This window comes from Mesoplodon bidens, assembly GCF_964165515.1.
Source record: "Mesoplodon bidens genome assembly, chromosome: 2".
NCBI classification, from domain to species: domain Eukaryota; kingdom Metazoa; phylum Chordata; class Mammalia; order Artiodactyla; family Ziphiidae; genus Mesoplodon; species Mesoplodon bidens.
In genome coordinates this window covers 59,702,708-59,774,796 of record NC_138177.1, presented here as the reverse complement: position 1 = coordinate 59,774,796, position 72,089 = coordinate 59,702,708, and positions in this window count along the sequence as shown.

Here is a 72,089-nt window from a genome sequence, read left to right as displayed (position 1 = left end):
GTCTCCCAGAACAATGGAAACACAAACAAACAAACAAAAACCAAATGGGAACTAATTAAACTAAAAAGTTTTTGCACAGGAAAGGGAACTATAATCAAAATGAAAAGAAAACACACAGATTAGGAGAAAATATTTGCAAATGATGTGACTGACAAGGGATTAGTCTCCAAAATTTACAAACAGCACATGAGGCTTAATATCCTCAAAACAAACAACCCAATCAAAAAATGGGCAGAAGATCTAAAGAGATATTTCTCCATGAAGACATACAGATGTACAAGAGGCACATGAAAAGATGTTCAACATCTCTAATTATTAGACAATTGCAAATCAAAGCTACAATGAAATATCACCTCACACAAGTCCAAACGGTTATACTCAAAAACACAAAAAAATAGAGCAGAAGCAAGAAGAACTACAATCCTGCAGCCTGCAGAATGAAAACCACAATCACAGAAAGACAGACAAAATGAAAAGCCAGAGGACTATTTACCAGATGAAGAAACAAGATGAAACCCCAGAAAAACAACTAAATGAAATGGAGATAGGAAACCTTCCAGAAAAAGAATTCAGAATACTGATAGTGAAGATGACCCAGGACATCAGAAAAAGAATGGAGGTAAGGATTGAGAAGATACAAGAAATGTTTAACAAAGACCTAGAAGAATTAAAACACAAACACCTAGAAGAATTAAAGCAAACAAACAGACATGAACAATACAATAACTGAAATGAAAAATACACTAGAAAGAATCAATAGCAAAATAACTGAGGCAAAGGAATCGATAAGTGACCTGGAAGACAAATTGGGGGGAATCATTTCCGTGGAATAGAATAAAGAAAAAGAATGAAAAGAAATGAAGACAACATAATACACCCCTGGGAAAACATTAAATGCACAAACATTTGCATTATAAGAGTCCCGGAAGGAGAAGAGAGAGAGAAAGGACCCGAGAAAATATTTGAAGAGACTATAGTCAAAAACTTCTTTAACATGTGAAAGGAAATACCTACCCAAGTCCAGGAAGTGCAGAGAGTCCCAGGCAGGATACACCCAAGGAGAAACACACCAAGATGCATAATAATCAAACTGACAAAAATTAAAGACAAAAAATTATTAAAAGCAACAAGAGAAAAAAGACAAATAACATACAAGGGAACTACCATAAGGTTAATAGCAGAAACTCTGCAGATTTCTCAGCAGAAACTCTGCAAGCCAGAAGGGAGTGGCACAATATATTTAAAGTGATGAAGGGAAAGAACCTAAAACCAAGAATGCTCTACCCAGCAAGGATCTCATTCAGATTTGCTGGAGAAATCAACAGCTCTACAGACATGCAAAAGCTAAGGGAATTCAGCACCACCAAACCAGGTCTACAACAAATGCTAAAGGAACTTCTTGTGCGAAACACAAGAGAAGAAAAGGACCTACAAAAACAAACCAAAAACAATTTAGAAATGGTAATAGGAGCATACATATTGATAAATAACTTAAATGTGAAAGAATAAATGCTCCAACCAAAAGACACAGACTGGCTGAATGGATTAAAAAAAAAAAAAAAAGACCCATATATATGCTGTCTAAAAGAGACCCACTTCAGACTTAGGGACACATACAGACTGAAAGTGAGGAGATTGAAACAGATATCCCATGCAAATGGAAATCAAAAGAAACTTGGAGTAGCTATACCCATATCAGGTAAAATAGACTTTAAAATAAAGAATGTTACAAGAGACAAGGAAGGACACTACAAAATGATCAAGGATCAATCCAAGAAGAAGTATAACAATTATAAATATATATGCACCCAACATATTGGTACCTAAATTCATATGGCAAGTGCTAACAGCTTTAAAAGTGGAAATTGACATCAACACAATAATAGTGGAGGACTTAAACACCTCACTTACACTAATGGAAAGAATATCCAGACAGAAAATAAATAAGAAAACACAAGCTTTAAAAGACACAATAGACCAGAGAGATTTAATCAATATTTATAGGACATTCCATCTGAAATCAGAAAGTGCTGTACTTCTCAAGTGCACACAGAACATTCTCCAGGATGGATCATAACTTGGGTCACAAATCAACCCTCAGTAAATGTAAGAAAAATGAAATCATATCAAGCATCTTTTCTGGTCACAACGGTATGAGATGAGAAAGGAATTACAGGGGGGAAAAATGTAAAGACACAAACACATGGAGGCTAAACCTTACACTACTAAATAACCAAGTGATCACTGAGGAAATAAAAAAATAACTAGAGACAAATGACAGTGATCACATGATCTAAAATGTATGGGATGCAGCAAAAGCAGTTCTAAGAGGAAGTTTATAGCAATACAAGCCTACTTCAAGAAACAAGAAAAATCTCAAATAAGCAATCTAACCTTACATGTAAAGGAACTAGAGAAAGAAGAAGGAACAAAACCCAAAGTTAGTAGAAGCAAAGAAATCATAAAGATCAGAGCAGAAATAAATGAAATAGAAATGAAGAAAACAATCACAAAGATCAATAAAACTAAAAGCTGTTTCTTATAGAAGATAAGCAAAATTGATAAACCTTTAGCCAGACTCATTAAGAAAAAGAGGGAGAGGACTCAAATCAATAAAATTAGAAGTGAAAAAGAACTTACAACAGACACTGCAGAAATACAAAGGATCATAAGAGATTATTACAAGCAACCATATGCCAATAAAATGGGCAACCTGGAAGAAATGGACAAATTCTTAGAAAGGTGTAACCTTCCAAGACTGAACCAGGAAGAAATAGAAAATATGAACAGACACATCACAAGTATTGAAATTGAAACTGTAATGAAAAATCTTCCAACAAATAGAAGTCCAGGACCAGATGGCTTCGCAGGTTAATTCTATCAAACATTTAGAGAAGAGCTAACACCCATCCTTCTCAAACTCTTCCAAAATGTTGCAGAGGAAGGAACATCCCCCAACTCATTCTATGAGGCCACCATTACCCTGATACCAAAACCAGAAAAAGATACTACAAAAAAAGAAATACAGACCAAAACCACTGATGAATACAGATGCAAAAATCCTCAAGAAAATACTAGCAAAGAAAATCCAAAAGCACATTAAAATGATCTTACACCATGATCAAGTGGGATTTATCCACGGATGCAAGGATTCTTCAATATACACAAATCAATCAATGTGATATGCCATATTAACAGATTGAAAAATAAGAACCATATGATCATTTCCATAGATGCAGAAAAAGCTTTTGACAAAATTCAAAACCCATTTATGCTGAAAAATCTCCAGAAAGTAGACAGAGAGGGAATATACCTCAACATAATAAAGGCAATATATGACACAGAGCAAACATCATTCTAAATAGTGAAAAACTGAAAGCATTTCCTCTAAGATCAGGAACAAGATAAGGATGTCCACTCTCACCACTTTTATTCAACATAGTTTTGGAAGTCCTAGCCATGACAATCAGAGAAGGAAAAGAAACAAAAAGAATACAAATTGGAAAAGAAGAAGTAAAACTGTCACTGTTTGCAGATGAATGATACTATACATAGAAAATCTTAAAGATTACACCAGAAATCTATTAGAGTTAATCAATGAATTTGGCGAAGTTGCAAGACACAAAATTAATGAACAGAAATCTCTTGCATTCCTATACACTAACAATGAAATATCACAAAGAGAAAGTAAGGAAACAATCCCATTCAACACTGCAACAATAAGAATAAAATACCCAGGAATAAACCTACCTAAGGAGGTAAAACACCTGTACTCAGAAAACTAAAGACACTGATGAAAGAAATCAAAGATGACACAAAGAGATGGAGCAATATAACATGTTCTTGTGTTGGAAGAATCCATATTGTGAAAATGACTATACTACCCAAGGCAATGTACAGATTCCATGCAATCCCTATCAAATTATGAGTGGCATTTTTTGCAAAACTAGACCAAAAAAAATCTTAAAATTTGTATGGAGACACAAAAGACCCTGAATAGCCAAAGCAATTTTGAGGGGAAAAAAAAAAAAAAAAAAACGGAGCTGGAGGATTCTGACTCCCTGATTTCGGACTCTACTATAAAGCTACAGTAATCAAAACAATATGGTACTGGCACAAAAACAGGAATATAGATCAATGGAACAGGATAGAAAACCCAGAGATTAACCTACACACATATGGTCAACTAATCTATGACAAAGGAGGCAAGGATATACCATGGAGGAAAGACAGTCTCTTCAATAAGTGGTGCTGCGAAAACTGGACAGCTATATGTAAAAGAATGAAATTAGAACACTCCCTAACACCATACACAAAAATGAGCTCAAAATGGATTAAAGATTTAAATGTAAGACCAGACACTATAAAACTCTTAGAGGAAAACATAGGAAGAACACTCTTTGACATAAACCACAGCAAGATCTTATTGACCCATCTCCTAGAGAAAGGGAAATAAAAACAAACAAATGGAACCTAATGAAACTTAAAAGCATTTACACAGTAAAGGAAACTACAAACAAGACAAAAAGATAACCTTTAGAATGGGAAAAATTATTTGCAAATGAATCAACGGACAAAGGATTAATCTCCAAAATGTATAAACAGCTCATGCAGCTCAATATCAAATAAACAAACAAACTGATCCAAAAGTCGGTGGAAGACCTAAATAGACATTTTTCAAAGAAGACATACAGATGTCTAAGAGACACATGAAAAGATGCTCAATGTCACTAATTAATAGAAAACTGCAAATCAAAGCTACAGTGAGGTATCATTTCACATCTGTTAGAATGGGCATCATCAGAAAATCTACAAACAATAAATTCTGGAGAGAGTGTGGAGAAAAGAGAACCCTCTTGTACTGTTGGTGGGAATTTAAATTGATACAGCCACTATGGAGAACAGTATGGAAGTTCCTTAATAAACTAAAAATAAAACTACCATGTGACCCAGCAATCCCACTTCTGGGCATATACCCAGAGAAAACCATAATTCAAAAAATCACATGTACCCCAATGTTCATTGCAATGTTATTTACAATAGCCAGGTCATGGAAACAACCTAAATGTCCATCAACAGATTAATAGATAAAGAAGATGTGATACACATATACAATGGAATATTACTCAGCCATAAAAAGGAAGGAAACCGGGTCATTTGTAGAGATGTGGATAGACCTAGAGACTGTCATACAGAGTGAAGTAAGTCAGAAAGAGAAAAACAAATATCATATAGTAACACATATGTGTGAAACCTAGAAAAATTGTACAGATAAACTGGTTTTCAAGGCAGAAATAGAGACACAGATGTAGAGAACAAACATATGGGCACCAAGAGGGGAAAGCAGGGTGGGGGGATGAGATGGGAGATTGGGGTTGACATACATACACTAATATGTATAAAATAGATAACTAATAAAAAAACTCTAAACTTAAAAAAAACAAACAATAAATGATGGCGAGGGTGTGGAGAAAAGGGAAGCCTCCTACTGATGGGAATGTAAATTGGTACCACCACTGTGGAGAACATTATGGAGGTTACTTTAAAAACTAAAAATAGAGCTACCATATGATCCAGCAATCCCACTCCTGGGCATATATCTGGAGAAAAACATGGTCTGAAAGAATACATGCACCCCAGTATTCATTGCAGCACTGTTTTCAATAGTCAAGATATGGAAGCAATTTTAAATGTTCATTGACAGAGGGACAGATAAAGAAGATGTAGTACATATATACAGTGGAATATTACTCAGTCTGTATAAAGAATGAAATAATGCCATTTGCAGCAACATGGATGGATCTAGAGATTGTCATACTGAGTGAAGTAAGTCAGACAGAAAAAGAGAAATATCATATGATATCACCTGTATGCAGAATCTAAAAAGAAATTATACAAATGAACTTATTTATAAAACAGAAAGACTCTCAGACTTAGAGAATGAACTAGATGTTACTGGGGGGAAGGATGGGGCGAAGGGATAGTTAGGGATTTGGGGATCAACATGTACACACTGCTAAAGTTAAAATGGATAACCATCAAGGACTTACTGTATAGCACAGGGAACTCTGCTCAATGTTATGTGGCAGCCTGATGGAGGGGAGTATGGATACATGTACATGTATGGCTGAGTCCATTTGCTGTGCACCTGAAACTAGAACAACATTATTAATCGGTTCTACTCCATTATAAAATAAAAAGGATTTTTTAAAAAAAACCCTATGGGACAGAGCAAAAGCATTTCTAAGAGGGACGTTGATAGCAATGCAATCTTACCTCAGGACACAAGAAAAATCTCAAATAAACAACCTAACCTTACAACTAAAGTAACTACAGAAAGAAGAACAAACAAAACCCAAAGTTAGTAGAAAGAAAGAAATCATAAAGATCAGAGCAGAAATAAATTAAATAGAAACAATGAAAAACAACAGCAAAATCAATGAAACTAAAAGCTGGTTCTTTGAAAAGATAAACAAAGTTGATAAACATTTAGCCAGACTCATCAAGAAAAAGAAAGGGAGGACTCAAATCAATAAAATTAGAAATGAAAAAGTAGAAGTTACAACAGACACCATAGAAATACAAAGGATCATAAGACTACTACAAGCAACTATATGCCAATAAAATGTACAACTTAGAAGAAATGGACAAATTCTTAGAAATTTACAGTCTTCCAAGGCTGAATCAGGAAGAAATAGAAAATATGAACAGACCAGTCACAAGCACTGAAATTGAAATTGTGATTTTAAAAAAAAAAATCCCAACAAACAAAAGTCCAGGACCAGATGCCATCACATTTGAATTCTACCAAATATTTAGAGAAGATTTAACACCTATCTTTCTGAAACTATTCAAAAGAAAATCCCAGAGTAACACCTTCATACTCATTCTATGAGTCCCCCATCACCCTGATACCAAAACCAGACAAAGATACCACAAAAAAAGAAAATTACAGGCCAATATCACTGATGAACATAGACACAAAAATCCTCAACAAAACACTAGCAAACCGAGTCCAACAATACATTAAAAGGATCATATACCATAATCAAGTGCAATTTATCCCAGGGATGCAAGAATTTTTCAATATTCACAAATCAATCAGTGTGATACACCACATCAACAAACTGAAGAAAACCATTTGATCATCTCAATAGATCCGAAAAAAGCTTTTGACAAAATTCAATACCCATTTATGATTAAAACTCTCTAGAAAGTGGGCATAGAGGGAACATACCTCAAGATAATAAAGGTCATATATGACAAACCAAAAACAAACATCATACTTAAATTTTAAATGGTGAAATCATTTCTTCTAAGATCAGGAACAAGATAAGGATGTCCACTCTCACTACTTTTATTCAATGTAATTTTGGAAGTCTTAGCCATGGCAATGAGAGAAGAAAAAGAAATAAAATGAATACAAATTGGAAAATAAGAAGTTAAATTGTCATTGTCTACAGATGACATGATACTATACATAGAAAATCCTAAAGACACTACCAGAAAACTACTAGAGCTCATCAATGAATTTGGTAAAGTTGCAGGGTACAAAAAAAATACAAAGAAATTTGTTGCATTTCTGTACACTAACAACAAAAGATCAGAAAGAGAAATTAAAGAAACAATCCCATTTAACATCACATCAAAAAGAATAAAATATCTAGGAATAAACCTACCTAAGGAGGCAAAAATCTATACTCCAAAAACTATAAGATGCTGATGAAAGAATTCAAAGTTGACACAAACAAATCGAAAGATCTATCATGTTCTTGGATTAGAAGAATAAATATTGTCAAAATGCCTATAGTACCCAAGGCAATGTACAGATTCACTGCAATCCCTATCAAATTACCAATGGCATTTTTCACAGAACTAGAACAAAATATTTTTTAATTTGTATAGAGACACAAAAGACCTCGTATAGCCAAAGCAATCTTGAGAAAAAAAAAAAAACGAGCTGGAGGAATCAGGCTTCCTGACTTCAGACTACATTACAGAGCTACAGTCATCAAAACAATGTGGTCCTGGTGCAAAAACAGAAATATACATAAATGGTATAGGATAGAAAGCCCAGAGACAAACCCATGCACCTATGGTCAATTAATTTATGACAAAGGAGACAAGACTATACAGTGGAGCAAGACAATCTCTTCAATAAATGGTGCTGGGAAAACTGGACTGCTGTATTTAAAAAATAAAATTAGTACATTCTTTAACACCATACACAGAAATAAACTAAAAATGGATTAAATGCCTAAATGTGACATCGAATACTATAAAAACTCTCAGAGGAAAACATGGGCTGACATAAATTGCAGCAATATCTTTTTCGAACTGTCTCCCAGAATAATGGAATTACAAACAAAAATAAACAAATGGAACTTAAACTCAAACACTTTTGCACAGGAAAGGAAACCATTAAAAAAAATGAAATGATAACCCACAGAATGGGAGAAAATCTTTGCAAAAATGTGACATACAAGGGATTAATCTCCAAAGTTTACAAACAGCTCATGTGGCTCATTATCAAAAAAACAAACAACCTAATCAAAAGAAATGAACAGAAGACCGAAAAAGACATTTCTCCAAAGAAGACATACAGATGGCCAACAGGCACATGAAAAAATGCTCAACATCACTAATTATTAGAGAAATGCAAATCAAAACTACAATGAGATATCACCTCACAGCAGTCAGAATGGCCATCATCCAAAAGTCTACAAACAATAAATGTTGAAGAGGTGTGGAGAAAAAGGAACCCTCCTACACTGTTGGTGGGAATGTAAATTGGTACAGCCACTGTGGAGAACTGTAGGGAGGTTCCTTAAGAAACTAAAAATAGAACTACCATATGACCCAGCAATCCCAATGATGGGCATATATCCAGATAAAAACATGGTTCGAAAGGATACATGCACACTGATGTTCATTGCAATGCTGTATACAATAGCCAAGATATGGAAGCAACCTAAATGTCAATCGACAGATGAATGGATAAAGAAGATGTGGTACATACGTATTACACAGCCATTAAAAATAATTAAATAATACCATTTGCAGCAACATGGATGGACCTAGAGATTATCATACTAAGTGAAGTAAGTCAGACAGAGAAAGACAAATATCACGTAATATCGCTTATAGGCAGAATCTTTAAAAAATGATACAAACGAACTTATTTACAAAACAGAAACAGCCTTAGAGAAGAAAATTATGGTTACTGGGGGAAAGTTTGGAGAGAGGGACAGATTGGGAGTTTGGGATTGACATGTACATACTGTTATATTTAAAATAGATAACCAACAAGAACCTACTGTATAGCACAGGGAACTCTTCTCAATACACAGTAATAACCTAAATGGGAAAAGAATTTGAAAAATAATATGTATTCTTACACTTGTTAAGTATAAAATGTATATGTATAACTGAATCTCTCTGCTGTACACCTGAAACTAACACATTGTTAATCAACTATACTTCAGTATAAAAGAGAAATTTAAAAAACAGACAAATGTAAGGACCATGACTGATAAATTAAGTATCATTTTAATATTACGATAATTAAGTTTTTGTTTAGGTTCAAAATATGCATGAATGTGTAGAAACTCTGATACTTCTAATATTTGATGAGTGAAAAACCACAGACAATTCTCCCTATGTGGGAATAAAACAAAGGAAGTCTTAATTTGACATTGTATCTATAACACATTCTGACACTTTAAATTGAAGCATAGCCTGAAAAGCTAGCCATATGGCTCCCAAGGTCCCCCCAACACTAAGATTCTTTGACGTGAGAAGAATCTTTACAGAAGGGGGAGGAAGAAGTGTTTGATCTGAGTATCTGGGAGAAGATAGGTCTGTGAGATTTTCCTGAAAGACCTATCATCTCTTTGTGTTGGAGGATTGATTTAAAGATATCAGAAGTCTACAGAGGATTTCCTATTTTCAGTTATATGTCTGGCATGATTATTCAGTAGCAACTGTGAGGATTTTAAAAAGCATTACAGACCCTCCTATGATTTATTTATCCTATCTGTACATCCACCCATTTCTTATCAAAGGGAGACTCAACCTCACCAGCATCATTTAAGACATTTTGTCAATTTTATCTCAATAAAACTGGGGGAAAAAGACTTTCCTTTTGCCCAGAATAGTTCACTTATTCATTATGCTTTTATGGCTAATGATAAATGTGGTTTTTCAGCTATATGAATGCTTTCTTTTCTGTTTTAAAGAGGATTCAATTGAAATAAGTACTAAAAGGAAAAACTACTGTCTTTTCTCTACACACTGAATACATCTGATACCAATCATATGGGGGTTTTTCCCCCAAAACTGACAAATTTTCTTACAGCTGCTGGACATCATACAATTCAATTCAGTTCTGACACTATCTACACTATCTATCTAACCTGAGGGATCTACCTAAGATCCCTCAGGTTAAAGGGCTCAGTCTCACAAGGCTGTCCCCCCACCTTACTTCAGACACCAACTGCAAGTTCCAGGTTATCACCTATGTTCTACCAACCTGCTATAAATTGGACAGTCCCACGACACCCCTCCCTTCTTAGGTTCAGTAATTGCTACAATGGCTTACAGAACTCAGGAAAGCACTTTGCTTACTATTACAAATTTACTATAAGGATATTATAAAGAATACAAATAAATAGTCAGATCAATACATAGATAAGGTGAGGTGAAGAAGCATCCACAGAGCAGAAGCTTCCATCCCCACAGAGTATGGGGTGCACTGCCTTCCTGGCACATAGATGTGTTCACCAACCCAGAAGCTCTCCAAACCCCATACTTTAGGGATTTTTACATAGGCTTCATCATGTAAGCATGATTGACAATTAATCTTCAATCCTCTCTTCTTCCCAGAGGATAGGGGAATGAGTTGGGGCTAAAAGTTCCAAGCTTCTAATCATGGCTTGATCTTTCTGGTGACCAAACCCCATCCTGAAGCTATCCAGGAGCCCATCAAGTGTTGCCTCGTTAGAACAAAAGACACTCTCATCACCTAGGAAGTTCCAAGAGATTTAGTTGCTGGGGTTATAGACCTGAGAAGGCTCCCGGGTCCTTGAGAAAGACATTCCTGGGTCATAAACTTGACAAATTGAGGCATATTTCAAAAGAGTTTATATACATTTCAAAGAGAGGAGAAAAATACTTACCATGGCAACTTTTCTAAGAAAAAGGTGGGGGGGAATCCCTTTCCTTATTTTCAACAGGGAGAATTAAGCCTCTTAGTTTTAATTTGTATTTATCCTTACAAAATGAAGATATCTTTACCATCTAGACTATATTTTATTCTAGAAGGTAAGCGTATCTGTTGCCTCAATTACTAGCGACAATATCTCTAAATGTTACTTAATATTGGGGTTTTAACTATAAAACAAGATTGGGAAAAGTTCAAATGCATCATCATTTACTTTTATTAAAAACAACAATGATTTGCCTTGATGAACATCAGCCTCTGTGTGTGTGTGTGTGTGTGTGTCTGTGTGTGTGTAACTATGTAAACGTTCATTAATGAACCTTTAACTCTCTTCCAGGATCAAGCCAGGATTTTCAGAGCAGCTAAAATAGTGTTGCAAAGAAACAGATTAAATTAGAGGAGGTATGTGAAATTCACTCTCATTTTATCTTTCAACATGAGATTAATGACAGTACAAAAATGTTATCCTAATTGAGCCAAAAATTCTTTGGTTAGTTATCTTAATGATAATTCCAGTTCACTTTTCATGTGTAATCAAACCACAGAGTACTCAGAAAATATTACTTGGTTATGAGATTAATCATTCCTGTGGGTTCAATTCACTTGCTACTAACCCCTCTCCTTCCCCAAGATACTGAAGAGTAAGAGATTCTGTTTCTTCCCTTTTCACCAAGCATCTGAGATGGAGCCCCAAGAGATCCATCTTAAGCACCACAAGCTGAAAACAATGATGAAATAAAGATCTTGCTGCCCTACAGTAAAGAATTTTTCTCTGTACCATTGTCTATTTCTCAGGTGTAAAACAGATTAGGTTGCACTAATTTTGAGTGTTTCTTGTATATAAACGGCATGTACTCAAGCATTAGAAGAATTCCCAGAATTTCTGAGTTCTAAGGATTTTATCCACATAGATCCATCCACTGATCTCATCAATAACCTGGCCAAAAGATTCTAGTCCTCCCATAGAGATGCCTATCACTGAATGCCATATGTGCTAGGCATTGTTCCTGGGGTTTATAGACATTATCTCATGTTGTCCTCACAGAAATCTTATAAGTAGATTTTCACAGATGAGAAAATTGAGGCTCAGGTGTTAAGCAATTTGCCCTAAGTCACATAGCTTATAAACAGAGGATGGAAATTAAACACAGATCAATCCAACTTCAAAGCACATGCTTGATAAGGCATTTCTCTTCCATAAAAAGCAAAGACCAATTAAAATCAGTTTAAATACTAGTTTAGGTTCTTAAGCCAGGACCACCTTAAGGAAATTTCAAATCATTAAATATTAACATAAGCAAAGGATTAGCTCCTTTAGGGCCAAATGAGAGCTGCAGATAATTAAAGATGATTTATTGTCTGCAAGTTTTCCAGTTTTTAATTTGTGACTTTAGAGGTTTCCTCCTTCAGGCAATATTGGTGGGCAGCTTATCATGTGGGCAGCATCTTCTAATCACAACTACTCTGAGTCACAGTTCACAGCCTACTTTGTAAATATTAAAGAATGGAGAGTGAGGGCATTTCACTTTTATGAACAAATGTCTCTTGGGTGAAGGAATGTTGTCATTTTTTTAAAAGTGAGAATAACAACCTGTTAGCTTGTCTAACTTGCCACTAAGTGAGTTTAAAAAGAAATGAAAAAGGAAGGTGTTTTCTTTCTCAGTGTAAATGTGTTTGATTTAAGTTAGAATAGGTCTATGCCCAGTTAAATAATCGGAAACCAGACCTAGGCATTATGTCAGCAAATCCCGTCTGGTTCTTCTCATGGGGGAGTAGACTGGCCCACTGCCAGAGCAGCTGTGTGGACAAAAAGAACCCCAGTGCCAGCTTTTTGTTCCTTAGCAAAACTTTAGTAGAAAACATTCATTACCCTGTGGTAAGTTCACAACAAAATACAGACAGCATAACAGAGTGGCAGGGCTCTACATAGAAACTGAATGTAGTCATGTTTTAAGAGACATTCAAAAGGACTGAAATGCAGAAACTAATATCTCCCATGTTAAAGTTCTTTTTTAAGTGGAAAATCTAAGTGACATGACAGAGATTTCAGAAATCAGAAATATTCTTCACAGAAAATATGTTCTTTATAATGTTTATTGATAAGACTGAAACAACTGAGATAAATGTAGAACAAGTTGATCAAAGTAATTAAAATGTTTCTTAATAATACATACTGATTAACTAAATCTAGATGCTATCTTAATTAACTATGAATAGGATTCTTGTGCACTCAGGGAATACACTGAGACCAATGTTTCCCAACACTATTTATTGACACTATGCCATGTAAATATGCTCTTAAAGTGTCCGATCAGAGTTGTCTGTTTTTTTTCAGCCAGGTTTCATCTGGAAAGCCAATATGGATACATATAGTACAAAACCCAAAAAGTTAAAACAGGAGATGTGTCATGATTTTTATCAGCTTTTAAAAAAATTCATAATTCTAATAAGTTTAAAAACCACATTATATAGATTTTTATATGTAAATATAGAAAGTCAATTAAAACAAAGGACCAGTGAAGGCTCCAGGTTTACTGGACTGTTGGAATCATAAATTCAGAAGAGAAAAACTATTATTTGTTCGGGAATATAATTTTTACTCTTTAGTCTCAGACAATGCTGTTAGTACACTGCACCATATGTAGTGATGACTAATTAGAAAAACTGTGAAGAAAAAAATACTGTGACATGTGAAAATAAGTGTATTTGAGAGTAATAATCAGGTCCAAATCAGGGAGGTACATAAAATCCCTGCATCATGATGAAACTTGGACAATTCCATATAAGTATTATTTGACTTGTATCCCCTTTAGCCCCTAAAAACAGTCACCTTAAGATGGCTGCTTCATCTCTAATCAAGGAACAATATTACATCTTATATGAGCCAATTTGCCTGCTGAGAATTTAGAAGCTCCTGCATGACTCATTCTGTATAAAATCATTTGATTTTTGCTCACTGTAGATAATTGGTTCTTGGCACCAGAACTTAAACTATTTACAGTCCAAGTCTGTTAAAATGATGCTGAGATTTAGCTTAAACAAACAGAATCAAAGTCAAGGGTGTGTTTTCTTAATGCTTTGGTTGTACCTGCCATAATTATATTTTAAGATGCTGGCAAAGATCTGTGATAGAAATGGAAATAAGAAACTCCAAATTCTAATCTAATGATACATTTGATATGGTCTGCACAGAAAGAAGGGAGAAAACTGAGAGTCAGAGAGGAGTCTTTCTTCTTTGGGGAGGCATCAAAAAGGGTGAGACTTTTCCTGTGAGCTAGTGGTACATGGTGTAATATGAGGGCACACAAACGCCAAAATCACACTTTAGACATTAAGATGTCAAAGACTCCCTAAACATGAAAAATGATTTAGGAGGCAACACACTAAACAGCTATGCTATAACAATGTAGCATATTTTATTGACCTCAGTGATCTAATAAAGAACTCTAGCAACTGGGAGAAAAAGACCTTGGACAGTGGATATATGGCACAGGAGGGTGGAAGTGACAATTTTTTTAACTGAGAAGTGAGTGTAAAAATAACTATTATATAATAACTAATACTTATTGAATGCTAATATATGCCAAGGATTGTTCTAAATTATGAAGACTAGATAAATTAATACATATAAAAAACTTATGCCCTGACCGGCATGTATAAATGATCAATATATTATTATTATTAAATTATTAGTGCTATTATTAGAAGAAATCTTGGAAGTTCTTATTGCCTTGTGCATTTTGAAGTCAAATGTAATAATTATTGGGGTTTCAGGTTCAATAACAATGAATTATTTGAATTAATCCTTCTAAAAATAATTATGTGTAATTTCATATAGCAAACAATCATCAACATCTTAAAGTGCTTATAAACTTTGGAGAGTTTAAAAGACACAGGAGAATTCCCAGACTAATTAATTTTTGGATGAAATTCTCTAAGTAGGAAATAAGCAGAATACTGAAGCCTCAAAGCTGCACATGCCCTGAGTGCATTTGCTGATGCAAGAAATACGGGATCTGGCTCCTGGAGTATGCAGGCAAGGGCAGAAGCCAAGGCCCAGAGATTACCAAAGATGAAGGGACTAGAATCCCTCAGAGTAAGGGAAAACCAGATATAAATCACACCCTATCCCCAGAGGACAGCAGATAAGGTCATGTTGGGGCTGTGCAAAGTAGAAGACGAGGGAAAAGAAAAGAAATGAACAATTTTGAGTTGTGTGGCTTCAGGTCTCTGTCCTCTTAGAGTTGTATAAAACAATAATAATAATGTATAATTAAAAGACAGCAATAAAAATAAGATAGATTATGAATGTCAGCTATAAATAACATAAGATGAGAGGAAGGTAAAAAAAATTAAAATATTCTAATGGACTCGCATTATCTCAAAGGAGAGTAAATGTCTGGATTAATTTTAGATTTAGATAAATAAGTAAGAATATTGGTGCTTCTAGGGTAACCAGTAAAATAATTAAAACAGGATAAAAATTCCAAACTGGTGGAAGTAAAAATCAAAAGATAAAACATGCTTAGTCAATCCAAAAAAGGCAAGAAATGATAGTTAAATAAACACCAAACGTATGGAACAAATAGAAACTCTGAAATAGAATAGCAAACTAAATCCAAATATATTGGTCATTAATTATATGTAAACATAATGTTGAATCAAAACATTATTCTTGTCAGTATTTTAAAACAAAGCACAACATAATAAAATTTGACAATATTCTATCTATAAAAAAAGACATACTAAAACAGATACATTCAGAAAGGTTAAATGTAAAAACATAGAAATTACACTAATGAAGAATCTGTGAAACTAAACTTGAAGTCAAAGAACATTCCTACTGATAAAGAGGTTCACTTCAGAAAGGTAAAACTTTCCATTTACCATGAAGATATAATTGGTTTAAACTCATAAACAGCAAATAATATACCTTCAAAATAGACAAAGAAAAATTACCAGAACTAAAAACAAGAAGTAAATAAATCTACAACCACAGTAGTAGATTAAAGTACACATCTTCTACTACTTTTTAGTATAGACAGGAAACAGATTACTAATTTATAGAATATTTGAACTACATTATTAACACACTGGCCTAATAGACATATGTTAAACATTGCAGCATGCACAGCATGAGAGCCTAATGCTCTTTTTGGAATCCAGATTTTGATTTTTCTAACAGTCAATAGTAGATTTTCATATAATAAACATATATAATTTGCATATAGTCACAGAACACATAGAAAATAATATTTGCTCTTTTTTTTCCATCTACCTCAAGCCCTGCTCAATTTCCCCATGGGTTGAGGAGATCAGTATCTCAAAGCACCATTAACTAATTAAGGTTTTGCCAGTGTACAAGGCTCAGTTGGAAAGCTGCAGCATAGAGGATTCTTGGGGGCTTTGAGTGTGGGAGAGTTCAGGGCTTTATGCCAGGGAGTGGTCATAAGGTTACCAAAAATTCATATCCTCTGTTCCATCCGGAAAACCCTAAAATGAGTTGCTGGGCTGTAATCCCTCTTTGTATCTCTCTTTTTGTGGTAACCAGACTCCAATATGGCCTCAGTGATGCTCCTCTCCTGATGCTTACTCCCCTGTGTAAGTTCCTCCCACAAAAATAAGGCTGACCTGTATAACCAAAGGATATTGCAGTAGCAATGAGGTGTGACCTCTGAGGCTGCTGCACCTTTCACTGTGCTCTCTTTGGAATTATTCATCTGGGAAAGCCAGCCAACATGTTGTGAGGACACTCCAGCAACCCCATGGGGATGTCCACATGGTAAATATTTGAGGCCTTCCACCAACAGCCAACACTAACTTTTCATCCATGCATGGGAACCAGCTTGAGAGCAGACACCCAATTCCAGTCCAATTTTCAGATGTCTACAGCTCCAGTTCATATCTTGACCACAAGTTGATGGTAAATCCTGAGCCAGAACAATCCAGCGAAGACACTTCCAAATTCCTGAACCAAAAAACCTGCAAGGAAATATTTTTGTCATTTTAAGCTTCTAAACCTTGATGTAATTTGCTACGCATCAATAGATAATTAATGCCAAGTAAAACATGACCCCTTCCCAGCTACCCAATCAAATTTCATGGTCTAATATTCCATGTGGATTCAAAATCACATCAGAAAGTCTGAAAGTTGTATTGGATTCTCTCAAATTTCCTTTGGGCATGAGCAGAAATGTCCCAGAATGATTGGTGGAGATTGTATCAGGCAGAGCCATGGAGAAGGGGTGACCTCTGCCTTTCCAATGACTTCTCCATATGAGGACTGGCATTTTCTTGCCTCAGCACTGTTTCCTAGATGAAGTGATTGTTATGTAACCACTACAGCATCTGTGTTGTCATAGTAATGGACATGTTTAGTTACCAGGTTTGAAGTAAGAGTGTCCATCTGAGGTGGGTGGAGGAAAGATCTGGAAAAACCTGCAGAGGGTTCTGGGGGATGGAGTTGTGTGGGTGGGTGGAGCAGAAAAATCTAAGGGTAAGTTCAATCTATGACTTAGGACACCAAGTGTCCAGAGCAGAAAGCCTGACCTGTTGTCTGGTCCTTGGAGAGAGAGTGGATCAGAAACTTGACATGAGGGTAGCAGAACAAGGAGCACAGAACAGGGGCAGATGAGACACGAAGAGTGTCAGGTTCTTTCCACGAATGGGTCTAACCCTGAAGATCATCTGTAGTGAGCACCAGCAGAGCCTCTCAGATATCCAATGAGACCTGGACTATTTTTGTTTTTTGAGGCTTCTAGGAAAGAACAAAGAAAAAGTTAAAGTTAAGAAAAGCTAAAATAGGGTTATGAAGTAACAATGTATTTCAAGTAATTATATTTACCAAACTACTATTTTAACAAAAAATTAATGCAATGTATGTGATACTTGCAAGATGATTATAGGTTTTATTTTAAAATAATGGCTGGAGGAGTGGCCAAGAGGGCCACTGAGCTCAACTCCTCCCACAGGCACACCTAAATTACAACTATCTACAGAGCAACTACTGATGAGAAAGACCTGAAGACTAGCAGAAAAGATCTTATACAACTTTATAGAGAAGAAACCACAAGACTGGTAGGAGAGGCAGGGACACAGTATAGTCAAGACCTATACCCAAGTGTGGGCAACCCACAAGTCATAGGATACTTACAATTGCAGAGGTTGTCCCCAAGAAGTAAGGGATCTGTATCCCACGTTGGACTCTGCACTGGGAAGATAAGCCTCTGGAACATTTGGCTGTGAAGGCCAACAGGACTTACTTTGGGGAGAGCCAGCATGCTATAGAAAATAGAGACTCCACTCCTAAGGGTGCACGTAAAATCTCATACCCTCCAAGCCCAGGGCAGAAGCAATAATTTGAAAGGAGCCTGAGCCAGAACTGCCTGCTGGTCTTGGAGAGCCTTCCAGAGAGGCAGGAGGCAACTAGAGCTCACACTGGGGACATAGACTCTGTGTCAGCCATTTCAGGGAACTCTTCTACAAGGAGGACACTGGTGTTAGAAAGCACCATTTTGGAGTCTGCTGTCTAATTTATTAGCAATGAGACCTGACCCCACCCATTAGGCTGTGGACAATGGTACTGGGATACCTCTGACCAAGCAGCTAGTTGCTTGTGGACACAGCCCCACCACCCACAGGCTGACTGTCACTAGAGAGCCCAGGACCCAGTCCTGCCCACCAATATGGAGAACTAACCCCTGGACACCCTGGGTCCTGCAGTCAGAGAACCAGGGACCCAGCTCCACCCACCAGTGGGTAAGCACCAGCCCTGGGACTACCTGGGCCCTAGTGACCCACACACTAGAGAGATGGCACTAGTCCCAGGACCCCTAGGACCTTGCAGCCAGAGACCCTGGGACCCTGCTCCATCCATCAGAGGGCCCAGGACCCAACCTCACCCAGCAGTGGGGAAGGCACCAGGGTCCCCAGGATCCTATAGCCAGAGACCATGGCACTAGCCTCAGGACCATCTGTGGCCATACCTCACTCACCAGTAGGCTGACATCAGCTTTGAGAACCCTGGGCCTTGCAGTCCGAGAACCCAGGACATAGCTCCACCAACCAATGAGCCAGTACTATCCCCAGGACCAGACCTTACACACCAGTGAGCAGGCCCCAGCCCTGAGATAACTGAGGCCTCAGCCACACCTGCCAGTGGGTTGTTACCAGCTCCAGGACCACTGCAGCCCCACAAACTTCTGTGTCAGAATCCATCCTACCCACCAGTAGGGCAGCACCAGCTCTGGGACATCTCAGGCCCCTCAGACACCTGGGTTAGAGCCCCCATACACCAGCAGACCACCACAAGCTTTGGGACACACCAGACACCACAGCCAACCATGTCAGTAAATGGCCCCACACACCAGCAGGCTGACACTAGATCCAGAACCTCCACAATCACCTACCCTGGAACCCTGCTCTGTCCACAAGTAGGCCAGCACAAGACCCAGGCAGCCTTGCGGCTCAGCAGCCAGCTGCTTCATGACCTGGGCCTGCCCACCAGTGCACAGCAGACTCCATACAAGGCAGGGCCTGGCAACCAACTGGACTGGGAGTCAGCCATACCTACAAGACCACCCACAATAGTGAGCCCACTACAACAGAAGGGTCCATGCAGCCCACATAGGGGAAACCACTAAAGCATATAGCTCTAGTGACCAGAGGGGAGTGCACTGCTGGGATGCATAGATGTCTCCTATAAAAGGCCACTTCCCCAAGACTGGGAAACATAATCAACTTATGAAATACATAGAAAGAAATATAGCAAATTAGGTAAAATTAGGCAACAGAGGAATATTTTCCAAACAAAGGAACAAGATAATACCCAAGAAAAAGAACTAAGTGAAATGGACATAAGCAATCTAACCAATAAATAGTTCAAGGCAATGATAATAAAGATGCTCAAAGAACTTGGGAGAAGAAAGTATAAACAGATTGAGAAGTTAGAAGTTTTTAACAAGAGTTAGAGAATATAAAGAAGAACCAAGGAGAGCTGAAGAATACACTAACTGAAATTAAAAATACACTAGAAGAAATCAACAATAGATTAGATGATACAGAAGAATGGGTCAGTGAACTGAAAGAGTAGTGGAAATCACTGAAGATGAATAGAAAAAAGCAAAAGAATTTTAAAATTGAGTATGTTTAAGACACCTGAGTGACAACACCATGCATACTTTTATTCACACTATAGGAATCCCAGAAGAAGAAGAAGACAGTGAGAATGGGGCAGAGAACATAGTTGAAGACATAATAGCTGAAAACTTCCCTAACCTGGGAAAGGAATAGACATCCATGTCCAGGAAGCACAGAGAGTCCCAAACATGATCAACCCAAAGAGGACCACATTAAAACACTTGTAATTGAAATATCAAAAATTAAGAGAAACTATTAAAAGCAGAAAAGGAAAAACAACAAGTTACATACAAAGGAACATCCTTAAGACTATCAGCTAACTTTTCAGCAGAACCTCTGCATTCCAGAAGGGACTGACACAATATATTTAAAGTGATGAAAGGAAAAAAGCTACAGCCAAGAATACTTTACCTGACAAGTCTTTCATTCATAGTTGAAGGAGAGATCAAAAGTTTTACAGACAAGCAAAAGTTAAAAAGAGTTCACACCACAAAATGAGCTTTACAAGAAATGTTAAAGGGACTTCTCTAAGTGGAAAAGAAAAGACCGCAATTAGAAATATGAATATTATGAAAGGGAAAATCTCATTGGTAAAGGCAAATATACAGTAAAATTAGTATCAACCATGTATAAAGCTAGTAGGAACATTAAAAGAGAAAAGTAGTAAAATTATCTACATCTACAATAACTAATTAAGGGATACACAAAACAAAAAGATGTAAAATATGAGGTCAAAAACAGTGAATGTAGGGGAAGGAGTGAAAATGCAGGGTTGTTAAAATGTGTTTGAACTTAAGAGATCAGCAACTTAAAATAATCATATATATTATATATTTTTTATATTAATCTTACATATTATAATTTATACACATATATATAATATATATAAGCCTCATGGTAACCACAAATCAAAAATCTATAATAAATACACACACAAAAGAGAAAGGAATCCAAACATAACACTAAAGATAATCATCAAATCACAATGGAAGAGAGCAAAAGAAAAAGAAAGGAACAATATAACTATAAAACAACACCAAAACAATTAATAAAATAGCAATAAGTACATACCTTTTGATAATTATTTTAAATGTAAATGGACTAAATGTTCTAGTCAATAGTTACAAAAACAAAACCCACATATATGCTACCTACAAAAGACTCATTTCAGATCTAAAGACACACACAGTCTGGAAAAAGGTATTCCATGCAAATGGAAATCAAAACAAAGCTGGGGTACCCATAGTTATATCAGACAAAATAGACTTTAAAACAAAGACTGTAACAATAGACAAAGAAGGATGTTACATAATGATCAGGGTATCAATACAAGAAGAAGATGTAACAACTGTAAATGTATATGCATCCAACATATGACCACCTAAATACATAAAGCAAATATCAACAGACATAAAGGGAGAAATTGACAGTAGCACAGTAATAGTAAGGGACTCTAACACCCTACTTACATCAAAGGACAGATCATCTGGATAGAAAATTAATAAGGAATTACTGGCGTTAAATGAGACATTAGACAAAATGGACATAATAGGTATATGTATAGAGAACACCCTATCCAAAGTTAGCAAAATATATATTATTTCAACTGCACATGGAACATTCTCCAGGATAGATCACATGTCAGGCCACAAAACAAGTCTCAATAAATTTAAGAAAATTGAAATCATATTAAGCACCTTTTCCAGCTACAACTCTATGAAACTAGAAATGAACTACAAGAAAAAAACTGCAAAAACAAAAAAACACGTGGAGGCTTAACAGTATGCTACTAAACAACCAATGGGTCACTGAAGAAATTTCAGAGGAAATAAAAACACATACCTGGAGACAAATGAAAACAAAGCACAATGATCCAAAATCTATGGCGTGCAGCAAAAGCAGTTCTAAGGGGAAAGTTTATAGTGATACAAGCCTACCCTAAAAAAAACCTTAGGGTTTACAAATCAGAAACAATTCATTACCTTTCCTGGATCACCTCACACAACACCTCCCATCCCCTGTCTTTCTAAATGGAATTTATGACAGGTTTAAATTTTTAAAGTTTTACAAGGAAATACACAAATATAAACATTCTTCTTGCATTCTCATCTATTCCAAATAGATGACAGCAAATCCTTGATTCTGAAGGCATAATGGAATTAGCTGTTTCTTGTTTAATTCTAAGTTCTAAGAGAGTCCTAAGAGCTTACTATGTCCATGGTGAGCTATTAACAGGACTTTTGCTAGTTAGCTCACAGAAATGAAAAGGAGTTCTGTTTGAAAAACTTGAGAATTTTTCTGCAGATCTAAATTTTCCAAGAATTGATAACACCGAAGAGAAAAACAATGGTAATTTGTTTTTAAATTTTAAAACAATGTTATTGTCACTTCACATCATTTTGAATAATGCAATGAATCTCTTTGAGTCTCAAATTACTTTGTAGGCATTAAATATCTAGGAACAAGGAAAAGGAAGTATATGAGGTGTTCTGAGTTCATAGGGTTGTTCTAAGGAGTAAATGATATGATGTTGACAGCTATGTGTAAAAGAATGAAATTATAACACTCCTTAATACCATGCACAAAAACAAACTCAAAGTAGATTAAAGACCCAAATGTAAGGCTGAATACTACAAAACTCTTAGAGGAAAACATAGGCAGAACACTCTCCGATGTAAATCACAGGAAGATCTTTTTTGATCTTTTTATTACTCCTAGAGTAATAAAAATTAAAAATAAAAATAAACAAATGGGACCTAATTACACTTGAAAGCTTTTGCACAGCAAAGGAAATAATAAACAAAACAAAAGGACAACACACAGAATTGGAGTAAATATTTGCAAATGAAGTGACCAACAAGGGATTAATCTCCAAAATATATAAACAGGTCATTCAGCTCAATAACAAAAAAGCAAAGCCAATCAAAAAAATGGGCAGAAGATCTAAACAGACATTTCTCCAAAGAAGACATACAGATGGCAAGAGGCATATGAAAAGATGCTCAACATCAGTAATTATTAGGGAAATGCAAATCAAAACTACAATGAGGTGTCACCTCACAACTGTCATAATGGCCATTATCAAAAAATCCAGAAACAATAAATTCCGGAAAAGGTGTGGAGAAAAAGGAACCTTGGTGGGAATGTAAATTGGTACAGCCACTATGGCGAACAGTATGGAGGTTCCTTAAAAAACTAAAAATAGAGCTATCATATGCTCCAGCAATCCCACTGATGGACATATATCCGGAGAAAACCATAGTTAGAAGAGATACATGCACCACAATGTTCATTGCAGCACTAACAAGCTTATGGTTACCAGGGGGAAAGGGAGGCAGGAATAAATTTGGAGATTGGGATTAACAGATACACACTACTATATATAAAATAGATAACTAATAAGGACCTACTGTATAGCACAGCTAACTCTACTCAATACTCTGTAATGACCTATATGGGAAAAGAATCTTAAAAAGTGGATATATGTATATGTATAACTGATTCACTTTGCTGTACAGCAGAAGGTAACACAACATTGTAAATCAACTATACTCCAATAAAAATTATAAATAAATAAAGATGATGTTTGTTGAGCACTTAGCACAGTGCCTGACAGAGAGCTAAACTAAATCAATGTTAGTGACCATTACTGTTTTATCCAAAGCAAGGATGACCAAGCTGAAATCTCTTTGTAACTTGCAACAACTTGTATGTGCCTGCCCTCTGGAGGTACACATATTTAGTCAAATCTCTCTTCCGCAAGTTGCCCCTTCAGATGTGTCTCCCTGCACTGTATCGTCTCCAGTGAGGGGACCACATTTTCTCCAATAATTCACTGATCAGACACTCTGCTAGGTCCTGAGAGCACAAAGGTGAATGAAAGCAGTCTCTATTCATAGAAGTCCAAAAGAGTGGTCTGACATGAGGCTGTTGATTCAGGACACTGAACACAGGCTACCGCAGAGGGAAGTACATGTTGTCAGGGAAGCGTATGGAAGGGTACCTGAGCTAGACTGGAGGGACCCGGGAAACATTCCTCTGGGGAGAGGATCACTGAGTGGGATATTGAGAGGGGAGCAGGAGCGAGCTGTGGGGCACACGTCTTAGGCAGACATGGTTACATGTGCAAAAACCTGGAGACAGTAGTCTGTGTTTTGTGAGTGAAGATGTGGCAAAGATAATGACAGTAGAGCTAAGAATATGGATAAAGAACCTGCATGCTAGGCTGCACAGGAGCTATGAATGGGGAGTTACTGAAGGGATTGAAGCAGGGGAGCAGAGTGATCTGACTTGACAGGGGGCTTAGAAACACTACTTGGGCTTCAGTGTGGAGAATGGGTTGAGGGGGCTGGCTTGGAAGCAGACAGCCTAGTTTAGAGGTAGCATCCACATGAAAATAAGAAGGCTTTTCCTAAAGTGGTGGTAGTGAGGCTGGAGAAAAGCGGCATCTTTTCTCATATATCTTTTTCTAGATGAAGGCTGTGCTGACCATCTATTTACCATGCAAACTGCTTCCTCCTCTCATACTCCCAGTCCTCCTAACCCTGCTCTATTTCCTCCTCAGAACTATGATCACCTCTTACTTATTATGTAATTTATTTATTTTACATTTTGTCCTCCCTTCACTAGAATATTAGGTGATTACTTTGGATAGGTATGTTGCCAGTTTATTTCACTTGTGTGTCCCAAGCACCCAGAAGAGTCCTAGGCACATTATAGACACTTAATTTATATGAATTAACATCATTTCATTAAATGAATGTATGAAGACTTAGGACAAAACTTATAAATTTGGGAGGCTTCCCAAAAGTTGAAAGATGTCAACAAAGAAGAAGGATGATATATCAAGTAAATTGGTACAGCCACTGTGGAAGACAGTATAGAGGTTTCTCAAAAAACTAAAAATAGAACTACTGTATGACCTGGAAATTCCATGCCTGGGTATATATCCAAAAAAAAAACCCACTAATTCAAAAAGATACATGCACCCCAATGTTCATAGCAGCATTATTTACAATTGCCAAGATATGGCAGCAACCTAAGTGTCCATCAATAGATGAATGGATAAAGAAGATGTGATACACACACACACACACACAAATGAGTACTACTCAGCCATTAAAAAAGGAATGAAATGTTGCCATTTGCAACAACATGGAGGGTATTATGCTAAGTGAAATAAGTCAGACAGAGAAAGTCAAATGCTACATATGACATCACTTATATGTGGAATCTAAAAAAATACAACAAACTAGTGAATATAACTAAAAAGAAGAAGACTCACAGATATAGAGAACAAACTAGTAGTTACCAGTGGGGAGAGGGAAGGGGAAGGGGCAATATAGGGGTAGAGAATTAAGAAGTACAAACTATTATGTATAAAATAAGCTACAAGGATATAGTGTACAACCCAGGGAATATAGCAAATATTTTATAATAACTATAAATGGAGTTAAACCTTTAAAAATTGTTAATCACTATATTATACATCCCTAACTTATATTATACATCAACTATTCTTCAATAAAAAAAGAGCCTCAAAAAAAGGATAAACCTTAAATCATAAATCATAAGATAAGCCCTTTGATATTTGGGACTTGGGAGAATAAGCAGCAACCTCTTGAGGGGGAGAATAGTAAGTGCTGAGGGAAAATGTTTATTTTGAGTCCTAATGGTGAAAAAGAATACCACAAGGAAGATGAGGATGTAGGAGAGGTTGTTTACCATGGATGGGAATTCCAACACTCTGGGGTGGTCCCCAAGAAACAGTACTTTTATATCTCCCATGTGATTCTAAGGCACAGCCCAGCATGTGTGTGATGACCTTCAGACCAAACCCTGGCCACCACACCACATCAAGGAAGACCAGGATCTCAGGGCAATTGTGTGATCAGACACAACAAAGCAAAATGTAGCAGTAACAACCACCACAACTACAACCATGAAAACCAACCTAACAAATATAGCAATATACAAAACCCACTAGTCTCACATTCAACATTTACCTCTGCATTGTCCCGGTAAAATCTGGGGCTCAGGTACAGACCTGCACAGTTCCCTGGGGTTCTCTTGGAGATAGACCATATGACCAGCCCTACTCCCCTAGGCTAGATTGGAGTTGGGGCCATTTCTATATACTTCTATGTCTCCCTGTATATCCCCTATCAAAACCCTTGTCACATGTAAAAGAAATCATTTCTTGTTTAGTATATAACTTCTCAACATACTAACCATGACCTCCTTGAGACAAGGACTCTCCTGTTTGTTCACTGCCATATACCCAGGACTCAGCAAATGCCTGGCACATAGAAGAAATTCAATATATGTTGAAATAATGAAATGATGAATAATGGGTGGGTGGAAGCTTCCATCGATCACTCTTCCTGCTTTCAGAAGTACTATCATCAGGGTCAGAGAGACACTGAGCCTCCTAAGGATGGAGATAGCCACTGTCACCAGTCCTTGGCCTCAGAGAAGTGCTCTGTGAATCTTTCTTGAGTGACACCATATCATGTACACAGTAAATGTAAGCCAGCCTTTAGGGTGGAAGGAGTGTGACCCAGTTCTGTGCCCCCAAATACCTAACACAGTGTGTTATGCATAGTGTATAATCAGCAAATAGTCATTGAATAGACAGATGAATGTTTTTCCACATAGAAGTATGTATATGCATCATAACCTAAAGAAAGCCACAGACAAAGAAACCCCAAAGCAGACGTCTCTAATGGTGGAAATTCAGACACTGTGCCACCTGAGAGGCAGATAGACTCTAGAGGGCAAATGAGGCTTTCTGAGGGCCTTTGAACTTGTTCATTCCAAAATTTTTTGAGTTTGTTCATTCCACAAATATTTATTGAGGGCTTGCTACATACCAGGGCCTCTGTGGGCACCTAGGATATATCAAATGAACAAGACAAAGATTTATGCCCTTCTAGAGGTTACCTTTTACAGGATACAATAGCAGTAGATAGTTAAATTATATATCTACAAGTTAAGTTATATGTCTAGCAGTTAAATTATATAGTGTGTTTAAAGGGCATAAATTCTCTAGAGAAAATAGAAGTAGAGCCAGTGAAGGGGCTCAGGAGTGCGGGGCATGGAACAGTGTGGGGTGTTGCAGTGCTTAATTCAGTGGTCAGTGTGTCTATATGAGACTGCAGACTCTGTCTAGGAGGACCACGTCAACCTGAGTAGCTGGATTTGCTCAAGGAGAGCTTGTATATGTTTCAAAAATGTAGCTTGAATCTATAGAACCAAAACATACATTCCAAACTGAAGAGAAAGGCAGATGATAAACAACTTCAAAGGGTTTTAGTGAGCTCTTTTACAAATGCTTAAGGAAGTAGAGCAGAGCAGGAAGAAAGGGTAATTTATTTGATTTGATGCATTCTTGCTATAAATTTTAATGTGCATTTTGGGTAACTAGAGGTTGACTTCACTATGAGTGATATTCATTGCCATTGAATGAATGATTTGGAAACAGATCATACTTAATAACATATGTTTTTGTTAAGAGCCAGGGCATGGACTGAGCAGGATGGGCCAAGGTCTGTTTTCCCTGAAGCAGTGTATGGTGCTTCTCCCTTTCAACCACCAGCAATGAGAGAAGCATTGCAGGCCTGTGGCCAGCTGCTACAGAACTGCAAGATATAGACTGAGGCCAATCATGACCCACAATTTCCCCTTGTCTTCCTCTAGAAACGACTGTCTGGCATTGACCTTAATGGAAAATTATTGAACTGGAGGAGAATGCACTAGCTTTAGTTAGTGGAAATAGGTTTTAATTCAGTGAAGACAGTGGGAGATTCTGACAAGATAAAGAAGGTGCTGCAGGGTGATTACCTGTCTGTGAGCTCAAAAGTGAGTGTTCCCTTTTGAGGCTATACTGTGAAGTCACCATAGCTGGTTACCAGGCTTTAGTCCCGTTACTTATGTTAGGAGAAAAGCCACATGTAAATGAAGAAAATAATAGTTAGTAGCTATGTTCTAACCAGATGAACATTGGAAGAAGGTTTGTTGGGAGTTTGGATTAAATGTATGCAATAGAAGAAGCTCAAGGTCATTTAGACTTTGTCTTGAGTTGTAAATAAAGGGAATTGTATTGTACTGCTAGATCAAGACATTCCCTGGTACTGTGATTCTTTTGTTCTTCCTACAGATGTGGTCATAGAATAGATAAACCAAGTGTTCAAGGAATCACATTGCATCAACTATCCTAGTGGAGTCTACATCTCCACAGAAGAAAACTCATGGAAGATAGTAGAACTCACTCTCCTGGTATAGTGGCTTTTTGTTAAATGGTTTATGTTTCTTAGAGTTGTAGCCACTTAGAACCTTAATAATGTTTATTGGCCTTTGCTACTTCCAAGGAGGGTGAGCTGGAGGAAATGAGTAAGGATAGATTGAGGAGAGAGTCAAGAGTAACCAAATCTTCCTATTTCACTTCTCTATGATATAACGACTTGAATAAAAATTTAGAGCATAAGGCAAAGTTAATGAAAATAGATTTTAGATATTTCAGTAAAATAAGAATGAAAACTCTATGTAGTAACTATGGGCATGTCAAAGAAATGGGTATATTAAGATGAAATCTGCAGCTCCATAGACAATTTTTTGTTTTTCTTGAATTTTCCAGATAAATAAAACACAGCAAGAAATGAGCTTAATTCTGTAAACTTACCCTCCCCTTTTCATTATTTATTATTTATGCATACTAATAGTATTTTTAAATGTACAACTTATGTACATACATAGATTCTGAAAACAATCAAAAACTATAGGAAAGCAAAATAAGAAAATAAATATTACTCATAATTCTACCACTCAGAGTTGAACACTTCCATTTTGATGTATATATTTCTGGACTCTTTTTTCAATAATCCTACCTTAACACATATATTATTTTATAACCTTGACAACTGTAAAACAAATGATAAATTCTTTCCCTGTATGTCTATGTCATATGGTGTTTGATCATTTAAAATAGGTACTTCTGAAAGACACTATACTTAAAAACTAAAGAGAGATAAATGAAAGTAACCATTAAAAAGACAGCTATTATTTGACTAAAATTTTTCATAATATTTTTAGAAGGAAACATAGGAGAAAATCTTTGTGATATCATCTCAGGCAAAGTTTTCTTAAGCAAGATACAAAAAGCATAAATCAAACCAAACAACAAAAAGAACTTCATCAAAATTGAGAACTTCTGCAAAACAGATATCTGACAAAGGGCTTTTATCCAAAATATATTTTAAAAGCCACTCAATTACAGGAAGACAAACAACATCTCTACGCCACCAAGAAATGGATAAAATATTTGAACAGACATTTCACACAATAAGATATATACATAGCCATGAAGTACATGAAACATCATTAGTCATCAGAGATATGCAAATTAAAACAACCATGCCCTCACTAGAATAATCAAAGTCAAAAATATTGAGCACGCCAAGTATTGACAAGGACGTGGAACAACTTGAATTCTCAACACTGCTGCTGAGAATGCAAAATGGTGTTGCACTTTGGGAAAGAATTTGGCAATATTTTACAAAGTTAAGCATACACTGATCATACAACAGCAATCTCACTCACTCCTAGGTATTTATCCAAGAGAAATGAAAATATATGTTCTCAAAAAAGACTTGTACATGATTGTTCATAGTATCAGTATTCATCATAGCCAGAAAATGAAAATAATCCGAATGTTTATCATGGTAAACAAGTTATGGAATGAGTATTCCATACAGCAAAGGTATAAGATGTTAAACACACAGCAACATGAACTAACCTAAAAATTTTTGTGCTGAGTGAAAGAAATGAAACACAAAAAGTAGCTTATATGATTGTATTTATATGAGATACTAGAAATGCAGGTCACTGAGAGCTTAGGGAAAGGGGTTGTGGAAGGGGATGGTGGTTACATGACTGTGTACAAAATGTACGCTTAAAAAGAATGAATTTTATTGTATATAAGTTATGCCTGAATAAGCTGGAAAAAAGTGAATAGATATGTGAAAATTACTATAAAGAAAAGAGCTATTGTTTGGATGCCCTGACATGCCAAAGTCACAGAATCAAGAGGTTTCATCAACTTTTCCCCTCAGTATCAATATCACCTGATTGATATGACTTTCAGAAAAGATACTTCATTGCTTTAATCAGTCGTATTGATTTGGCTTTTGGATTTATGTAGCCAATATTCTATGGAGCACTCAAGCTTAATCCATAAAATCTGAACCTTGTCTATTTTTAATATTCTTGAAGTGAAAATAACAAAAGAAATGGAGGTGGAAATAAAAGAGTGAGGATGTGCAATAAACATTACAAGATCAAAGGAGTTCATAACAGTAAGCAAAAGTGCAAACAACTCAGCAACTATCTCATAGTTGAAGACTTTATGAGGCACTATATGCCTCAAAGATGTACCAATTGCTACTTACATAATGTGTACAAATATGTGATTCAATTCAACCAACATCTATGAAGTCTTTACAAAAAACTAGAACTTTGGCTAGTTCAAAAGTGCTGGACCTTTAGCTAGGGGTTCAAAGACATATGATCCTTGTCTTCCAAAAACCTAGTGAAGAAACAAGTGCTCTGACAAATATCTACAATTCAAAGATATTATAACAAAGTTATACAAAAAATACAATGGCAACCAGACATAGGAGTAATCAATTCTGCCTAGGAATTTCTATGATGGCTTCACAAATATGACATTTGAGCTGGAGTTTTTCAGAAAAGTAGGAAGGGAATTCCATGTGGAGGGAACAGCAAGAGCAAAAGAACAAGGATATGAATATATATAGTAGATTCATCTTACATGGAAAATTCAAATGAGAATGGCAGAGAGGAGATAATGGTAAGATATAAGGATGGCAAGGGTCAAGCAGAGAAGGGTCATACTGAGTGTTTTTTATTTTCTTCTACTTGAACGGAGAGCTAAAATAGGTCTTCAACCATGGTATAGTAGCTACTTTGTGTTCCCTTTACTGAATCAGCACTCCAGCTGCTGTACATGTTGGCTGCTGAATGCTAACAACTGCCCCTCTTTGGAAAATTGTCTTCAGCTGACAAGTCACTTTGGCTTGGAAGTTACTCCTCCTCCCCTACCAACATCTCAGGCAATCCACAGCCAAAGATGGAGTTAACTGAAGATACAAGAGGCTAACCCCTTTACCTTAAGAGGGAACAACTCTGTGCTGTGATTTATGCTTATGAGCCCTTCCCCTGTGGGTGGGACCAAGGCTAGACTTCATCTGACAACACACCCTTCTCCCTTTCCTATCTTCTTTGCTCCCTCCCTTACAAGATTTTCCTGAGAGGACCCTTCAGTAAATCACAAGCACCTCACCTCCTGTTCCAGGCTCCAATTCTATAAAGAACCTGACTAGAGGCACCAGGGAATGAGGTGATCAGATTTATGTTTTAGAAGGAGATCTCAGGAGTGTGGAAGTTGGACAAATTTTAGCAGAGGGGAAGGTTCAAGGTTCATTTGGGCAATTTTGAGGGCCAGCATCAGGGCATCAACTGTATGGGGACAAGGAAAGGGGGAAGTGATTCCATTATCTCCTGGGTCAAGAAATGTTTGAATAAGGGAAAAAAGTGTAGGGTGGCCCTTAATTTTTGAGGGCAGTTAGGTGGATGATGATATATCATTTACTTACCTGCACAATGAAAGAAAGGAAAGACATCTGGGAGGCAAGATGTAGACAGAATTGACCTTGTTACACCTTAAATTTGAGGTATCTAATGGGGCTTCCAGGAGATAATATCCAGTTAATAGTGTGAAATAAGTTTCCAGAGCTCAAGAGAGAGGGCTTGGATAGGAAAGCGGATGTGGGATCCACCGATATTCAATTAGTCATTGAAGCTATAACTACAGTTGAGGAAAAGTGAGCCATGGACCATTTCTGGCGAACTAACACTTGAGAAGCTACTGGAAGAAGAGAAGCCATCTGAAGAGTTAATGAAGGACTCCAAGGGGAGAGAGGAGAATCTGAAAAAAAAGAGATAATGTCCAAACAAGAAAAAATATATTTCTGAAAAGAATAATCAGAGATATTAAGGACCATGAATAGTTGAAGGAGATGAGTACTGTACTTAGAAGAAGCCAACTGATTTGGTAACATGGAGGCTCTAAATTACTGTCACAGAACTATTTCAATCTGTGGTGAGGACAGAGCTAACTAACATTGAGTTGAGGAGTGAATGGGAATTGAGATTGAAGAGGCCAGAAGCTTGCAACACAATGATTTACCCTGTAGTTTCGTTCTCCATACTAAACAGAGTTATTTTTATTCCTCACTCATAGCCAGTTTTCTGTTTGGGCTGTGGAGGAGAATTGTGCAACTGTCACAAAGCAGAAGCATCTCTGAAGTGCGAGGTACGAGAGGCTTAAAAATTTTTTTAAACTGTGAAAAAGTAAGATCTTAGTTAGTCAGCCAACCTTCCTGCCCACACACAACTTTGCAACAGCAGCTCAAAAGTTCCCTGGAAAAGCCCTCGGAGTCCCAACCCACTTCAGGCATGCAGATCCCATGCTGTGATCCTGGTGGAGTCCTGGAGATACTGCACTCCAACACCAGGAACTAAAGTTCACAGGCACCCCAGTACATGAAAAATGCATTTCCCTTTTCCCTTGGAATTGTGACATTCATGGGAGGATAGAGAAGAATGAAGAGAAAGGGTTCAGATAAAGCTGCACTTCCAAAACTGTTTCTTATTTTAAATACTTTTATGTTTCTGTCTTATAAAAATCTTTCTATTCAGTATTTCTTTCTTTGTGTTTGGTTAATTCATGCTGTTTTTCTCATTTCTGCTCCCACCTCTACAACATATGCCTAAGTTTTAATGTAGAGGAAAAAGCTCAAACTCAGGAGAGAGTCTGCATTGGAAATAGGCTTTAAGATAGGATACTCTGCTGAATCTAGGTTATGTGCCTACTCAGATTTGCTCAGCTCCACTGGTTGACCACTTGCTCAATGAAGAGCTCTGACTGCTGCCACCTAGCCTAGCCTCTTAGCATTTTAGGCTTTTTTTTCAGCTTCCCTCGGGGATGAGGTCCAGGAGAGGCAAAGTCTCCATCTCACCTGACCTCACCCAGTGAGGCAGACTATGGCTCCCCCAACAACTTCTAGATACAAAGAAATAACTACACTAGTTTTTCTAGCAGCTATTCTGAAGGGCCAGGCAACACAACCTAAAAGTGCAGGAGGGTCAACATCCCATGGGACAAACTTTGATCAGTAAGAACTAGGACATGGGGAGAAGCCAGCCTCTTCCTCCCACCCTCCATCAGAGTGAAGTGAGGCATGGTGTTTCTGCCTAGCCTCTCTGGAAGACATTCTACCTAGTCAAGCCCCAGCTGTGTTTCTTGTGAAGATGTGGCCAGCTCGGTAGGGCAACACCTTGAATATGCTTTTCCCTCTTTCTTGGATTACATCCCTTTTTCCCTCTCACTGATGGCCCTGGAAATGCACCTTCCAGTAAAGCCTTGGTAAGTAAGCTTCGTCTCAGCCTTTGTTTGCTATGGAACCCAGGTTAAGCCAGAGACCTAAACTTAGAAGAGAGAACTCTTTATAAAACTTAGAATTTTTGAAAGGGTCTTTAAAGACAATCAAGCTCAAACTCCCACCCAGCAGAGGAAACTTTCTTTCACATGTTTGGGCATGTCTAATACAGGGATTATTTCCTGGAGAGTCCATTCATTCCATTATGGAGAACACAGTCTATGGAAATTTCTTTCTTACATTAGGACAAAAATCTGCTCGTTTTTTGTACCTTCTGCCTATTAGTTCTAGAGTTGACTTCTACTTGGGTGTCAGGCTTTAAAGAAAAGCATGATCCCAGAGCTACCCATTTGAAAATACTAATCGTGAAAAAGGACACGTGGAAATTACTCTGAATTCAATGAAAACATATACAAGTAAGGAAACTTGTTTTAATCATTTCCTTCCTATTACAAAAAATATAGGTGGTGTAACCAAAATACATTAGATTACCTAACTCTTTCCCCAGTTAACAAAGTGCCAAGCAGGTGCTGGTTATGTCTTGCCAATTTGCATCAGCCTCCTTAAAGTTCTAAATGAAATTTAAGTTGAATAAAAGGAGGTCAAGCTGTTACATAATGCTTCTCTAGAGATTGTACATCAAACCTGGTTGGTCACTGAAGTACCCCAGTCATTTTCTAGAGATGCCCTGTTCCTCCCCTACATTCTCATTCATATTCTACCTGTCTTTATCATGACACTCACCTCACGGTGCTAGGACTCTTTGTTTTTGTCTATCCCTCTCTCATTAGACTATGGCTCTTCAAAAGTGAGAATTGTCTTCTTCATATTTCTAGTCAACCCCCTGCCTCTGATCCCCATGATAAAGCCAACCATCCTCTACATAGCAGGCTTCAAGTGTGTGATGCCTGGATTAATTAATATTCCTTTTTCCTAATCCCTAAATTAAGAATATAATTCTTAAGCAGGTAGGCCTGCTTCTCTGTCAAGTTAGGGTAATTGTTGCTGAATGAGTGAGATAAAAAAACTGAAAATTACTATTTTTTCTAGACTAGTAAAAAGAAATATAAAGCATAAATATTTTGACATTCCCAGTGGTAATTTGGGTAAGTGGCTTGAACTAAATTTGTGGAAGTAATGTTACGTCTTAATTTTCCTCTTTTTAATCTTAGTTCTGTGCCTCTTTTTCATTTTCTTGACAATGAAGTTCTTCTTCTTCAAACAGAGCTCCTTGATTCTTTCCCCGGCACCCTAAAGAAGGCCTCAGGGCCAGAACTTTTGTGTCACACTGTAACACATTACCTGTGTAAACTGTGCTTTTTAGAAATAGCAGCCCAGCAATGCAGGCACAATGATACTTTTATTTTCAAAATTGTTTATTTTGACATGTTTCTCAGAACTAAAGTTTGGCATATTTATCATTTTCCTCTTATTTCTTGCAAACACTAAAGCGGTAAAGGATTGGCACCTCATTTGTCAAAAAGCTAGCTTAATTTAAGACTGTGGTCTGTGACCTCAGAATAAAGTTAAGGTACTGACCTACACCGACATGACTTTCTCCTGACTAGCAAGAGGACACCTACGCAGTATGAGTGTTAGGTGTTCCTGAGGAAAGTTCACTCTTTCCATACAGAATCATGTTTTGGTAGCTCAATTTTCTCACTGATAAAAGCAATAAGCATTCTTTTTTAAAAAAAAATAGTTTTTACTGGAGTATAGTTGCTTTACAATATTGTATCTACTGCACAGCAAAATGAATCAGCTATACATATACATATATCCCCTCCATTTAGGACACCACAGTGCATTAAGTAGAGTTCCCTGTGCTATACAGTATGTTTCCATCAGTTGTCTATTTCAAACATAGTATCAATAGTGTACATGTGTCAATCCCAAAATGTACAAAATTACCTGAGAAGGTTAATTTAGGTTATTCCCAGCCACTAATACCTCTGTTCTATTTACTTCATCAAATTGATTAGGCTGTAATGCAGTGGGCCCGAAGGAGAAGATTTTGATGGGGCAGGGGGAGGAAATGTCAACATTCTCTCTTGAGCCTGGGATAATTTTAAGTAAGTAAAGCCTAATAGAACCCTACAGTAGGGGCTTGTGGTTGTAAAACAACAGAAGGTAGCAGGATCCAGGAGCTCTGAAGGGAAGCTTGGGGCCTCTGAAGGAATTTCATATTAAGCCCGCTTCACAATTTTGCCCAGAGCTTGTCCTTCCTGAAAACAACAGCAGCGACCCCACCACATTGCTTAAAAACAAACATCAGGAAGTAAGGACTAGAATAGGGAGAGCTAAGTGCAATATTGATTTCAATTTAAATCTCTAGTCTATTTCTGTTCATTAGATAGGGTGATTGTTAGAGCTGCCTGGCATACCTTGGAAACAAAACAACACACACACACACAACATGAAAAGAAACTCGCTCAAATCATGTACTTAATATTGCCATCTGCAGTGGATAGTCTTATTTACTCTGGAATTAGTTGGGGTAAAGCAATAGCTTCCCATGACTGGATAGATTGTGGTTTCAAGGGGAAAAAAAATGTCACCTGCCATAAACAAAGTAAACAAAGGATGTTACAGCCATCAAGCCACTATAGCCACTTCTGACAGTGAGCCCTGAGGGAACTCAGGATGGAGATAAACGAGCTGCCCACTGCCAAGCCCTCAGCCGCTGCGGCCACCCCCAGTGTTGCACCCTGAGAGGACTCAGGATGGGAAAGAATGGGGATACTGGCCCTAGGTAGCTAAGGTGCAACGTTATCAAAGGAATGATTTCAGTGAGCCCAGACTCTTGCATCTTCCCATACACAGAGAAGCACTAAATTCCTTAACTTGAAATATCCGGCCTTTTTTTTTTTTTTTTTTTGCGGTAGGCGGGCCTTTCACTGCTGTGGCCTCTCCCGTTGCGGAGCACAGGCTCCGGACGTGCAGGCTCAGCGGCATGGCTCACGGGCCCAGCCGCTCCATGGCATGTGGGATCTTCCCGGACCGGGGCACGAACCTGCGTCCCCTGCATCGGCAGGCAGACTGCCAACCACTGCGCCACCAGGGAAGCCCTGGTTTTCTTTAATTAATGGTAATCTTTTGAAGTTCCAACTACCTGGTCTTTGTTGCAAAAACTCCTATGTATCCTGGCTCTTCCCTTACCTTTTTGGAGTATCTCAGCTATCTGAGAGGCTGTGTCCTAGGCTTAAGCCCTTAGTTTTGTCCACCAAATAAAACATAATTCTCAACTTTTAGGTTGTGATTTTTTTTTTCAGTTGACAACAGCCACGAAGCAAAGGTATAATTTAGCCATCGATTTAGTTTAACATCTGCTCCTCAAAACAGATTCTTCATGTCACCCCTTTGAATAAGACAGTAGACACCATAGACAGCACTGGTAACAATCAAGTGGAAAAAAAATCCCTAACCAGCCTTCTGCCTTTTATATAGATCATCAGAAGACTCTCTATAGTAGTTCTTGATACTATTTAGGATTATTCTAAAGAGTTCTAACATAATTGCAGAGTTGACTGCAATCAGTGTTCATTAGAGGTACAACGTTTTAAGTGATAAAACTGGGACATACATACCATAAGAATCATGATGATCCTACTGTGGATTCTTCAATGTCTTCATCATCATTATCATCATCAACAACAATAACAACAATGTATTTGAGTGTCATGACACTTAGGACACCGATAGTCACTTGGGCTATAAAAAATAATAATAAAAGTATTAATATCCCACTTTAAAAAGAATGTACCCAGAGGAACATATTTATAGGTAATTAACTAGAATGGATATCTGTATATGTATGTATGTGTACATATATACATACATATATATATATTTTTTTTATTTCTTAAATCATGGACTTGTTCTCAGGATTAAATTTAAAAATTCACTTAAAACACTTTGTGCCTGTCATACAGTATTCAATAAATGCTTATTTCCCCCTGCCTTCCCCCCACCATAAGCATCACTGAAGGAACTGGAGCAGTTTAATCAGGAGAAGGGAATGAATAGACAGATTTTCCCATCCATTTGTAACCAAGCAGAGTCCTATGGGGCCTACCCTGGACAGACCCCCCTCCCACATATCCTCTGCTTTAACTCCTCTTGGAAATACCTGGATAACAGTATCTGATGTACTTTTCTTGAGTTGTCTTGCAGATGCTAAAACCTTCACCAAATGGAAGGAATTAACTATCTGATGACCATGAGCACATAGCCCCCAGACCTATACTGGAGCCTGAAGATTGATAGTGTGACACTGCTCTGTTACCTCACCATCAACCAATCAAAGAATTGTGCATGAGCTGGTCTCATACCCTGTGACTCCCCTTCTTTACCTTGCCTTTAAAAATTATTTCCTGAAACCCATTGGGGAGTTCAGGTATTTTGAGCACTAGCTGCCCTGGATTCCTTGCTTTGGCACCCTGCAATAAACGCTGCAGTTTCGTTCACCAAAACCCAGTGTCAGTAGATTGGCTTTACTGTGTCTGGGAGAGTGAACCCAAGTTTGGTTCAGTAACACAAATATGGCCTTCTTCAAGATGCCACAGTCTTTTCTTTGGGGGAAGGCGGTTAATTTATAGGTATCCTGGGCCACTGAGATGGAAGCAACAGTAGGATGTTTAGATGATTCTCAGCAACATCTTGGGCAATGGTGTGGAACATCTCCTAGCCATGCACACACATCTGTCAATGGGAGATCCTCACCTCATAGGAACCAAAAGTAGCTCCTTATTGTGGGTGGTGTGTAAGGGAGGTTCATTCAATGGCAATGAGTGGACTTCAAGTATTAACTCGACCTTTCTATAGCCAGAGTCAGTCCCTCATGGTGTTCTGCTGGCACTCAATACTGTCTTCATTTTTCTCTATGTGGTCCCCCTAAGTTCTGATTCTCTTATTGCTGCCCCCTCCAAACTCCTCCAAGAATATGTGCCATCACCATATCATTTTCCCATCAAATACTTATGGTATAAACTCCGTTTCATGATCCTTTCAGAGCCTCCTATTTTGAATTTCAAGAATCAATTCTGGAGGTCAGAAAAACAGAACAATAACTTTGAATTTACTTTTTCATTCCAGCTTTAACAATGATGATTCTCCTCAAGGTTACACATCTTCCTCTGCTTGACTGAGAGGGTAGGAAAAGGAAGGGTGAAAAAGAACATATCCATAATGATGAATAATTCAGGGACTATGTGGCTATTAAAATTTCTCCCAAACTGAACATTCTATGGGTATACAACACAAGCCAGGTTCACAATCCTTCTGAAGTGACAGAACGTATATAAAGAGCTAACAACATAGGGAACAGCAAACATGAAGTCCTGGACAAATGGCTTAAACAAAAATTCAGACAAGCTGGAAGGTAGGAGGGACCAATGTGAGCTAGGGCAATCTCTTGTATTTGGTAAGGTTTTCACATAATAGAAGATCACTTGGATTTATACTTAATTCTATTTCTGCCACAGAAGGAGACAAATAAGAGATATTGAATAATTAAGGGGACTCTGACATGAAATGAACCTTGGAAGCTGGTATGTATGAGTTCCGGGCATGACTAATCTCAGCCATTTCATGCTGGATTCAGTTTGCTACCCTCATCTAAACCCACTTGACTAGGATCCTGACAACTTTCATGGAGCTTGTCTTACCCTTCTACCTGTCAGTCTCTGTCTAAAAATCTCTCTTGAAAAGACAGATCCTGTAATTCATAAAACTGAGGCCCACCCACTTGTAATATCACCGTCCACCTAGAACCTTTTACTGGTATGACCAACTTGGATTAAGCACACCCTCCTTGCCACTAACCATTGCACTGCACATGGTTCCACTAGTGCTGTCTCTTCCACAGGCCAGGTCTTAACAATTCCTGGTTGGGTGTTCCTTACTTCTTAGAGCCCAGCTTTCTCCTCTTCCCTATCAGTTCAAAAGGTGAGTCATTAGCTTGACTTATGACCAAATATTTTTACTGGCAAAAAATTAGAATTATTAGAGGATTCGTGATGAGAAATGTTAGTTCTATACCCCATAGTTAAGTACTCTGCATGAAGCATGTGCTGAATGAAGAAAAGAATTTATAAATATTCATCCAAAGATATTAAGCAGATAATAAGGAAATATTATAAATAACTGCACTATAATTACCTTGACAACTTATATGAAATAGACATATATCTTGAAAGAAATAAACTACCAAAACTCACTAAAGAAGAAACAGCATAGCACAGGGAGATCAGCTCGGTGCTTTGTGACCACCTAGAGGGGTAGGATAGGGAGGATGGGAGAGAGGGAGACAGAAGAGGGAAGAGATATGGAAACATATGTATATGTATAACTGATTCACTTTGTTATAAAGCAGAAACTAACACGCCATTGTAAAGCAATTATACTCCAATAAAGATGTAAAAAAAAAAGAAACAGATACTTATGCCATAAGTATTGTATGAGAAAATGAGATAGTGATGGCACATATTTAATTTCTGAATAGCCTTATATTTTTAAAGAAATTGAATTTTTAATGAAAAACATTTCCACATAGAAAACTTCAGACCTAGGAGGCTTCAAATAGTGAAATATATCACACATTTAAGGTAGCTATAATGCCAATTTAACACAAATTCTTCCAGAAAATAGAAGAGAATTAATAATTCCCAACACATTCTATTGGTCCAGTGTTACTGTGATACCAAAACCCAGAAAACAATATTATAAACAGACAAAACCAAAGACCAATATCCCTCATGAGAATACATGCAAAAATTATTAACAAAATATATATACTAAAATTATCAATATATTATATATATATAGTCATAGTGATCAAAGGAAGTAGTTCTAGGAATGTAAGGTTGGTTTAACATACAAAAAAAAAATCATTGCAGTTCACTATGTTAACAGAATAAAAGAAAAAATATATGACCACCTAAATAGATCTAAAGAAGTATTCAATAAAATCCAATCCTACTCATGTTAAACCCTCTCAGAAAATTAAGAATAGATGGAAACTTCCTCAAACTGATAGCAAACATCTATAAAAAACTTAACATCATACTTAATGGTGAGAGAATGAATGCTTTCCCCCTAAGATAAGAAACATGGCAAGGACTTCCACTCTTTCCACTTCTATTCAACAATGGTTGGAAGAACTAGCTAGTACAAGAAGGCAAGAAAAGGAAACAAAGAAATTAATGATGAAAAGGAAAGATTAAAACTGTATTTATTTGCAGATGACAAAAGCATGTACATATAAAATCCTAGAGAATCTACATAAAATCTACCAAAACAAATATGTGAATTTATTAAGGTTGCAGAATACAAGGTCCCCAAGCAAAAATAAATAATATTTCTATGTAATAACTATAAACACTTAGAAGTGGAAAATTTTAAAATATCATCTACAGTAACATTAAAAAACAAAAAGTACTTAGGGTAAAATTTAACAAAAATATGTGTAAGGCCTTCATAGTGAAAACTAAAAAACATTGCTGAGAGAAATTAAATAAGATAGATATACCATGGTTTTAGATAGGATGATTCAGTAATGTTAAGATATCATTTCTCTCCAAAGTGATCTATAGATTCAATGCAATCAAAATAAAAATCTCAGCAGGCATCTCTGTAGGAATTGCCTAGCTGATTCTAAAATGCATATGAATATAAAAAAGATCTAGAGTAGTCCTAAATTTTTTAAGACCAAAGTTGGACACTTATACTACCTGATTTCAAGACTCACTGTAAGGTGACAATGATGAAGATTGTGTGATACTGGTATATGGATAGTAGAACAGTAGAAAATCAAGAAATAGACTCTATTTATAAAGCCAATTGGTTTTGGACAAAGACGTCAAGGTGATTCAATTGGGAAGGGACAGTTTTTTCAAGAAATAGTGCTGGAAAAATTAGATATACATATGGAAAAAAAAAGAGAGAACTTTCAACCCTTACCTCACTTTACATAGAAAAATGGATCATAGACCTATGTATAAGATAAAGCTATAAAACGTCTAGAAGAAAGCAAAGGAAAATGTAAAATCTTTGTGATTTTAAGTTAGGTAAGGTTTTTCTTAAGGAGGACACAAAAAGTATGAACCATAAAAGAAAAAATATTGATGTACTGAACTTTATAAAATTTAAAAACACCTCCTCTTCAAAAGGCACTCTTAAGAAAATGAAAAGGCAAGCTTAAGATGGGGTGAATATATTATTTATACATATATCTGCCAACTTATATAAGTCAATAATAATAATTTGAATAATTCAATTTAAAATGAACAAAATATATTAGTAGACACTTCCTGAAAGCAAATAGACTCATGAAGAGATGCTTAATGAATATGGACATGCAAATTAAAATCACAATAAGATACAATCAGCCACTTTGGAAAATATTTAAGGAGTGAGGGAAAAAGGGAAGGAGAGAAGGAGGGAAGGAGGGTAAGAAGGAAGAAAGGGAAGAAAAGGAAGGAAGGAAGGAAGGAAGGAAGGAAGGAAGGAAGGAAGGAATGAAAGAAGGAAGGAAGGGAGGGAGGAAAGAAGGAAAGGAACAGCTCTATCTGCTTAAAGCACAGGTTGGAGTCCTGAAGCCCTACCCATTCAGGTCCCTTCATTCCACATTCTCCTGCTGACTTTCACCTCTGAGCCCCATTCAAGCAACATCTGGGATTTGAAAACTATTGCTTCAGAACAACTCTCTCAGCTCAGGAGCAATCTTTAGCATATGGGAAGAGAGCGATCAAGCCATTTGAATTTTGCTTTAATATTTAATTTCTAGTTCTTCTTAATCTAAACTCCTAGAAAGCCTGAAAGTGAAATACCTTCACTATTCTGTCTACTATAGCTAAGTACTCTAAGTCCCTGTGAATAAAACACCTACATAACATATCAAAGTTAACACAACTTACCAAAGCTTGCTCATCCCATACGTCTACTAAATTAACTTCACTAGATGACACTAGATGAGGCCATTCATGGCTTGAGACTTGCTTTTACTTCTCAACTGTCCACTACTTGAATGTATAATAACTAATTAAGTTCCTTTCTCAGAGTACAGCTCCAGGGATATGTAGGTAACTCTGCAAAGTCATGGGAAGCATTTATAACCATCATTACTGAACCCAAGGTATAAAAAGCTAAAAATGGAAACAATCATACAGTGAAACGTGAGGAAGAAAACACTGACCAATTAACTCTGTGTATGAATGCTGAAGGAGTTCTTATCATGCAAGAAAATTAAGCCTGCTGTGTTCAACTCGTTAAAATACTGACAAGTAAAATATTCCCCACCCCACATTATAGCAAATAAATCTTTGCTAAAATTCCAGATGAACCAGGGATATTGCCTTTATACAAGTAAAGTATTATTAACCTCTGTTTGTCCAAAGCTCTGTGGTAGATCTGAAGTGGCAATAAAACTGATGTATCTACCACTCATTTTATTTTCCACAACAAAGTGTTCCATAGCAACAAGGCACTGAACTGAGAACAAAAGACAATGGTTTTATTTTCTTCTCTCCAACCTATTCTCACCATGAGAATAATCTTGGGCAAGTCATTGAACACTGGCCTTTGGCAGTCTTATATGCAAAATGAGGTTATTAGACTAGATAAACTCTCCCATTGCTGTTCATACTAGAAACATCTAAAATGCTACCAACGTTGACCCCACCCATGACCACCTTCTCTTTGACACCTGTTTCATTGCATTTTAGAAATGGGAAAGATTGTGAAAGGAGGATGGGGAAAAGAAATGGAAGATGAAGTGAAGCCTATGCAGGTTTAAAATCAGCAAAAAAATTGGAAGAATAACTGGCTTCATTTCATTCCTTCTCCCTTCCTGCCACAGGTCATATTCAGATCCATAAGAAACATAGAAAAAGTGTCTAAGGCAGAAGTCATTACCTCCCCACCAGCAGATGGCCTCCTATATAAAATGTATGAAATGGAGAAAGGAAACCCAGGGAAGTTGTCTCCACATTGTTCATATTTTACTGTCACATTCTGGAAAAGGAGAAGTCAGGAGGAAGGAACTAAGAAAGAGCCCAGCAATGCGGATGCCTTAGAACTCAGCTCCTCAGGGTGAGATAAAGACTTCCCAAACTGGGAAGTGTAGGATATTTTATTGCAAGCAGACTGGAGTTTCATTGACTCTTCGAATAATCATGGGTAAGACTATTCTGTATATCCTGATTTTGCTTCCTATATATCAAGAGAAAATACTAAAATTTTTATTCAGAAAATATTAATTGAATATCTGCTCTGACCTAGGCACATGGACATTGGTCTTAAGGAGCTCACAGTCTAGTGAGGGTGACAGATATGCACATGAACAACTAAGCACTAAGACAGCCAGTAACAAGAATTAAGTTAGAGGCACAGCAAAGCACTGGGAGCCAGAGGAAGGAGAGACTATTTAGCATAGCCTTTCTCTTTCTCCTTTCTGTGACAGGATAACTTTCTCCCATTATCTGCTGGATTTTCTGGTATGAAATATGTCTTTTTCAGATTTTGGGTCATTTGTCTTTCTCTTTCAATACCTAGTCATTGGCAAACAACCTGTTGATGATCAATAAAGACTGAACTGACTGACTGTCATTTCTGATCACAGATGACATTGGATGAATCTTACAGGGAATGTGATGGACAGTGAGAGAATGGAAATCCCTTTCCACCAAAGTTTCAAGCAGATTCTGTTCTCCAGCAGCTGTCATCACTCTTATGCAAGTCATGTCCTCTTCCTGATTCGTGGTCAGTATCTGTGCTCCCTGGGCATCAGACTTTTCTTATCATTTCAGAAGCAGGCCCTGATACATATGAAAATACATTAAAACCTTCTCAGAAAAATAATTAGCTACCCTTTGGGTGAGGGTGGCTTTTGGATATAGGGAGAAGAAAGGGTGGAGGAGAATATATACAGAAAAAGTGATTTTCAAACTTTTTGTGTGTTTCTATTTAGCTCAGGTTTTATAACCATGCAGTTATCGTTAATGTGCAATCCTTCCCTTAATAAAAAACATTACCACTGTCCTGCCTTCAGTGGAAAAGGGGCAAATTTTGAGAAGTCCTTCTCATTCACTATTGCCTCTGATAAGTGTTTGAATTTAATCAACTTGGATTGGAGTCACAGGTGTCATTAACAATGGGTCACTTTCTTCATCTGAACCTGTTTCCTTTTGTGTATCAGTTTTCAGCCATAAAATGAGGATGATAATTTCATCTATGTCATAGGGTTATTAGGAAGATTCAAGGAAATAATCCATTTATAACACTAGGAACAATAACCTGGTCCATAGAAAGCACTTAGAATATGTTAAATTTTGTTATAGAATACACTTTTACTGTGTGTTCAAAGGCCATGGGAACACCTTGTTTCTACTCTTAGATGATACTGATCTTTATCCTCAAAAAATATTTGAGCTATTAAACTATGGGCTTTGGGGACATTTAAAGCATAATAATCTCTATGGGAGTACTTTTTTCTGCTACTTACAAGCTGCATGATTTGGGGCTTTCTGCAAAGTGAGTATAATAATATCTACCCCATAGATATTTGTTGGGAGGATTAAGTGAGCTAATGTACACAACTTCCTTATCAAGATACTTAAATAAGTTGGTTGACCATGGCTCCTGCTTTGCCAAGGAAGATGGTTCTTTTCATTGTCCCTGTAGATGAATTGCTCTTCAGCAGCCAAGATATACATACCTTATAGCAATATCCTCATTGGCTGAGGCTCCTGGGATTGTGAGCAAGCATCTGACTCAAAGCACCCAGAAATTAACTTGGTGTAAAAGAAACATGCCTAAGAAAGATGGTTTGAACCTATCAAGTACTTGCTTTTGGAAATTTTAATTTGGAAAATACCAAGAGATTTAACTGTCAGCAGTGGAATAACAGAATTGGGAGAGATAACGAGATATAGTCCAGATAATGAGGGAACATGACAAAATTAAATTATGAATACCACAAGCTATGATCAAGGGAAACAATACATGAAATACAAGCCAAAGAGGCCAGCAAGAGAAGACTAGAAAAAAAATTTGAAAGTATTTGAGCTTCTTTAATGGTGGAATACTTGAGAGAAGATTCTCAGCATTTTGCTACTGAGCTCCTTAGAGCATCCTCTTTCTGAGACTGTGTCAAAGTTTGGTTTCCATCCTTGGCTCCCAAGCAGCCCTCTCATCCCTTATCTACAGTAGTCCTTCTCTTCTCACTCTTCCTTTCTTGAGCTAATCTGTGTATCTCTATTCCTTGAGGCTGAAAGAGTCTAACTGAAACAGAGGCATATGGGAGACCCTCAATAAGCAATGTCTATTATTATTAACTTGGAAATGCATGAAGCACTGTGAACCCACAACTAGAAGATATGGTGAAACAACTGAAGGGCAACTCCATGAGACTGTGTTTAAATCTTAGTTTAAGAGTTAGGAACACTCAAGACTCCAAGGTGGGTAGGATGAAACCTCAGGAAAACAGTATTAGAAATAAGATTTGTGGACAAAGACTGTTGCCTGCCATCAAGCCATCAGCCACTGCAGCTTTCCCCCACCCCAATGGTGCACGCTGAGGGAAATACAGGAAGGAGAAAAACAGGATACTGGCACTAGGTAGTTAAGATGCATACCAAAGGAATGATTTCATTGAGCCCAGACTCTTGCATCTTCCCCTATGTAGAAAGGCACTAAAATCATTAACTTGAGTTGTCTGATTTTTGTGATTAGCAGTAATCTTTTGATGTTCGACTACATGTTTGTGTTCTTTTTTTTTTTAACCAAAACTCCTATATATATATTCCCGGCTCCTCCCTTACCTCTTTGGAAGAGTCCCTCAGAGCTATCTGAGAGGCTGCCATCTCAGGCTTTAGTCCTCAATAAAGCCACCAAACAAAACACAATTCTCAACTTTTAGGTTGTGCATTTTTTTCAGTAGACAGTCTGTAATTTCTTAATTATAGCAACACAAATTATAAATTACCCTGTTTGGACAAAGAGCATAAGAACAGAAGGTTTGGCTGGTCAGCATAGAAGAATAAAGTACAAAAGCCTTATTCTGGCAGTGTTTATTCAGTACCACCTAGAAAGAGAGACAATAAATCCTGGATACATGAATTTTTCAGTCACTGGGGAAATGCACTCCATAATGGAGCAGAGGTGATTCTCCGGAAATCACCAGAACCAGGAAAATAGCCCTTAAGGCTATTCATTTCTTTTGCTCCAATTTCTCGCTCTCAAAGCAATCTTTTGCTTGTTATTTTGGCTTCTATGTATTCTCACATTATAAGATGATATCAGGATGGAAGACATGTGCATTCATATCACAGAAAAAGAAAACTTTCTTCTGTAAATTAATACATAGCTTGTTTAGACTTTGACTAGGATCAACCACATCTACTGCACGGAAGAGGCAGAGAGACAAGGTTTTCGGGGTAAACTCAATAAGAAATTGCCCTTCTGAGCAATATGTTGGTAGAAGTCTTATAACCCTGTATGGTATAATAGAAATATATATGGCCTTTGTTCAGACAATGAAGTCTGAAAGAACAGATTGAATTGAATAGCCTAGCCAAGAAGCCTCTGTATCAGGGAAAGAGAAGCTGTGGGTTTGATGGTGTGATACAATAAAATATAAACATCTGGTTTTTGTCCCTTGTTCCGGGCACAGAGCTCCTAAAACTGTTGGAATTTCCTGAGTGATGAGTGTCTTTTGTAAGGCAATGAGATGACTCCTGGCTGGGACCCCTAGATTGCTTCAGGGTGGGGCTGGTAACCAGAAAGACCAAGCCATGATTAGACGGTTAGAACTTTTCACCCCATCTCCTGACCTCCAAGGAAAGGAGAAGAGCTGGAGATTGAGTTAAATTACCAATGGCCAGTGATTTAATAATCATGCCTACGTAATGAAACCTCTGTAAAAATCCCTAAACCATGAGGTTTGGGAAGTTCCTGGGTTGTTGAACATATGGAGGTGCTGGGAAGATGGTGCGCCCTGAGAAGGCATAGAAGTCATGTGCCCGCCATTCCATGCCCTGCTCTATTTATCTTTTCCATTTGGTTATTCTTGAGTTGTATTCTTTACAATAAATCGGTGTTAAAAAACAAAAACCAACCAAATAAATTTTAAAGATCTAACTGACTTTATTGAATGATTCATGATTGGACAAGCATCCTATTTAGCAAGTAGATGGGAGCTCCAAAGGGCTACAGAAAGGAAAAGGTTTTTAAAAACAGAACATAAAAAGAAAAAAGGATTACTTCAGATTAGGTTCTGTGAGCTATTCTAGCAAATTATCAAACCTGAGAGGGGAGTCATAGGACACCCCCCCCAAACTTGTAGTTTGTTGGACAGAAGAGTGGGTAGACTGGGAAACCCATTTGCAGCTGGCATTTGAAGTAGGGGCAGTCCTGTTGGACTGAGCTCTTTAATTCATGGGATCTGACACTAGTTTCATTTAGATAGTGTCAAGATTGAATCGTTGGACATCCAGTTGGTAACAAAGAATTGGAGAATTGGTTGTTGGTGAGGAAGGAATACCACAGACTTTATTATGTCTCTCTGTCCCCACTTTTTAACTTTTAACACTTGGTTATTGAATAGACTTTATTTGACTCCTAGTCTAACAAAATGTGTTGGGTAAATGTAAGTATGTGTTTGGGGAGGAAAGTTTCTGTCCATAGTCTCAGCCATACAAAATTTTCTCCTCTAGAAGAATGCAAGACAGTTTCATGATCTTGGGAATTAGTGGCTGTTGAATATGAATTTGGTAATGCACATCATTGCTAGATGCTGCCATTTCTTCACTAGCTACAAGTGTGTAGAGAGAGAGTAAGAAAGAATTAACTTATTAAAGAGAAAAATGTTAATAACACCACCATACTTGTATGATATATTATAATTTATAAAGAGCCTTATGTACACTAATTTTATTTTTATAATTCTGTGAATTATGCCTATATTAGAGTGGGAAAGTGAAAGTTTAGGTCATAAAGCTGTTAAAAGATAAGCTGAGGCATATTAAAATTTTTAAGAGTTTATTTGGGCATAAATTGATCCAAATTGGGCAACACCAAACCAGAAGTGGTTCAGGGCACTCAGCTAACAGGAGCTCAGGGAAAGACTTTTAAAGAGAAAAGGCAGAAACAAAGCAAGGAAATTATTTGACTAGCTATAGTTTAAGTGGTTGTCTTATTTGGGAAAGCCTCATTGATTGTCTGTAATTGGTTGTTCCAGGGTTTCTCATAAACTTGAGGCATTATAGACTTAGGTTTGAGTTTGCATACACAGGCTGCTAACACAGTAAAGCCACCTCAGTTTAATGGCCTCCTTGTTTAATTAACATAACAAAGCTAATAAACTGTAGATCCATAATTCAAACCCATTTTTTTACACAACAGCTCTAATATTTTCTTCCAGTAGGGGACAGAAACCCCAAATAAATCATGGATTAGAGTAGCCCACATAAACCAAGAAAGGGGCATCATCTGTGCAGAAGTGTTGGGGGACATTCCTGAGCATGAGTGAGTGGCACTGTGTGGGTGAAAGACTTCACTCTAGGGCTGATCAAAGAACAGAATAAGGCTCAGGGTCCACCCATGTGCATGAAAAAACAAATTTCCAGGGAATATTGCTGCAATGTAGCTACTCCAACACTCCTCTTCCTCAGTCTTGAAGCAATCTAGATATCATTGGAAATGGAAAATGTGCAGTGTGCAGATTAAGAAAACTTAATCTCTCCAGTTAATCTTGGTTGAATACGTGGATATTGAAAAGGCATATAAAAATATTTCTCCCTTTGATAGAAGATAGAATGTTTTCAAGAGGTTATAAGATACATAAATATAAAGAACTATATAATGTATATATGGAGATTCCTCTGCTCCTTCCAAAGCCCATTGATGTATTCCTATGCCTTCAACCATCGATTTATCCTTATCCAGAATTCTTCTTTTCACACTTAATCTCCCTTCTACATTCTAAAATAATGCCATTAGCTTCTATTTTTTTATTTCTATTTTTTATGTTTTAATAAATAAATAGATACTATTTATTGAGGGATTACTATATTCTAAGCACTGTGCTAAGTGTTTTTTATATATTTTCTCAATTTCTTTTCCCAAACTCTATGAAGGAACCATTATTATTGTCCAATTGGCAAATGAGGAAACTGAGGCTTGGTGAGAATGAGAAGATTTGACTCCAGGTTGTCGCTCTGCAAAGCCTGTCCCCTGACTGTGAAGCTATACAGTCTCCACCTCCAGCTCTTTTCACTCCTGTAAATACACTGCCCCTTCCCTCTCTCAGAAATCTCCTCCTGTCTGTATTTCCTTCCTTTCCCTGACTCTCCTCCTTTGGAAATCCATTGCTTCTTTATGCTCAGGAACTAGCCTGGAACTCTAATTCTAAGTCTTAAGGAGCTCAGTTGAGGCACTTCCAGCTCAGATCTTTATCCCTCTCTTTGATCCTATCCCTTTAACACACCTCTCTCGATTGGAATGTCCCCTAATAAGTTTAAAATGGACACGTCCAAAATGATGCTGATTACTAATTCCTCCTTTCTAATTTCCCCATCACTGGATGACACTCCAATTTGCTGCGCTTCAAACCTGGGAATGGTCCAGGACCCACAGTCGACCTGCAGTAACCTGATGGCTTCCTTCTCTGCATGTAAATCATTAGACTGTCCAGAAACGTGGCAGAGGCAGAGAAACATAGCTTTTCCCAACACCTTTCTATCTCTGTTGACTCCCACGTGATTTAATGACCCAAGCGTCCTCCACCGACTAAACTTCTCTTCTGCAGTCTGCAGATTGCCCTCCTGCAGCCTTTTCTGGGGTGGCAGTTTCCTTCTTTCATTCATCCCCATTTATACAACACTTTCTGTGACCAGCATTGGATAATTTATTACAAACGTGTGGTAGCAGCCTTACTGTTTACGTTCTGCATTTTGATTATTGCGCTATGGTTACCATTTCAGCTACCAGCTTTGCCCAGGAAAAGATGGACAGCAGTACAGGCACAGGGAGTGGCACGGCCTCGGCTCCGCGCTGCAGGCTCCTTCTGCATTGCGCTCACGCCCCAGCCACTAACTGCGTAAGACAGAGATTCCCTCTTCAAATATTTCAACGTCTCTGTGCTCAGCAGAGTAACGTTTTGATTTGTCAGGGCTGCTTCTGCCTCATGGCCTCTCTGGGGACATTAGGCATTCTCATCACACTGGCGACGTTTCCAGTTCAGTGTGCCGGTCACGGGTCCCTTTCTGAATGCAGTACAAGGCCCAGGTGTGGCCGCTCATATGGGAAAGGCTCCTGAAAGCACTAGTTCAATGAAAAATGTTCACACACGCACGAGTGCTAGGAGGTGGGTGTCATTATAAATTCCCATTTCCTCAGATGCTCCGTTTATTGAGACCTTGAGAGAAACATGAAAAGCACTTTATCTTTCAGAAGGTTCTCAAGAAATGCACTTGCACCGAATATTCACCCAGAAAGGAAAGAAGAAATCTTGCAAAATTGCACTCTCTCAAATGCAAATGAAGTTAAATCCCTTGAGTAAATTAAAATACTATATGCTGTATATGTAAAAACAAAGAGATCTTACTTTGTGTTAACCAAAATTTACAGTTCTCCACAATCTCTAGTGTCCTCTTAAGCATTTTAAGGCCCCTCAGTTACGTGTTTTAAGTTGCTTCAAACATCTCCATTTGCTTGAAACTAAGCGTTCACATGAAAGGACTTTGGACAAATGCTTCTCCCTCCCCTCTTATCTTCAAATTATCCTGCACTCCTAGGTTCCTAATGATAAAACCTGCTTTTCCCACAGATAATTCAGGATCTGATCTACTTCTTATGCACCTCACCTTGATGCCATCTGAACATTCGTGTATGAACTTTAGGAAACTGCTCTGACCTCCCTCAGAATCAGGAAGATGCATGCATGTATGCATGAATGAGCAAACAGGCAAGCATAAACACAAATGTCAACAAGAGTGTAACTCGAATTCAGTAGATAGTATTTTCATTTTTCAAGAAGAGGACAGAGCAATCCCTGAAAAGCAAAAGTAAAAGATGAAGTAAGTGTTCTTGATGTGTGCTTGTTCAAAACTATTCAGAAGTCATTTCCTCTGCAGTTAATAACCTTGTGCATACATTATTTCTCTTTTTGGCCAGCATGACTGGGGAAGATTCCTTGAAATAGGATTGCTGAGTCAGAAGGCAAATGGATATAATTTTTGCTACATATTGCCTAATTCCTATTATGTGTGGTAACAGTTTAAACCTAAGCACTCAGAGACTTAACATAAAGATGTTTTTGTTTTGTAGTTCAAGTTTCAGGTTCAAAATAGATCAGTGGGAGTTGGGTATGCTGAGCTGTGTCATCACTCAGGGACCCAGGCTGATGGGTGCTGTGTGCTCTGTGCTTCTGCCATCTCAACACTCAAGTTTCACCAGATGGGCAAGAGAGCTCATGGAGAACTCAGCCAGTCTTCTGAGTTGAGTCTTCTGTCATTTGTCCATGAAGTGACATTGACCAGAACTTGTCACATGAACCTACTTGATATCAGAGGGTGAGAATTTGGAAGACAATGGATCCCAGATATTTGTGAACCAGTTGTTACTCACATTTGAACTTTGAGGTCATGTACCTAAGATTTTGCTACACAGATACTCATCAAAGAGCGGTTTATAATAGAAAGAAAGGAGGGAAGGGGAGGAGGAAGAGAGGGAAAGAAGAAAAGAAGAAAAAAAGGAAAAGATTTAGATGTCTAACAGTTAGAGAAGCGTTAAATATATTGCAGATTGTGCATGCAAAGGAAAAACTGAGTGATATGATTCAGGGCATAAACTCTTGGAGTTAGAGTGTGCAGGTACCTTGTTTCTCTTACTTTCTAGATATGGGTACTTGGATATATTACTTAAGCTAGACTTTGATTTCTTTAACTGTATAATGAGGATCATAATAATACTGAACTTTTAAGGTTGTTATGAGGATTAAATTTTGAAAAGATAATTTAAAATGCTTAGTACATGGCTGGCTCTAGAAAACATTTTATTTTTTTCAGCCATTAAATCATGCATAAAAATATATACTGACATAGAAAGCTATTCACATTATTATTTTGAATGAAGAAGAAGCTTCAAAACTCTTTGCTTGGTATAATAAGGGTTTGTTTTTTAAAAATCACTAATATATGCATAGAAAAATCTGGAAGGTACAACAAAATGCAGACAATGATAACCTTCAATGTATGCTTTTCTGGATTTTTGTATAATAAAATACAATTCTATCAGGAAAAGATAACAATTAAACTTAGATTAGATGTACAGCATGAGCAAAATCGCTTATAGATGAGTCTTTACTTGTCCTACAGTTTTATGTTCCTGTAGCTCATCAGGGAGACTGAAACTATGTCTTCAGTTACACATAAAAATGAGAAATTCTGTGTCCAAGAAACCAGCCTTCCATGCAAGCAAATGTACATACTGCTCATGCCAGGAGGCCATTGGCAAGTCTCATGGATTATTTCAAAAGGAAAAAAATGTACTTGTAAGGCAGAATTGCATCCATTTTTCTTTTTTAATTGCAATGTCATTCTGGAACTCTACTGCCCCTTCTTTCTACCAACACCTTCTCTGAACAGCTGCTTCAGACACTTCCCATCACTATATGGTACTGTCTTCAGAGAATTTTCTTCTTCTAAGGAATCTAAGAGAAAAATATTTCTGCCGTCAGTGGGTCATTAGTGTTTCAATTGTCCTGTGACTGCCACTATTAATTAAGAGGTTATAACTCCATGTTCATGCCAACAAATGCGATTTCAGGTTTAACTTTAAAATCTTTCTCTGTAGAATGGTGGGTTCTGAAATTTTTATAAGTAAAATGAGATGCACTTTTATCTTTACAAAAACATACACTAACTGCCCACATAGGCAATGTTAGTATTTTCATTGAATGCAGATTATCTAGTACTTGATATGCTTACCACTAATAATGACTTGATTCTCAATAGCTAAAATAAATGTCAGTCAACTCTGCACATTTTTCAGAATATCATTTGCTATATGAGATAATGAGTAAAAAGACGAAGCTCTTTTACCATTTTGAAAAAGGGGTTTATCCATAGAATTTTACAGATATTTCAATTCACCAACTCTAGCGTCCCTATTAGGTTATCATAATATTCTCTATATGAAATCAATAATATAGCATTTATTATCCGTTGGGAAAATTCACATGCTAACTTCTATTTGTTACTCATCTTTTCTGTAGATGTCTTCTTCACTGTCTTGTAAGTACTGACGCAAGGGCATTTCTTCTTCTCATTATCACCATCTACTAAGAAACATATTTTTTGGTGATCAAAAAATTATCCACTGTTCATGAGAAAGTCAGTCCACATTTTAGAATTTCAAGATTGGAAAGAATCACGTGAACAATCCATTAGTTCTAGTTTTCAAGTCTGAAATAAAATTATCTTCTATTTTTTTTTATAATATGGTATAGCAAAAAGGACACTAAACTGAAAGTCAGTCTCCAACACTGTAAGAAACTAGCTATGTGATCTTAGGGAGGTTGTCTGATATCTCTGTGTCTTAGGTTTCCTCATCATTAAAATTGGAGAAGTTGTAAAAAAAAAAAAAAGACCACTAGGATTCTTCCCATTTTTAGAGTTCTATTGTTCTCTGTGCATTTGTGTTCTCAAAGATCAGCTCTGAAAACTAAGTTTTCAAAGTTTGCATAGTAAAATCTGATCTTTACTGATATAAACCCACTCACAGTCTAGTTATTCCACTTATGATTAATATGTTTTACTGCAAAAATATTAATGTGTTAAATTATGGCAGCTGCCTAAGACACTACTGTGATTGTTACAGAATATACGGTAAATGTACCACATTACTTTTCTAAAATAAGGAAAATTCTGAATTCCAAAACGTATTCAGACTCAGGATTTGGATAAGGGATGAAGACTTGATTATCACTCTTCTAAAGTTGAGGAAACTGAAGGACAGAGAAGTTAGTTGACTTGTCCAAGGTTACACAGGTGGCAGAGTAAGATTCAAAGTCAGTCAGTATGACTCTAACTGCTTTTCAAGGCCATATTAGTATTTTTAACCATAATACAACTACTATTGCTACTACTACTACTAATACTACTACAAAGATGACAAAAACAATTACTTCTATTTTTAAATATATTCTCAGCACTTAATCCAACCTTCATTCATTAAAACTCTGTTTACTGAATTATGTTCAAGTTTTCATGCTAGCTACTGGAGAAGCAGTCCCAATTCTCAAAGTGTACAATCAAGTGGTAGGGGAAAAATAATAAATAAGCAGATAATAATAATAATCAAATAATTACTGATTTTGGTAAATGTTATCAAGAAAATAAACAGAGTGATAGAGAATATTAAGTTGAACAAGCTAATTTAGTTAGGTCTGGTTTCCCCATGAGGAAGTCATATTTCACTGAAAAGTAAAAGATAAGTTAGAACAAGCCATTCAAAGAGCCAGGGATGAATGGAAACAAAAATAAGCTCCCTGAATAGGGAAAAACTGATAAATCTAATGAGGTTGAAGAAGTTATCCTAACTACAAACAGAACTTAGATTTCATTCTAAGCTTCATGGGAAGCCACTGGAAAGATTTCAAGTGGGAAGTGGCGTAATTATATATTTAAAAGATCACCCTAGCTCTTCCTTTTCCATTAATGGCAGACTAGGTAATTTAGACAAACTACTTGAACTACAAGTAAACCAAACCTTCACATTTATCCTAGTCCTTAAATTTTTCTTACAAATAAAATTCCAATAACTATACCTAAGACACAACAAAACATAACCAGGCACATTAACACACACACACACACACACACACACACACACACATTTTTAAACTATATTTACTATGTTCTTGTTTAGGTAGAATATTTTAGCCAAGAACTAAAAACAATAAAAAGTGATATGGATTTGAAAAAGAATCAAATAGAAACTTTGAAATTAAAAAATATAGTAACAGAAATTAAAAATGATGAGTGGGTTTAACTGCAGATTACAATCCGTACCTGACTAGGGAGAGACTAGGCTGGAAGTTGGGTCAGAGGAAAATACCCAGAATGACTCATAAGGAGACAAAAAGAATTCACACACACACACACACACACACGACAGAGAGACAGAGACAGAGACAGAGAGAATGCAGTAATAATGGTATAATATATACAAAATAGTACTTCTTGAAAGAAATAAGACAAAGAATGGAGGAGAGGAAATATTTGAGAAAATTTTCCAAAATTATTGAAAGGCAAAGGACCCAGTAAGCTCCTAGCAAGATAAACACACACACACACACACACACACACACACACACAATCTAGACACATCACAGTAAAACTAAACAAAGTTAACAACAAAGTTAAGGAGAAAATGTAAAAAACACCCAGAGAAAAAAATTCAGATTTCACAAAAAAGAGTAAAAACTGTCACCTGACTTCTCAACTAAAGAAATTGAATTGGTACAGCCACTATGGAGAACAGTATGGAGGTTCCTTAAAAAACTACAAATAGAACTACCATATGACCCAGCAATCCCACTACTGGGTATATACCCTGAGAAAACCATAATTCAAAAAGAGTCAAGTACTAAAATGTTCATTGCAGCTCTATTTACAATAGCCCAGAGATGGAAACAACCTAAGTGTCTATCATCGGATGAATGGATAAAGAAGATGTGGCACATATACACAATGGAATATTACTCAGCCATAAAAAGAAATGAAATTGAGCTATTTGTAATGAGGTGGATAGACCTAGAGTCTGTCATACAGAGTGAAGTAAGTCAGAAAGAGAAAGACAAATACCATATACTAACACATATATATGGAATTTAAGACAAAAAATGTCATGAGGAACCTAGGGGTAAGACAGGAATAAAGACACAGACCTACTAGAGAATGGACTTGAGGATATGGGGAGGGGGAAGAGTAAGCTGTGACAAAGCGAGAGAGAGGCATGGACATATATACACTACCAAACTTAAGGTAGATAGCTAGTTGGAAGCAGCAGCATAGCACAGGGAGATCAGCTCGGTGCTTTGTGACCACCTGGATGGGTGGGATAGGGAAGGTGGGAGGGAGGGAGATGCAAGAGGTAGGAGATATGGGAACATATGTATATGTATAACTGATTCACTTTGTTATAAAGCAGAAAGTAACACACCATTGTAAAGCAATTATACTCCAATAAAGATGTAAAAAAAAAAAAAGATAATGAACTGAGATCTTCAAAATGGTGGGAGAAAATAACTGCTAACTTAAGAGATATAACTATAGATCATGCAGTCACTGAAAAATAGTAAGAGGATACTATGAACAACTTTATACCAATACATTAGGGACTTAAATTGAAAGTAACAAATATGCATATTAAAGTACCAACTTAATAGAAGTGACATAAAAGGAAATAGAAAATCTGTGTTCCTATCATGATTAAAGACATTGCACCCATAACTGAAATTTGGTCCAAATCATTTCACTGCGGAATTCTGCCAAACATTTCAGGATCAACTAATACCAATAATATATAAACTCTCCCAGAAAATATTTTAAAAGAGAACACTCCCAAACCTGTATTTTGAAGCCAGCAGAACTTTGTTTCTAAAACCCAACAAGGACATTAAAACAATTCCAAAAAATTTTAATTCATGAATAAAATGGAAAAAATCAGCAAACAGAATTTAATAACATTTAAAAAGGATGAATCATAACCAAATTGTGTTTATTCTGTCAATGCACATGTTTTTGACATTAGAAAATCAATATAATTATATACATTGACAGACTAAAGGAGGACTATACAACTATCTTATCAGATGCAAATAAAGTAAAAACTTCCACTTTGTTTTTCACAAAATCCTCATTTTTAACAAACTAGGAATAGAAGAAATGTTTCCTTATCTGATACAGGATATCTTAATGGTGATATCAAAAACATCCCCTTTAAGATCAGGAAGAAAACAGTAGTACCCACGATTAGCACTACTATTTTACAATATACTGGAATCCCATGCAGTATATCAAGAAAAAGAAATAAACATGAATAAAGATAAAGAAGAAAGAAAAAAAATCGTGTAGTAAGGAATTTGTCTTCCAAAGAGAGGTCTGGCCTTTGCCCAGACTCTTGAGAGGTAAGCTCTAAACACTTGGACTTTCCTGAGTGCTAGAGTGTCATTGTTATTCCTGGTGAGCTCCTCAGATACCACATGATAATTTGTGCTAATGTGATGATTCTTGATGGGCCCTTTGGGCCATGTAATGTCAGCTCAGTCTCTGGGGAGGGGAGGCTGGAGATTGAGTTCAACCACATGGGAATGATTCAATCAATCATGCCTACGCAATGAAGCCTCAACAAAAGTTCTGGACACAGAAGCTCAGGTGAGCTTCCCTGGTTGGCAAGAATACTCTGTACATGTTGCTACTCATATGGCCAGGAGGAGGTAATGCCATCAATGGCTCCACAGGGCTCTCCTGACAGCCAGAAGCTTTACACCTTCCCAGACCTTCACCCATTGTGTCTTTTCCTTTGAATGCTTCTAATTTGTATCCTTAACCTTAATAAGTATGACTGTCAGTAGAATAGTTTTCAGTGAGTTTTGAGTCTTTCTACAAATTTTCAAACCTGTAGCTGGTTTTAGGAAACTCCTGAACTTTTACTAGGTGTCAGAGATCTTGGCCAGACTTAGCAGTCTGGAGGGCTCCTTAGACTTAACCTCGAGTTAGACTAACTCCATATATTATTCACAAATGATATGACTGGGCACATAGAAAAAATATAAAAACTGACAAATTGTTAAATTAGTGAGTTTAGCAAAATTTATGGGTTCATGGTCAATATAAAACTCAATTGTATTAGTACTATCAACAAATATAAAATTTTAAAATATTTTCAAGAACATTGAAAATATCATATACCTACAAGTAAATTTTACGAAAGTTGGACAAACTTTCTATGTAGAAAACTATAAATGTTTTTAAGGTAAAATTTAAATGACCTGATTAAATTGAGAGATACACCACCTGCCTTGATTGAAATCTCAGTATTTTAGAGACATTAATTATCCATAAATTAACCTATAAACTCAATGTTATCCCAACTAATATTTCAAGTTTCTTTGTATAACTTGATCAACAAATATGAAAGTACATGGGGAAATACACAGCCAAGCATAAACTAAACCGAAGAACAACAGTATGAGAGAAATTGTTCCACTAAATAGCAATGTTCTTTAAAAGTGGGGCAATCTTTTAGTGTTGTATGGATAGACAAATAAAATAATAGAAAAGGGCAGAAGGCCCAAACACAAGGTCACTTAATATATTGACACTTGATTTATGACAAATGCAGGATGGCAGAGCAGTTGAGAGATAATAACTCTCTTTAATAAATGGTGCTGAAACAATCATCCATCTAGACCTCTACTTCACTCTAAAAATCAGTTCCAGAACCAAGGGTGAAAAGCAAAGCAATAAAATTTTTGGAGAATAATATAGGAGAACATCTTTAGAATCTCATGATAAAGAGATATTGTTAAACAAAAGTACTAAACATAATGGGAAAAATTAACTGAATACATTAAAATAAGGTAGTTCTATTAATCAAAATTAATCATTAAGAAAGAGAAATGGCAAGCTACTGAATGAGAAAAAACTTTTGCAAAATATATAACCAACTAAATGGCTAATATCCTGAACATATAAACAATTACAATTTAATAAGAAAAGTCAGACATGTAATAGAAAATTTGACAAGAGATTTGAATAGAACTTCCTAAAAGAGGTTGTTCAAATAGCCAACAGTCATATGATAAGATGTCAACCTTATTAATATCAAGAAAATGTGAATTAAAACCACCATGAGATGACAGAAATTGCAAAAAGAAAATGGATGGAAATAACACATTGTTGGCAAAGATGTAGCATAACTGGGCCTGTCACCCACTGCCAAAAGGAGGCTAAATGGGTACAATCACTTTGGAAATAGTCTGACATTATCTGCTAGAGCTAAATATACACTCCATCCAGCAATTCACCCCTACGTATACACCCAAAAGACATAGAGGCACATTAAACTCCATGCAGGAGTGCACTGGAACCAGCTTGCACCAGTTCAAGAGAGCTGTTGATGTGCAGCTGTCTCCGGTGCCACATTCAGTGACATTGGTAGCTTGAAATTGGCCATGGTGGAAGTATTTACACGATGGAAATAGGCAAACTCTACAATCAGGGCTTTCCTCCCTGGAGAGCCAGTTGTTAAATATTTACCAACATACTACTGACTTCAGGAAAGTTCTTACAAATTCTTACTGACTTACAAAAATGTTCTTAGAAGCATTATTTATAATATGCCAAAACAGAAATCATCCAAGTGTCATTCAAGGGTAGCATGCATAAGTAGTTTGTAAATATTAATACAATGCAATACAATTAAATGAACAAATTAGAACTGCACACAGCAACATGGACAACTCTCTCAAACATAATATTGAACAGCAACAATAATAAAACAGCCAAACACTTTGAAAAACACAATAGTATTTCTATAGTATGATTCCATTTATATAAAGTTCAAAATTAATTAAAGCTGAACTATAGTTTACAGGAATGTAAATTAAGGAGATAAAAGTCTGAAGAAAACAAGGAAGTCATAACCATGGATATTGGAAGAGTAGTTGAATCAGGGGTGAAAAAGGGGGCTGTGTTTAGGAATGGGCAGCGGGTGGAAAGAAGGGTGTGCCTCTGTGATGCAGACAATCGTCTATCTCTTGACCTTGGCTGTGGTTATATTTCATTATATATTTCATATATATGGTTATATTTCATTAAGCTGAATATTTGGTTTTCAGATAATTGTATATAAGGGTCTGTGGTCAGTAATAGCACCTACCTCCCAGGATGAGGTTAAATATTGATAATACATGAAAAGCTCTTTCATGCTTGGAATATAGTAACATGCTTAGAATATAGTAAGCACAGACTAGCAACTGGTAGTGGTAGTACACAACAAGAATTTAAAGTGGAATCTGTTCAAAGAAATGGTAATCTTGGAACAAAGAAGTTAGAATGTCATTCCAATTGGGTATGAAAATAATAAAACATATATTTAATATTTATTTAAGTCACCTTCTTTTTTCTTAAATATAGACAAAGTCCAGTGCTGTGAGCTGGTTGTACCAAAGTGGATAAGACATAGACCCTGCCTTTGAAGCTAAATTCTAGCAAAAAAGATAATTCATTCACTCATTTATTCATTAAACAAACATTTGTTTGATCTCTACTATGTGCCAGGTACTAGAGACATAAGTAACCTTTTCAGGGAGTATACATACAATCCTGGAAACGCATACTTAAATAATCACATTAGAATATAAATGCTATTCCAGAAATAGGTGCACAATGCAATTGAGAAAAGAAGTAGCTATGATGCACCTGCTATGTAAATAGAGTGCTGGAAACTCTGAATTAACTCATTCTACCACTAAACCACACTCGTGGTAGTTAGAGAAATTAAATATCTAAAAATTACACTTTTCAGACTCCTTTTCAACAAGGATTCTGAATGCAAATTAGACTCTCAGTTAAATGCATTCATGAGATGTGGAAGGCAGAATTGGGTGGGACCATCTTTTGCAATTATTGGCCCTTTCTGCTGGTATGACCATGGGATCAAGGAAGTGGAAGGTTTCCCTAGAGCAGTGTCCCTGTGTGCATTCTCCAGTTTCCTGGATGTCAGGAAGTCATGGAAGCAGCAACAGTTTCAAGATCTGGTTCCTTAATCCCTGGATTGGATTTAGGTGTCCATTCTCCATCTCCCTACTACATGAGAAACAGTTGAGGTGGCAGCAGCCTCTTCCTGCCAGCACAGCTCCAGGGATGTCCTCAGAGTAGCATCCCCTCTAGTAGGACAGTCCTGAAGACCCAGATGGAATCAGTTCATTTCTACTTCCCTATATTTAATCTCTTTCTTCTTCACATAACTTCTCTTTTCTGCATTGTCATGAATACTACAAATGGAAGAGTTTTCATTCACTAAACTTCATTGGAATAAGGAAGTTAATACACTTCTCATTGTAACTGCCACCAAGATAATGTCTATTGTTCTAACCACCATTGCTCCTTAGGAAATACTATCTGTGGGAGTCAGCTCTACAAGCACACTATCAAAAGTGAAAACAGCACATGGAAACACATATTTTCCCAAGAACATTCCTTAATAATATTTAGTATATAGAAATAGAGCTTTCTGATCCCAAAGAATACATTTTCCTTTGTTGAAGTTGAATAGTGATGTGTGCCAGATATGTCAAAATGCTCATGCTGTGTATTTTACTTCTTGTAAATTCCTGACATCAAAGACAAACGTGGCTTAAACAAACAGGTGAAAAAGAGGGTGATATATTTTCAAAAATGCGACATTAAATAGATTAAAAAAATAAGGACACACACACACACAGATATCCCATCACTATTTGTTTATTCAAGAAATTCCAAGCATTACCTTGGAAATTTTCCTAGAAGAACTCTGTTTCTTGAATTCCCAAGAGCTGAGAATAAAGTGAATTGGCAACACAACTCTCTGAAGAAAATGGTCCCCCTGAGCATAGTAAGAAACCATCCAGGTAGAATTCATTCTTAAGCCTTCTAATCAGGGAAAAACATATTTCACCAGCTAACAAGATACTGGTTGTCTTACATTCTCCACAGAGCTTCCTTCGATGTGGAAAGTCCCTTTAATATCTATTTTTCTTCTTCCCTCCTGTGCCCCTTGGGCAGGATTTAGGAGAGAAGAACAAAGCACAGAGCTTATAGACTCTCAAAGAATGTGTCTTAAGTTGATTGTTAGCTGTGACCAAAAACACAAGCCAGTCAGTCACCAGCTTCTCCAAAAGGACATTGCTCAATGTCACGGTGTCAGCACTTCTGGTGCATTGCACTCATTAATTCTCACAGAAACCCTACAAAGTGGATTCTATTGCTATTCCCAGTTTTCAGGTAAGGAAACATGGGCTCAGAAAGTGACTTTTGCTCAATGTCACATATCCTAAAGGTGAGAGCCAGGAGTATAAACCAGGGTGGACCTCTTTTCAGATCACGATGCTCACTGTGGGTGTAGTGCACCACTCATGTGACTTTTCATTACACTGTGTGTGTCTAGATGTGTTGCTACAGCCTGTGTTCAACTGTTCTCACAGTTTCCACATACCTCCTAAAAACTCTGGAGTAGCTGGGAACCATGGACTGCCATTCCTGCTAGAATGCATTTTTTGGCAGAACAAGGCCAAGGCCCCAGCTCATTGGCTTGTTTGTTTCTTTTAGAAATTTGGGTTATGGGGACAGGTATAGATATGAGGCAGAACACCTGCATTGCTTCCTAGGGTGTGCTTTTTTGGCCTGCGACACCTTGAGGAGGGGAATGGAACATAGAACTAGGCATTACTGTGGGACTGTGATAGGAAACTCCAATAAATTCCAAAAGGGAAAAATCACAGTGCAAATGAAGAGTTAACAGTAAAGGCTAATCAGGTATGTCAATGAACCCTATTTTGTTAAAGTTCTACTTCCCTTTCCTGTGGACACACAAAAGGTGCTAACTCCAAAATTCCAAAATATACTGTGGAGAGAATTTTAATCATCTAGTGAGTTGCATCAAATACCTTAAGTCAAATTAAGGCTTTCCAAGGAGCTGCATGATTGTAGCTCATGAGGTACACCCAACTACCCTAACATCAGGGGATAGTCTATCAATCCAAGCATGCTCCAAGCAAACAACTCTTGTTAGCTCTGCATCCACCACATATTGGCACTGTTCCCAAGGTGAGCCACCATGAGGTAGAGCAGTCTTTTATTGAAATATAGGCAAAACAAAGATTCAAGAAGGTCACTCAAGGCCTATTGTGATGCTTTTCCAAACTGAAATATACACACTAGAATTGTATAATAACTGTTTTAAACACCTCCCAGAATTTAGTGAGATTAAGGGCAAAACATGGTGAGCTCCGAGTCCAACATTTATATCCAGGTGAAATTAGTATGATGGGATGAAGCTCCTGAAGGTCCAGAGTTACAGGTGCTGAGGGATTCAGCAGTGTTATGACTCTCTAGATTACATGTTTTCATCTATTATTAGCCACCCCAAAACAGCCTGAATTCCCTAACTGTTCAGCAAGCTTTTCCCTCTTCCTGGCTGATATGTAGGATTATTTGCATCTTGTGTTGCTAGAAGTGGAGGAAGAACCCAAGTGCCAGGCAGCTGAGCTTTCATTTGTGGGCAGGGATACCAGAAGCCCGGCATCCTAGCATTTCCTAGAACAAAGATTGAGGGTGCAGCAGCAAGCCATCTCTCCTATGAGTTTTCCCTTCATCCCCTGTGAGGCACACAATGGACTACTATGGAGTGTTGGGACTGGGCTTCAATTAGGATTGTGTGAGAGTAGGTTTGAGGAGGTTATCTTAACCTAAAATTTGGGCTGTAACTGTACACCTTGGTGACAGTCATGTTGCACTGTTTTACTTGTTCCCAGTCATGGTTCCCAGTCATTTTGGTTGGCCAAAAATGAAACCTCCAAAATTATGACAAGGCAAATTGGCCTTTATCTTTCTGTGAGTTCCTTCAAGAACTCAAAGGGCAACAGCAACTATAAAAGGAGTCCTGACCCCCAAAATACATAAGTATTTCAACCCTGAAGGGGAAAAGGAGTCATTAAAGATACACCTAGTAGAGAACACAGATTCAGGGCAGAGCAGCCCCACCCAGTGGGCTGAGCCCTTGGCACTTGCTCTTGTGCACAAATGCCCCAGCCTTCAGTCCTTTCTCTACCACTGCCTCATAAACCACGCCTTATGCACTACTGCAGCAGAGCAGATCCCAGATGATCACTTGTCTTAACGGTGATGCTGGGGGTATAAATGTCACTGCTATAGTGTGACTTAGAGCCTCTGCCTTCACCAGTCAGGTAGCTCTACCTCCTCCTCCCAGTCAAGAAGATATCCAGAGGAACCACTTTGAGGGAGTCTATCCCTGTCTGTATGTCATCCAGTCACCAGAGAGCTGGTAGCTGTCATCAGTTCATCAGAGTAGAAAAAAGTTGACTTGAAGTCAGATTTGAGTTTAAGCTCACCTCTAACACTTCATCTAGGACCTTGGGAAATTATAATTACTTAGTGGACATCCATGAGGTTGTTTTCCATCACTACCTTCTCCTGGGCACTTGCACCCCCATACTGGCCCCCTGCACCCACATGGCTGCATGGAGCTGCCATGTTCTTACATGATGTCTGCCCTCTGTCTACAGGTGAGTGGAATGGGGATGGAGGTATGGGGGGGGCACTTGATGCCAGATCAGGGACCCAGAGAGTTAAGTTCTTATTCTATTCAGTGGCAGAGGATATAGAACTTAGTGCCATCATATTTGCCACCATATGAAGGAAAACAATCTGTAATAAGAAAGAATGAAAATGACATCCAGAGAAAAGTTGGGAGAAAAGATGGAGTGATATCTCATCTGCCTTCATATTGCTGATTGTAGTTTTTAAGGTTCAACTGCATCCCTGCTATTCCTACAGTTTGGTTAAGATAAAAAATAAATAAATAATTTGGGTTAGAATTTGGTCACTTGAAGCTAAGAATCCTGACAAATTAAAATAAAATCTTTATTGAGCATTCACTTTTTTCAGGCATGGTTGGGTATTTTACATGTACCTATTATCTTACATGATATTAACAAGAAACATTGCAAACTATAAACCATAATCCTTATTTTGCTTATAGGACACTGAGGTCTAGAAAAGTTAGTAACTCATCCAGTGTCACAAATTAATAACTAACTGTCAGGCTGTGCTGGGATGTGAACACAAGTCTGTCTAATGCCTGGTCCATGCTTCTTCTACCACGATGCCTCACTGAGATGATTATTTTTTTCTTCTAAAAAAACTTGAAAAATCAATAAGTTCTTCACAGAATTTTTGAGAACCAAATGATATGATGTGTGCAAAACCTCTTTGAAAACTTTAAAAGGAATGTACAAACATTAAATGTTATTACTGCTTCAGATAATACCAGACTAGGTTTTTTACTGCAAATTTAAATAAAAATTATGTTGTTTGAGAGTAGCAGTCATACTCTGGGCAAACCTAGAAACTTCTTTACTGAAGATGTGTCAGTAGTTCCAGATTTGAAATGACTTTGTTACTACCTGCTTCTCCCAATTAATAGCTTTTGTCAGGTGTGAAGATGTCAGTGTGTCAGTGTTACTCCGCTGTCCCTAGTGCCTTCCTCCCTGGCCTCCTGGGTCTCATTTTCTCTCTTCTTGTACCCACTCATGGATTTACAGCCTGCTCTGTGATGTACTCAACGCCCAAATATCCTAATATGATGGCACTGTAATGAACAATTCTAAATTTTGAGTCGCTACGAGAGTGGATTCTGGAGTCAGTCAGACCTGTTCTAAATTTTGCATCATCTCTTATAAAGCTGTGGCTCTGGGACTTGTTACTCAATCCCTCTGTGTTATTAGGAAGTAATGCATATTACAGGCATGGGCTAAATGTTCCTTTGTTGTGGTTGTGGTACCAGTATAACTAGTATTTGTGATCATTCTTTCATGTTTTGTATTACTCTCTCTCTCCCCTGATGACTTCTTTGTACTCTGTCATTTCTCCTGAAATTTCTCTTCCCCTGCTCTGCATTCTCTGGTCTGCATTACATTCCCTCTCTCCTGTTTACTTTCTTCCTTCTCTGGATCCACCCTTAGGGTACTTGCACAAAACTGTGCTTTCTTGCTCTTCTGTATGTCCTGCTGCTGTTTACTCTAAACCTGTAACTCTCTCCTATGTCTCTTGAACTCCTTGAAGTGCTTCAGACCTCAGTTAAAACTCAACGCACTGAATTCTGGTGTTTGGAATTTAGTTATTGTGGATTCACTTCACAATGTGGGAGGCTATTTAATTCGTATTTATTTGCAACAGCAATACTGTGGGATGTTCATCTGAATGTGGATTGGCATTGAAAGTCATGGTTTCAATGCCCAGATCAGCCACTAACTGGGTGTGTAGAGTCTGCAAATCAATGAGAGATAATGATCCTATTAACTTTTATAAGGATTAACTGAGATAAAGTGTGTTAAAAATTCTTCATATACTAGGAGAGCACCACACATAAATTAGTTATTATTGTCTTAAAATAAACCATTATTTTGGAGAAAAGGAAACAATTCTAGGAGGAGCCATCAGAAAGGTCATTCCTCTAAGAAACAAAACTAACACATGCTCTTCCTCATAGTGCTTCCCATGACCTAATTGTCAAGTGTTCTACAATTCACAGTAAAGCCACCTTACTTTCTACTTCAAAGAATGTGAACAGCCTCTTCCTGGGCTTTAACCCTTTTCCACTCACCTGCTTTTCTGAGATTATTCATCTAAAGTCTTTACTAAACCATTACATTTGCACCTCTCTCTTTGTGGAACTAATGGGCAGAAAAATCCATATAAGTTATAATCATCTAATTTGGAATTTGTAATAATTATGAGTAATGCTTAGTTTACCTTTGCTCTAGTTTACCTTTATAGTTTATAGCTTTCTTATATAGTTTACCTTTGCTCTATGAGGAACAATGTTTTCTTAAAAAATAATTACATAATAAATATTTCCTAGTTATAGTTTAAAATATGTAAATGAAATAATTAGTTTTGCATATTTTTCAAGGTAACTTGAAAACATGTTTCTATAATAACTGCTGGTACTATGTGAAAAGGATGCTTCTAAATGCTTTATATAAATTCACTTACCTAAAAATAATTGACATGATGATTTCAAAACACTCTTATCTAGTCATTTAATTGTAAGAGAAGTTTATCCAGGCAAGAAATTTATCCAGGCAATAAAAAGAAATCTACAACTAGCCACATCATGGCCTAACTACTGAAAACCAAGGATAAAGAAAATGTCTTGAAATCACCCAGAGAAACAACAATGTGAATGACTGCTGACTTCTGATAAGAAACAATGGAAGACAGAGACAGGGGGATGACATCTTTCCATACAAAGAAAAAAATTTTTCAACCCAGAATTCTATGTCCAACAAAATATTTTTCAAAATGAAGGTGATCATTGCTGTGAGAATGAAAAATGATGCAGCCACTTGGGAAGACAGTTTGGCAGTTTCCTACAAACTAAACATACTCTTACCATATGATCCAGCAATCTCACTCCTTGGTATATACCAAAAGATCTTATGGAAAGACCCAAATGAACATTTTGGCTTTTTGGACAACCCCAATATGTCCACACGAAAATGTACACATGGATATTTATCATAGTATAACTCATATTTGTCAAAGCTTGAAAGCAACCAAAATATGAATGGCACAACAGTGCTACATACAGACAATGGAATATTATTTAATGATAAAAAGAAATGAGCTGTCAAAAAGCCACAAATAGACAAAGAGGAATCTTAAATGCATATTGCTAAGTGAAAGAAGCTAATCTGAAAAGGAAATATATATATAAATATATATATATATATATATATATTTATATATACACACACACACAAATAGAAAGAGATTTATCATAAGGAATTATGACTCATACAACTATGGAGGCTAACAAGTTCCAAGAGCTGCATTCAGCAAGCTGGAGACCCAGGAGAGATGATAATATAAGTTCCAGTCCAAGTCCAAGTCCAAAGGCAGGAGAAGACCAAAGTCCCAGCTCAAAGACAGGGAACAGAGAGAGCAAATTCTCCTTCACTCAGTCTTTTTGTTCTATTCAGACCTTCAATGAATTAGATGACGCCTACCCACACTGGGGAGGGCAATCTGCTTCATTTGGTCTATCAAATTAAATGTTAATTTCATCCAGAAACATCCTCACAAACACACTCAGAATAATGTCTAAACAAATATCTGGGCAACCCATGGCCCAGTCAGGTTGACATATAAAATTAACCATCACATTGTATGATTCCAATTGGATGACATTCTGGGAAAGGCAAAATTATAGAGAGAGTAAAAAGATCAGGATTTTCAGGGGTTCAGGAGGATGGAGAGAGGGGCAAAGAGGTAGAGCACAGGATACTTTTAGGGCAGTGAAACTATTTTACATGGTACTATAATTTTGGACAGATGTCATTATACAATTGTCAAAACCCTTAGACCGAACAACAAAGAATGAACTCTAATGTAAACTGTGGACTTTAATTAAGAATACTGTATCAATATTGGCTCAACTATAACAAATGTATTGAACTAATGTAGGATGTTAACAACAGGTGAGGGGAAGGAGGAGGGGGTTTATGGGAACTCCCATTACTTTCTTCTCAATTTTTCTATAAACCTAGAACTGCTCTAAAAATTCAAAGTATTAATGTAGAAACAAAATGACGATGGAATAAAACATTCTAAGATTAAAGAAGTTAAAATAAAGTTCTTCAGGCTGAATAGAAATGGCACCAAATAGAAACTTAAATGGAAGGAATGAAGAGTACTAAAATTCATAAACATGGGGTAAATGTAAAAGACTATATTTTTTCTTAAGTTCTCTTCCTAATCACCTCTATTTGTCAACATAATGTTACCCTGAGGCTAGTTAATGTGAATATGAGAGAAAGATGCAAATTAATTTTTAAAAATAGTTAATAATTTATATTTTTAATAATTAAAATATCTTTTATCCCAATTAAGTTGAATTTATGGGAGAATGGATTACAGAATATGCGTGAAGCCTAAAACAAAAAAAAATTAGATGTTAAAATATCTGCTCTTCATTTGAGTTTGATTAATTCAGCCTGGCCAATTCTGACAGACATAGGGGTGAGCCACTCAGACCTTCTGCAAAAGAGGAACTGTTGAAAAGATCACAATGTGTTAACACCTTCTAACGCAGTGCCTTTGGGATCCACTACAACATTCAAGCTAAGGACATGAGAACACGTTATCCTGGGCAGAGACTGCCAGTGACAGAGGAGGAGGGGTTGGCAGGGAGCAGATAACGTAGGGTCTTGTAGGCCACAGAAAGGACTTAGGATTTTACTCTGTATGAGATGCACAGCCAGGGGAAGTTTGTGAAGAGGTGAGAGATGATCTGACTTACACTTTAACAGCATCTCTTTGGCTGCTATGTTGAGAATGGAGTGTGAATAGGCAAGGCAGATCACCCTCAAGACCTCTGTTCTGGCAATTTCTTCTGCTGAATGCTCATCCTCCAGACATCAGCATCTCTGATCCCCATTTTTTCGAGGAAGTGATTTCAGAGTTGTTCATATTTCCAATGAAGGTGCACTCTGCCTCCCTTTGATTTCCTTTTATTTGGGATGTAGCCCTTGGAGTGTGTCCTCACCTCTCAGTTCAGCGATGTATTAGAAAGTCTCTGCTCCACATACACCTAGCTGTTATGTGGGCAGTGGCACTGCTTCAGAATCTACTGTACTCCTAGAAGCAAAATCCCCCTGAAATTTTTTCTTTCCAAATTTAGCTACTGAAATAAATCATGAGAGGCAGAACCTAAGGCATAAATAGCCAGGGCCAATCAGGAAATTGGAATTGGATAAGCAAGCCAAGATTGGGAATTGGAGAGGTGCTCAGGTAAGCATTTACCCGGCTTGATGCAGATAATAAAACAGAAGACTGGAGAGGAGAGGAGTTCAGAGTGCAGCTCCTGGAGCCAGAATTGTGGAATCCAAAATTACAGGCTGTGTAGAGCCCAGGACAAGTCCCTTAACCTATCTGCGTTTCAGTGTCTTTATCTGTAAACTTGAGGTGATAATAGTAGTAAATCCTAGGGGAGGAGAGGATTAAGTGAAATGGTTTCGAGTGCTTTCAAGAATTAGCACAGTGACACAGACAGTGCAACGAATATTAATCTCTAATTATCTGTTCCCTTTTTAAATGTAAAATGTGTTCCCTCTTGTTTTATATGGTAGTGCTCAGATTTTATACTTAAGTAAATTTCATTAATTTCTTTCTTATATATGAATATTATGCATATAATAATATGTTAATAGCTATATTTTTCCTGCCTTTCCTTAAAGCAATAGATCTTCCTTTATCAAAGAGCAACTGATATCTCTTTATAGGGACAGCAGGGCATGTGGAAGACTAGGTACCTGGGTGTTTTATTGGGGTCAGAGAAAAGGCTCATGGGCTATGCCTGCTGCACTACCCAAGAGTCTTCCCTTCATTTTGGTGTGTCAGCCTGCATGCCAAGATGGGATTAAATGTGCAGGGATGCGATTAGGTGTAATGCCGTTGTGAAGGAAAACAGGGAGTCAGAGAAGCTGGGAGAATTATCAGTCTGATCCCGAGTGAAGTGAAAAGGAGGAAGGCAGGGAGGTAGAAGCGCCCTGACTGTTGCCTTGCTGTCTGAGGAAGGCTCAGCAAAGCCTTGGGAAGCAGTAAAGCCAAAGTCAGTCATCAGAGGAGTCCCTTGTCTCTGGTCGAGTGTTTCTTCCTCTAAGTTGAGGTTCTGGAGAGCTCAGGCATTGGCTGGGAGCATCCGGTGATGGGGGTGTGACTCCCAGATGATGTCAACCGAGGCTTGTGAGGAGCTTCTCCTGGCCACCACCTGAACAGGGGGACGAGCAGGGAAACAGGCAGCAGAACTACCTCACGCGGAGCACTGATGCAGTCTGTTTGTGTGTGTGTGTGTGTGTTTAACATGTTTATTGGAGTATAGTTGCTTTACGATGGTGTGTTAGTTTCTGCGTTATAACAAAGTGAATCAGCTATAATATACATACATCCCCATATCCCCTCCTTCTTGCGTCTCCCTCCCACCCTCCTTATCCCACCCCTCTAGGTGGTCACAAAGCACCGAGCTGATCTCCCTGTGCTATGCGGCTGCTTCCCACTAGCTATCTATTTTACGTTTGGGAGTGTATATATGTCCATGCCACTCTCTCACTTCCTCTCAGCTTACCCTTCCCCGTCCTGTGGTGCATCTGTGCACCCAAGTTTGTTATTCCTGTTTATCCTTGTTTTAAGTAGGAGATTTAATTCTCAAGCTTAATAGTTTTCATCCTCTAGTGTGGTGTGTTATTCTAGTAAGGTGGTAACTGATCCATAGAACTTAACAAAATGTTCTGTGCTTGAAGGACTTTTTGTGATTTATTAAGTCCTTGAACCGGTTCATTTATTTCACAGTCATGCATCAAATGC